This window comes from Triticum urartu, chromosome 2A, assembly GCF_056163025.1.
Source record: "Triticum urartu cultivar PI428250 chromosome 2A, HENAU_Tu73, whole genome shotgun sequence".
NCBI lineage: Eukaryota > Viridiplantae > Streptophyta > Magnoliopsida > Poales > Poaceae > Triticum > Triticum urartu.
In genome coordinates, this window is record NC_141874.1 from 23,249,397 (window position 1) to 23,320,877 (window position 71,481).

Consider the following 71,481-nt stretch of genomic DNA (forward strand, 5'->3'; position numbering starts at 1 on the left):
GCAGGCTCATCCGAGAAACCTGCTTCTCCCGCACATCTCGGACGCCCACTCTTGAGAAAACTGTCATTTCTTCACATCTACCACATGATTTCTCCTCATGACAAAGTTACCGTGATATTCGTATGCAAGTTATCAGGCCTGTGTTGCATAACTTACCGTGCTATTTAGATAGAACGTACCAGATACTATGCTTCAACAACTACACCCCTTCAAAGTTACTACTGTGTTCTGTACACAAGTTATAAGGTTTTCGATGTGTAAAATACCGTGGTACTTACAGATAAGTTATCAGGGTATATGTACATCAACCTCCCCCCGTCAAAGTTACCATGGAGGATTGTACATGAGTTACCGGGTCTACAGTTTGTATATTATCATGGTACTTGCACCTAAAAACCTGGGTGTATTTCGGTAGCTTTTTTCATAGGTCAAAAATTACCACGATGTTTTTGCGTAACTTATCACGCCTATAGCACGTGTGCCCCTCATGACACTAAACATTATGTGACTTTCTCATGGCACACCATGTGTTGTGTTCATTCAAGAGGCCCACGCGCGAGGCGAGTGTATATTTTTAACAACTTATTTTCCTTTGGTAAAAAAGTTACCATCATGTTTATATTACAAGTTATCGGTTATGCGGTGCTTATATTATCATGTTATTTACACAAAAATTATTGGGGATGTTTTGAACAACTTTTTCCTGGGATAAAAAGTTATCATGGTGATTCTAGGTAACCTATCAAGCCCGTAGTGCTTAAAATATCATGCTATTTACACAAAGTTTATCAAGGGTATGTTTCAGCAACAACCAACCCCCCCCCCCCCCCCCGGTCAAAAACTTATCATGGTGTTTAGTTATCGCAGTGCATATGTTTTCATGCTATTTACACATAAAAATGCCAGGGGAGGGAGGTATACTACCGTGCTATTTACACAGAAGATACCGGGGTATCTTTTCAAAAAAAAATTCCCTACGGTCAAAGTTACCATGGTGTTTCTTCCTCAGTTATCAGATGTGCGCTGCGTATATTACCATCTATTTACACATAAATTATCGGGTATCTTTTCACATTTGTCTTCCCCAATGGTTAAAGTTACCATGATGTTTGTATCTAAATTATCAGGTCTATGGCGTGAATGTTATCGTGCTATTTACAGAAATTACCGGGGGCGGGTTCAACAAATGTAAACCCAATGATCAAAGTTACCACGATGCTTGAAACAAAAAGTTTTTCAGTGCTAACATATTAAAGGCAAAAACATTTCAAAAACAGTATTTTCCTTAGCTTGTTCAACAATGACTGTCATAGATGAGGTGGTTAGCTCCCTTTATTGATTATCTGTAGACTAGAGATCAAATCCTAGTCCAAGCATTATTTTTGCAGAAAATCAGAAAGGCGCGTGGGGCCATAATTACAAAATTAGGAAGGCCGGTCGGGAGGATGTGCGGGAAAGGAAGGAGATCAGGAGGGAATTGACGGCGCTGGATGCGTGTGGCAGTTTCGCAATCTGCCACACGGTTGCCATATACATATTTCGTATAGTTTTTTTCTTTCTTTCTTTTTTGTGACAAGCCTTTTAGAACTGTAGTGTTTTTCACGTTTCTGAAAATTCACGAAAAATCCGAACCGCGCGGTACATATAAGCGCATACTACGAGCATCTCCAACTTTGTTCCCTCATTTGTGTGTTCCTTTGAGTCCTCGTTTGTTCGTGCATGCAGCCATGCCTCTCAAATTATCCGGTAATTGATGGAATAATAGAGAGAAAGGAGACAACAACAATAAAAAATGATAAAGTGGTTTAGGATGGGCTGTGTTCAAGAAGGCAGTCTGCCCGAACACCCTTTTTTTTAGTCTGCAGTCGTTGCCACCAAGAAAGAAATGGCCCTGGGGTTTCCTCCTAGGGTTCCGTCGCGGACAATTTTCTTCGCCTCCGGGTGCCTTTTGGCAGTGGCGAGGTGGGAGAAACCCTAATCTAGGTTGTCTCTTTAGTCTAGGGCCACCTTACACTTAGTTAGGATTAAGCGTCTGGCTGGCGGTGGCGAGGCGATGTTGGGATCGGCGGCGAGGAATAAGTCCTCCTCCTCATGTCCTCGTTACGACAATGCTCTCTGGCAAATGCGGAGGACGTGTAGAGTTCTAGTCACGGCCAGATCATGGGCCTTGTTTTTGTCTTTGTGTTTGTCTATGTGATCAACGACACCTATGGATGGGATGGTGTCACATTGTGTTTTGTTCTCTGGTTCCTTCCCCATCCGATGAACCTCTATCACTGCGGCTCTATGTTTCGTTCTCTGGTTCCTTCTCCATCCGATGAACCTCTATCACAGGGGCTCCGTTGGTGACTTGTGGCCTTCCTCTGCCCAGGTCTTCCTTGGTGCCAACTTCTCTGGGATGATGATATGCCCAGATTGTGAACGTCGACGACTTCTAGTCTACATCAACGACTTCCCTGGCTGCTGCTTAGAGCATCTTCAATAGGTGAACGCAAATTTGGAGATGTAAAAGTGGGTGCTGTATAATTTACATCACTAGAAAGTGAATTTTACATCGTCAAAAAAGGGTCAACTCGAACAGATGTATATTTGGTGATGTAAAACTCTAATTCCAACTGATGAAGTAAAAACGGCTAACAACCGCATGGCAGCCGATGTATAGTACTAGTTCAGCCGCACAGTTTGAAATAAAAACATCCCAAAATAAAACTTAAAATTTCATCTGTCCACAATATCAAACTATTACACAATTCATCTCCAACTTTGTTCCCTCATTTGTGTGTTCGCTCTGAGTCCTCGTTTGTTCGTGCATGCAACCATGACTCTCAAATTATCCGGTAATTGATGGAATAAAAGAGAGAAAGGAGACAACAATAGAAAAATGATAAAGTGGTTTAGGATGGGCTGTGTTCAAGCAGAGGCAGTCTGCCCGAACACCCTTTTTTTTTACTCTGCAGTAGTTGCCACCAAGAAAGAAATGGCTCCGGGGTTTCCTCCTAGGGTTCCATCACCACCAGTTTTCTTCGCCTCCGGGTGCCTTCTGGCAGTGGCGAGGTGGGAGAAACACCGATCTGGGTTGTCTCTTTAGTCTAGGGCCACCTTAGACTTAGTTAGGGTTAAGCGTAAGAGTCTGGCTGCCGGTGGCGAGGCGATGTTGGCATCGGCTGCGAGGAATAAGTCCTCCTCCTCATGTCCTCGTTACGACAATGCTCTTTGGCAAAGGCGGAGGACGTGCAGAGCTCTAGTCACGGCCAGATCATGGGCTTTGTTTTTGTCTTTGTGTTTGTGTTGGTGATCAGCGACGCCTATGAATGGGATGGTGTCACATCGTGTCTCGTTCTTCGGTTCCTTCTCCATCCGATGAACCTCAATCACATGGGGCACCGTTAGTGACTTGCGACCCTCCTTTGTCCGGGTATTCCTTGATGCCAGCTTCTCCGGGATGATGATATGCCCAGATTGTGAACGCCGACGACCTTTGGTCTACAACGACGACTTTCCTAACTGCTGCTTAGAGCATCTTCAATAGATGATGCACATTTGAAGATGTAAAAGTGGGTGATGTATAATTTACATCACTAGAAAGTGAATTTTACATCTTCAAAAAAGAGTCAACTCCAACAGATGTATATTTGGTGATGTAAAACTCTAATTCCAACAGATGATGTAAAAATGGCTAACAACCGCTGTACAGTACTAGTTCAGCCGCACAGTTTGAAATAAAAACATCCTGAGATAAAACTTAAAATCTCATTTGTCCACGGTATCAAACTATTACACAATTCATCAAGTTGACAACATCAAATGCAATGCAAATACAATAAAGGTTTTGCCCAATGCAACAAACAAAGAATGAAACTAGGCGATTCTTTCGCCATGCCATTTCGAGTACCCCTTCATCAAATCTTTCTAAAGTTCATCATGTGTATCGCAGTCTTTAATTTCATTGTACACCTTCAAGAAACGTATGATTCACTCCTTTTTTCTCATCGGCATAACATGTATGTCCACGATCATTTTCAATGATCATGTTATGCATAATTACGCAAGCAATCATGATGTACCAAAGGTTTTTTTTAATCCCAGAATCTAGATGGTCCTCGCACAATAGCAAATTGGGTTTGCAAAACCTCAAATGCCCTCTCAACATCTTTCCTAGCTGCCGCTTGAGCATTGTCAAAGTAGAGTTCTTTCTTACCTTGGGGGTTTGGATTGGCTTGACAAAAGTACTCACCTCCGGAAGATCCCATCTGCAAGACAGAACCCATAGTTTTATGTGCGACGATTTGCTTCGAAGATCACCGGTGGAGCTTCTCCATTGACAAACTGGGAAAAAAGACGTGACCGGGCGAACACATTGATGCCATTGCAGGATCCAGACATCCCAAAAATATGAATGCCAAATCCATGTTTCTTGATCGGCAGCAGCCTCAAGAATGATGGTGGCATCCTTCTCGCGGCCCTTAAACTGTCCACGCCATGCTTTAGGACAATTCTTTCAGTGCATGCAATCGATGGACCCAAGCATATCTTCAAAATCCTCCGAGTGTCTTGAGCATTGGGTGCTCTCAAGCACCGTGGACCAAACACTTATACCATATTCTTTGCAAATTGTTTGACATATATATAAGATAGAAGTGTTCTTTGCCATTGCCAATTGTCATCAATGTAGTTTGCCGGAACACCATAGGCCATCATGCGCAAAGCGGAAGTGATCTTCTGTTCGGTGCTATATCCAAGCAAGCCGGCACAATTCCTCCTCTGCTAGAAGGATCGGTCATGCTGCTTCACGGAATTGCAAATTTGCATGAACAAATCTTTGGACATCGACAATCGACGACGGAAGCAGCAACGAACTTTGCTCACGGCAAGCGCAGATTGATGCAAAGGCGACATTGATTATTATTTTTAGGGCTTGCCTATAATTTCTTTTTTAATAGTTTTTTCTAAGGGCTAGTTTTTATTTCATACAGGGCATTCGGCCTTCTGAAAAAGAAACACAAGGAAAAACAAAAAGACGCTCTAAATAACTTGCACGACATCGACAGCCTTGAAGACAAATTCCTACGGTCATTCTCCGCATAGCTTGCACGACATCTTAGGACGACTTCCATTTGGAATGTAAGGGATTCGGCACAAAGGACAGAGACTTGCATGCATTCGAATTTCCCTGGCGTGTTAGCGCGTGATCTATATGAATCGACGACAACAACATAAAGGTGATAAAAACGCGTCCTATATTTCTACGGAATGGACTGCTCGCGACTTGTGCTCCAAAGGGGACGGTACGTGCGCGCGTACAAAAAATACAAATCTGCTTGAAAGAGATCTGCACCAACTAGTACTAGTAGTACGATTTATGAGGCCATGCAATTTCAGTTATTGGTAGTAGTCGCAACGCGGGAACTTGAATGCATGTTGTGTGCTAGATTATGACGTGCACCGGGAACTCGATTCTTTCCTCCTCCTCAAGAATAGACTCTCAAGCGCGATTAGGTTTTCTCCTGCCCATGTCGGTGCCACCGCTGGTCTGCCTCGTTTTCGATGGCCTTTGGGTCGTGGTAGTTAGAAGAGCCTTGGCCCCCAACGGCGGGAGTGACCGTGCTCTCTTTCTTGTTATGTTCAGCATCTTAGTTGAGGTTGTGCGGCTTGTAGTCGTCGCTACGTGGTTAATGGACCGGGGAGATGATTTGATTATGAACGGATTGAAAGCTTCTCGCAAACAAAGGAAAAAGATTATGACGCGCATGGAATTGACCAAGGTTAAGAAAGTAAACAAAACACCTAGTTAATTATCCGGTTTGTGTTGTTGCATGCTTGTGAGTTATGACCAATCAAATCAAGTTGCATGTTGCACTAAAGCACTGAGTGATCAGATCGGCACATCGTGCTACAAAAAGGCAGGTTTAGCGCGTACTTTTCATGCAAATCAACCATTATCTACTAAGGAAAAACAAAGAGAGAGAATTCGGTGTGTACTGGAGGTAGCTTTAGTTTGGAATAAGCATTGATTAGTACGTACGTACGTGCCAAGACTGATTGATTTCGCTTTTGCAAAGTGGACGGATGATCAAGAGAGGACTGATAAGCACTGACAACTCCACTCAAGCCACGTCACAGCATTAGTGTGATTAGTCCAATTTCCTACTGAGATAGTCCCTTCATTCACAAATATAAGATGTTTTAAATGTTTTATTAATATAGACTAGATATGTATTGAAATAAGGAATATACACACAAAAATATGTCTACTGGAAAGGTTAGAACATCTTATAATAGTGATGGATGGTGGACGCGGGGTATCTGCTCCCAAGCTCAAATGCTTCCTGATCATAGTAAAAAAAGGAAGCAAAATCAAGAATTTCTGATTTTTTTATAGACTTTGAAAATGTTTTGTATGCTCGCAAAATTTTCTCAAGAAATGACATTCATGAAACTCATGGAGGAAAGTGATGTTCCAAAAATGCTGGTTTTGAAAGAATTTTAGAGTGCTTATTTTGTTTTTTTGGCTCTAACTTCCATGAATGTCATGCCGTGTCGAAGTTTCTCACGCACACAAAAACATTAATCAAAGTTTACCATAAAAAAATCAAAATTTTATGATATGTTTTCAATTTTTTTATTTTACTGTTCATCAGGGAACATTTGAGCTCGGGAGTAGAAGAGGACTTTCGACGGAAGAGTACTACTAAAATAGAAAAGCAAAAGTCCCCAACCCACCATGGTTCAAGTCCTAGACTTAACTTTGGTACTCGCATTTTTCTAAATTTATTTCAGGCCTTCCGATGATGTGCGTTCAGTGGGAGGAGAAGTCCCGTCGACTATGATGGCATTTGTGATGACTTTGTCAATCTCAAAATAATGTGCCGGCTCAGTCTCTCGTGATAGGGTGTGTGTACGTGTGTTTGTAACGATGAGTGTATATGTGTATGTATGAGTGTCTACGTTTATACCGTGTTAAAAAATACAAAAGCAAAAATGAGATTGTAGAGTTAAATACAGGTCCTTGAAGGGCTTTCTAGAAGAAGACGGGTTAATGGGACAGGTGTCCAGCACGGCTGCCACGTGTGCAAATTAATTCTCGCCTGCTTGATCTGTCTGACGTGTGCAGATAATGAAGTCAAAGCGAGATGGACAAAACGCCATATATGGCTACTCTACAAGCTTCCCTCTACAAGATTAAGTAGTGAGATCATTTCCATTTGCGGCCAACACATGCATGGGACTGATCTCTGGTGATCGGCTGATATAAACAGGCCAGCAAAATTAAAGTTTTGACGGCTGCAGAGATTGATATGCAAGGTTTTCTCTAAATTGAAAAGGACACTTCTCTCCATCACACAACTTGTATCCGCTTGTTTGGTCTCCTACATATCAAGATAGTAAGATTTGCAGATTATTGATCATGCTTGCCGCGGGATTGCTTGTTTGAGACATGAACAAACAAATTTATAGGAATTATTATATCCAAGGAAATTCGCATGCGCAAGGGGGTTTACAACCTGCAAAATGGGGAGGAGGGAGTAAGATTTGTCTATTTGACTTTTAAGCGATTTAGTTGTCAATTAAAATAACCAAAACACATATAACTAGCAAACAAGTGCGCCAAAATCTGGAGAATTTAATTCATAAAAATACAGATTTATTATAAATTTACATATTTTAAATCATAATATATCTCTATTTTCTTTGAAAGAATAATATATCTCTATTACTTTGTCACTAATACAAAAACGCTCATTAGACATAACACACCAAAAATCTATAGTGCCAAGTATGTCGATACAACAACACTCTTGCAGCCATTCTCGAAAAGGTGTTTTTAACCAAGATACTATGGAATCCATTTCATGAAACTTAGAGAAGAGCATGTTTGTATGTTAAAAAAAAACAAAAGAAATATCGTGTCCATAGGTTCGAAAATTACTCATGTAAGGGTAGAAAGGAGAAACTGGTAATGGTAATAATTTATGTTTCAAAACTCAAATTATATCATTGTCGTTTCTTATTTTCATGTTGGTCGCAAATCATTGTATTACTTTGTGGAAATTTACGTGGGTAAGTTTGGATCTGACACCTGTCCGCGTGATTATTTTTCGGAACTTTTTCAACACTTGGAAGCATGTTTTTGCCAAGTCCTTAGAAAGTGGATACATTAAAAACCACGGACATTATGATATACTCCCTCCGTCCCATAATATAAGACGTTTTTTAGCACTATACTAGTGCTAAAAAACGTCTTATATTATGGGAGGAGGGAGTATTTGTGCGTCATTTTCTACATAATAACTTGCACAGCTTCCACCTGGGAAAAGTTGGCCACGAGGAGTGCCAACTACCAAGGGCGGGTGGAGTGAGACTTTGCATTTGGAATTAGAGGGTCACTCTGCCGTCGCGTGTCAGCGGGCGATATGCGTCGACGAAAACGTAAAAGATGATACACGCGTTGTATATTTCTGCAGAAATTGACAGCTCGTGACTTGTGTCCCAAAGCGAACAGCAGCAGTACGTAGAAAACGCAGTGCGAATCTGTTTGACAGGGATCTGCACTAACGCTGGTACGGTTGGAGCGAGGCCATGCACGGAGCTTGAATGCAACTTGTGTTAGATTATGACGTGCATGATATTTACCAAGGTTGTTGTGTGAACTTTATACGGTGTGTGGTGCGTGCTTTCAAGCAATTAGATTAAGTTGCATACTGCACTAGGCTACTCGGCACATGTGCCAGTAAGTAGCTTTTGTTTGTGGAAAGAACATTGATTAGATACTCTCATGATACCAATTCGAAAAATTTAAATCTAAACATTTCAAAAAATTCTGAAAAAAGCATAGATCTTCGCAGCACATGTGTCTACAAACCCTAAAAAATTCGGAGCCAAATCCAATATACACATTGAGAAACAAAAAAAAACAAATTCAGCATGAATAGTGTTAATAAAGACACAAACATGAATAGTGTGAAAAACTATACTATTCACACTAGATTTGTCTTTTTTTTTCTCAATGTGTATATCGAATTTGGATCTGAATTTCTTAGGGTTTGTAGACACATATGTTACGAACATCCATGATTCTTTTCAGAATTTTTTGAAACATTTGATTTTTTTTTAAATATTGATATCATGGTAGCACCTAAGTGTTGGTATCACCTGATACTTCCCCTGTACTATCAACGCTGAGTGATTTCGATTTTGCAAAGTGCACGGACGATCACAGGAAAGGACTAGCTTGATGAGCAGCAACGAACCCATCGAAGCCACGCGCCAGCGTCCATATGATTAGTCTCATTATCTTGAGACAGCGCCAAAGCGCTCCAACAGATAATCCACAAGGCTTTGTCTATCATTTCATGGAGATGCAAAGCAAAAGCGAGATCACACCTCGAGTTTAATACACACACCCTTGGGGCCTTGACAGGTGTCCAGCCCGACTGCCACGTGTGCAGGATGAGCCTCTCCGTCTCTCTTGCTCTTGCCTGACGTGTCATGATAGCAAAGTCAACGCGAGGTTCACAAGGACGCCGTATGTGGCTACTCGACAAGAAGCTGCCGTGAGATCATTTCCGTTTCCGGCCGACGGAGAGCACACACCGGGACAAGAGCAACCAGCCATGGCTGATCTCCGGAGATCCGGGTGACATGGGCAGGTAAAATTTTATGTGTAGACGGCGGCAGCGATTGGTGCAGGATTTTGCTGATTAAAAATGACGCTTCTCTCCACCACACGGCTCGTAGATAAGGGCATTCTGGTCAGACTTCCTTATCCATTTGCTCCGGTTATGAATAAAATGGTACGATATGAACATGGCCAAAATGAAGCAGCTGGAATCAGCCATCACACACATACACGCAAAAAATATCAGCCCATGAAAACACCCCATGAAACGATGCTTTTGCCTCGTGGACCCATGTGAAATGTCCTTTTATTTCTTTCACAAAAATGAAATGTTTGTTTTGTTTCCTTTCATTGCCAGGAATAATAATGCATGTGGAATTTCGACGACTAGGCAGAATAGCTTTGTTGGGTTTTCACTCGTGATATATTGTTTGTCATTTTGCGTGTAAGAAGTTCCGTAAATGTTATCGTTTAGCGCAAGCGCAGTGGACTTGCCAAGTTTTCTGTGATTACTGACTAGTATCTTCAGAAACATTTGGACAGCATAATTAAAGTTCATAACCATGTTTTATTATCTTAAAAGGGTAATTCCACTTTTCGCAAAAAAAAGGGTAATTCCATTCCACAATATGTAATTTTGTTAGATTTCATACTAGATTAGTAGGAGTGCTACCTTATGATTGGGCATTAAATTTGAGTTCTGGCATCAAGTAAAAGGTCAAGGACGACTTTGCTAGTAGCACAATTCAAGGCATTATTATTGCCCGGCAGCCAAACAAGGCCGTGGTGGGATGAGCTTGCACGTGCTCATCCTCACTGCTCGGTCTCCTCCACCTTCATAGAGAGTTCATCATAACCCCCACCGGCATAGTCAGTGGGTGTTATTCGTTGCACCACCGAATTTATATTCCAGGAACGGAGACCTCTTCTCAGGGTCAAGCCTGGTGTGCGCTTCAATGTAATGCTGGTCCACCAACAAACGCGTGATCCTTCCTAGTCCTAGTGCTAAATTTAGCAATTTTTAGCAAAACATAACTGCGATTTATAAACTTCATGTCGTACGCGGCAGCATGAGCATGATTGGATGCCGATTTCCGAATCCTCAGGTCACATACGAAGCAGAGGCCAAGACAGTTGGATACCGATCGATATGCATGGAAAATCTCGGCAATTTATACATGGAGAATCTCAAAAAATAAATTGTCAATCATCAACAAGCAAGTACACACCATGTTCATCGTTGCCACATACATATAGATGCCTTTGGGCATCAATAAAGGCAAGGGTGCTCTCGAATTCGGATGAATATGATGCTGGACCTACCACACCTCCTCTCCTTTTATTTTTCCATCATCCTCTTGCGATGATGAGATTGCTACGGCCATTGGGAGCCGTTGCTTTCCTGTGGGCACTGCCCTCCATCCATCCATAGATATTTTTTGTTTATTATTATATCTATGTAGGCCATGTTTGTCTGGTTTGGCAGGATAGCAATCAAGGCCAAATAAATCCGCTACTCCTACTACTGTTCATCACATCTTGTGCAGACACTGGGACCATTGGTTTATTATGAGGGTTTTCCCTGCCAAGAATGGCTCTGGACCATTGCAATTTCTAAGGTTTTCCCTGGCAAGAATGGCAATGGCACTGGACCATGACAATTTTTGGATGTTGCAGATCTGGGTCACTGGTTGAGTTCCAGCATCCATTTAACAAGGCAGATAAACAAAAGAAATGCAGTTGAGAACAGCAAACACAGATCTCCACTCAACTACAGTCAGGGTTCTAGGTCAAGTACATTTGGTACAACAAAATGAGGAGACCGAAGAATTTTTTGGTACGGTCCTCGACAGAGATTAAATAATCCCTAGAGTAATAAGGATTAAATGAACAACGGCTGCTTCGTTCACCTCTCGAAGAGCATGACCATCTCGCAGTGCGAGGTGTGGGGAAACAGATCGACGGCCATGGCCCTCTTGGGGACGAAGGGCTCCGAGCTGGGCATCGACTTGGTCCTCTGCCTCGCGAGCCCGGCGCTGCTCATGTTTCGCCATCCACGGTGGCCCTTGTTCTTTTCCCTATGCTCGGTTGATGGGGTGCACAGCTCGATTGCGTTGGCAACTAGAGTCTCTGGATTGCAGGAAATGTACCTGGTAAATTTGAAGCAAAGAGTGAATGTCAGAGCAGTAAGAAGAAAAATACATGTAAACATTATGTGTTTAAACTTCTGAAAAACTACAGGTCTTTGTTTCTCTTTTTACTTCTTCTAACGTTTTCCAACCGAGATTTGAGATTTCAATAATGCATTTTTGTTCCCAGATGGCATGATAACCTCGTGATGGGAAACTTTACTTCTCTGTTCACCATTACAGTACAGAGCTCACGTTACTTCTCTGTTCACCAGCACAGTACAGAGCTCACATTACTTCTCTGTTCACCAGTAGAGTACAGAACAGGTATAGGGAGTACTTCTAAGTCATCCATGTTTCTCTTTCTACTTCTAATGACGTTTTCCAACTTGAGATTGAGTTTTCAATAATGTGTTTCTGTTTCCAGATGGCATGATAACTTCATAATGGGAAGCTTTACTTCCCTGTTCACCAGTACAGTACAAAGTTCACATTACTTTTCTGCTAATCAGTATAGCACAGAACAGGTACAGGGAGTACTTACACTAGACGACGGATGCGTGGATGAGTCCTCAATACCTTGATCACCTATTAAATATTCAATATGTGAGCTTGATCCTCCACAAAGGTCGGTAGTCCAATCACAAGCAGAATGGCATACAGGAAAAATAAATAAAACAATGTATATGTAGAACCAATCAGCATGGGGTGCTTCAATCAACTAACATGGTGCTATTTAGTAGTGCAAATTACATTCGTAAATGACAAGGTTCATGCTTGCTAGTTGGGTCATAATGCAGGAAGAAACATCCTGGATACCTACTGTACCTGGCAATGCAACCGCACTACTCTAGTGATCACCAGCTCTATTAAAAACAAAATTTCTGTAAAGTCTGCTTCATTTATATAGACATCCGTGACATGCATTTAACAATATATCACAGGTAAGAACGATATAGCTCAAATCCATCAATGTATTAAGCAACCAAAGGGCTAAGGCTTGCTCCAAGGTATCAGGTATTAAGACTCGAGTAAGCATTTCCAAACATAAAAGTAACTATGTATTATTTATGATAAGAAAACTGAATACTGAAATTTACTTACAGTAGGGTGAAGCCCAGCACGTGGAGGATCTACAATAGCAACAAAGTTCTTGAACTGGCATGCAGTAGCTGCAAGCACGTCATTTTTAGAAATCGAAGAACCTTCCTCGCGGGTTTTGGTGTGCTCTGAACAGTCAGCTGCTTTTGCATCAACGGACTCCTCATTGACCAATGATGATGCTTCCTCACTATTTTGGTTACAAACAGCCTCATTGCATTGCTCATGTCCACCTTCCAACTCTTTGCTAATCCCATCATCCAAGTCCTCATTTATCTCACCACTCTCATTTTTCTCTGTTAAGCTCTCCGTACTTTTACCATTATTCTCTGCATCACCAACTATATCCTCTTTTTTTCCTGTACCATTAACTTCTGAATTACTTTCAGAAGCTGCAATGTGCTGCTGTGGCGAACCAAGATACTCTGTGAGAAGAGACCCCATCACATCTTCAGCCTGTTTATTCCCAGCATGAGGATTCAGTTGAGATTATTGTGGTGAGTACAAACAATTGGGAAATCAAATGTGAAGATGATTCATGATCAGTGACACCAGAGTAATAGAATCATTCATTAGGGTAAATAAGTCTCACCTTCCCGCAGACAAAACGGCAATTTTTTATACCGTTAATAAGAGCATTTCTCTGAGCATCCACAACCGCTGATTCATTCATTTCAATTCCAACAACCTAGCATATTCAGCAACATAACTATGAGAAATGATATTCCAAAGCAATGGTTGAGCCATCTAACATGAATCACATTCACAACTGCGTTGTGCAATATACTGGAAACAAGAACCATCATTGACAATAAGATGAAATGTGCAAAAGAAATTACCATTCCAACACGGTGAGCTAATGTCAGGCCAATTGTTCCAGTCCCACAGCATACGTCAAAAAGTAATGTGTCCGAATTGAGATTGGCCCAATCACCAGCAAGGGTGTACAATCTTTCTGCAGCAAGAGTATTAACCTGTGTAACTGTGAGTCAATACCAAAGTCAACAAAGCCCAATTGGCAAAGTAGTTCGCAGTTAAGACAAACCTGAAAAAATGCTGTTGGTGACAGAGAGAACCGAAGATTGCTGATGTGGTCATGGATTCTTGTTTTATCCACTGCTCCCTCTTCTGATTGGTCCACTTCTGGCACCAATAGTGGGATCAGTGGACAGTCAGCTGGTGCTACATTTGATATTCCTGTGTGATCCTGAATGAGAGTGAAAATTTCATTAGCATCGAATATTTCAAGAATAACAAAGAAGCCTACTTCTTGAAACAAACTGCATCTGACATGTCTAAACTTGAATGAAGAATAGACATAGCCATAAAATTCACTCACCACATTCCCAAAATTGTGTATAACTGTATTAGTTGGCAAAGTCTTAAAAGTTTGATTGCACATGTTTTAAAATGACTGCTATTTTGAAATGGAGAGAGAGCTTTGTATAACTGTTCAGTTCAAACAATAAAGTCTTCTATAACTGTTCAAAAGTACAAAGTCACCAACTAGGTGGCAAGTGCTAAGCAGGCTTACCGAACTGTCACAGAGCACTGTAACACATATTAAGTTAACAAACTACAATAAAACTACATTTAGAGCAACTTAATGGACATAGGCAACACAGAATTCCTGAAGGAAAAAATGCATAGAATCATAGCTCTGATGCAACTGTTTAAACTTACTTGAACTACTATAGTTGTTAGAGGCAATGGAGGTGAGCATGTTGCAGCCCCCTGCACCAGTGTCTTGGACAATTTGGCAAACTCATCTTTCATCAGTACCTCATCAACACCTGTGGAGCATACCTGGAAATATAGAAAGTATAGCTTGTCAGTGGTACTGCCAACAGGAAATTTGTACTGCATTGAACTGACTGCACATCTCATTATCAGTCCAAACAACCTGGATAATAATCATGACTTCTGATATTTGTGTTTGTGTATCTTGTGCAACAACAGCTTGAGCTGGACTTCTTCCCTCTCGAACCTAATATGGAAACCACAGAATAAACAGTTAACCCTGTCAGGTGGATAAGCAGAGAAATTAACTATGCACAATCTCAAAAGAAAACAGAAACAAAAGCATGCGATGCAGATTTAAATGCTTAGCGAGAGCATACTGTGAATTGGCGCCAAAACCCAGAATTATCAACTCTGTTCCACGCAGGTAAGCATGATAACTGCAGAAAATCTTGGAATATCATAGCATATTTACAGGACATTGCTGAAACATTTGGGCAGTCCACAGGTTCCTCAACAGCAGTCACACCTTCCCTGAGATTTTGTTGTATCAATCATTAATACTGGAAGGCCAGTGAACAAAAAAAAAAAAAAAGAGGCAGCAACAAACCAACCTGAAATTCCCAAGCATAAACCCTACTGTCTTTTTACCCGCCAAGGAATGTCCCACAGAGAACTCACACTTATTACGATACCCATCAATCACTGGGGACTCCAGAATGCCTTCAAGCTTGCAAGAAAGACCACCTGGATGATTGGACAGACACTTAGCAAAGCTAAAGAGCAGAAGATCATACAAGAAGTGGGGCATGAAAACGTGTTTGGCAGATTGCAGCTAATGTAACATGTTTATGCCAGTTACCTACAAAGAACTGCTACCGCGCATATGGTTTAGTTTTAGGATACAGCCAAAAAAAATAACCTTTTGTAAGATTTCTTTGTTTAGAACACTGAAATAACATGTGCCGGGTACTCGGGATTATTAGTCGGGTCAACAGAGCAAAGCAAATGAACTCACAAATTGTATGTGTTGCGAACACTCAAAGGTGAATATTAATAAAAGATTTTTTTTCAGAATGCTTTGTGTGTTCTGTGCTATACAGCCAAAAAACAACCTTTTGTAAGATTTCTTTGTTTAGAACAATGAAATAACATGTGCCGGGTACTCGGGATTATTAGTCGGGTTAGCAGAGCAAAGCAAATGAACTCAGAAATTGTATGTGTTGTAAACACTCATAGGTGAATATTAATAAAAGTTTTTTTTTTCAGAAAGCTTTGTGTGTTGTGTGCTACACTGCTAATTGTGTTCACTTTCATGGAGATAAAGCTTGACAGACACTTTATACACGAGCAAGATAATCTCTGTATTTTGGTGAAGAGACTCTAAATGGTACTGAAATAGAAGCAGTACTGCAGTGCAAGAGTTCCCAACTTTCTGAAGTTTCCCTTTAAGCATTCCAGATAACAAATCCAGGAGTTCATTAACAGGACAACACCATAAACAAAATTGCAAGGTGCTCATAGCATAGCTAACGTTAATAATTGTTGTGCACATACATAGTGGACAAGCAGAGTTCAGGTGAATGAGAGTGGAATAGGAAATAGTTGGATTAGGACAAAGTCCAACAGGCATCTGAAGTCTAGGATAAGAAAGTCAAATCTGTTAGGAGTTGCTGTGTTAGGAAAGGGCAAGGGGCCAAGCATCCACTACATAAGGATGCCATGCATGACACAGTCGTCTATCCTCGGAAATGTAAATTGTTACTCCGTAGCGAATCAAGGTTACACACATATCTTATCAATAGCAACATTATGTATCTATTATTTTGTGTAACAGGCCTAGGAACAATAAAAATTGAATACCATATTGTATCTCGTATCAAGGTGTTCGTAAAACACCTACATGGTGATCAACATAAGTAATGAGAATAGCACATCAACAGTTCAATACTACGAGTAGAAGGTTACCAATTTGCTTTGCGTTGGAAATCCAATCTGGTAATGTAACGTCAGCTGGGCAAGCTTTCTTAGCATTCCGAGTCTGCAGTACAAGACAACAAGATAAGTGAACACAATTTCAGCAAATATAGAGCTGCTTCAGAGATAAAAATGGTGGATGGACATGAAATTGATCTTACAAGTTTCTTAAGTAACTGTGCCACTGAACTTTTTTTGTGCTCTAGCTGATCACTGTATGTCATATGCGCAAGGGGCGTAACTGCGTCACGCACAGTTCTTTTACTTGCTCCTGCTGCTTCAGGTCCGGATGTTCCATCAGCAGGAGCAGCAGCGTCACTACTGTTTTCTGTTGCTGCCCCATTATTAGATACTGGTCCTTCTGAATGCAACTTCTGATGAGACCTGCGATTGGCATCTGCTATCTTTATTTGCTTTCCACCAGATCGATTCTCCTTAAGGACCTACTCGAGTTGTGAGACAAAATTCATTATCATTTGTTAAATACCCAAACAGGTTGCCAGCACGACCAATGGACAATTACCTCCACAGCATTTCTCAGTTGTTCAACAGTTTCAAATGTCACAAAACCAACGGTCATTCCTTTCTTCTTCTTTGCTACTGCATATGAGATTCCCTGCACAACCATAATTGAAATTGTAGCATTAAGGTATTAGACAAAGTATACTCCAGACGACACACACTTTTAACATTCTTCAAGTCTCAATACTTTAACCCAGAACATAAACCAATCCTTGAAGATGCAAAGACATTTTCTACGCAATTCACAGCAGCAGAAGCGTCTGGTTACATTATTTTTACTTGCCAAATATATAGCAGATAAAAAGGCAGCCTTTCTCTACGAACTAGATGGCAAAACACGGCAAGACGAGCAACATGCCACCTTGTCCTACCGAATTCATACAATATATATAACTAGCCTCGCATATCTGAAAAACCGACATTATAATCTACTGGGCATATGCCGACGGCGAATCGTGTAAGCTGTTATTCTGCTGTCAGGTTACACCGATTTGTTTCAAAAGTCCCAGCTCATGTTTGGTGATATCCATGAGATTGGCAACTAAAGAGATTAAAATTTGTCCCATAAAACCACCTCATCCCGACAGTGAACTACCATGGACTCCTTCTAACACATGAAATTTTAGATTCCTGCTTCTGATTTCTTACAAAAAGAGTCGGTAGCTTCAGGGTTATATCGGTTCCCGCGGGTTCAGTGCAATATACAGGTCTTCAATCTAATTCAGTGTAGATGGCCTACTTCACTTCCTACCGTACTAGACTATTTCTTCTGGATACACAAATGAAGTAGTAGGAGATGTGAGATAATCAGTACTAGAACTTGCCTGCTCGTCAAGGAAGGACTTGAGCCTGTCGGCGAGCCAGTGCCGGGAGAGCCCGACGAGGCACTTGTCGAGCGAGCTCTCGTCGAAGGTGACCTCCTCCTGCCCCCACCGGCCCCTCCTCTCCTCCCCGGCCGCCCCCTCCCCCTCCTCCTCGGAGACCCTGCGCAGCTTCTTGGCCCGGTCGGAGGTGGGGTCCCACGTGCCGTCGGGCCGCGGCCGCAGCTCCTCCTCCGTGTGCGCGTACCGGCACGCCTCCCCGTGGTTGCACCCGTCCTGGCCGCCCCCCCGCCGCCGGAAGAAGGAGCACAGGCTCGTCTTCGACATCGGGTGCCGCTCGCCCTCGCCGGTGGTGGCGGGGGCTGCTGCTGCTGATGCTGGTGCGGCGTCTCCGGGGGCTGCCTCCGGCGACTCCTCCTCCCTCTTGCGCTTCTCTCCGGCGGGCTCGGTCTCCTGACCCTGCTGCTCCGGCGGCGGCGGCTGCGTGGTGGCCTCCATGGATGGATTCTCCCCGGAGGCTGCCGCCGGAGACTCCTCCTCCCTCTTGCGCTTCTCCCCGGCGAGCTCGGGCGCCTGCTGGTCCGGCTGTTGCTGCTGTGGCGGCGGCGGCGGCGGCGTGGTGGTGTCCTCCATGGCTGCGGGGACGGAGGGTTTGCGGAAAAGGTTTTCGGGGAGAGCTCCGGCTGTTTTCTGAGATCGAGGCGGATTTCTATCAGGCCTTTTTGCCGAAAAGCCTCTGGGCCCAATTTGGGCCTTTGACATGAAATAATTCCATGGGCCTGGTTAAAGAGCCCACGTCGCTGACTGTACCACCACTTTCTCTTGTACACTCTCCAGACCTCCCCCTTCTCCCCCGTCTCCGGCAGCCGGCGAGCCTCATGGGCGCCGACGAGAGAGAGCCAAACGGCAGCAATTTCCTAGTACATATACTTGCGGCCTGCAAGTCCCCTTCTCCGTCGTTGGTTCAGAGGGTAAGAAGCTCTTCTGCATTTGTTCGATTCAGTCGTGCTTCCTGTTCGACAGCAGTTCTGACCTTCGCCGTGTGCTGCAGAACCACCTCCGACGCTGATACCCGCCCTCCACTATGTCCCCGCCACCGAGGGGAGGCCAGACGGCGCCCAGCACTCCAACCGCCAGGCGCCAGCCAGCTGCCCCGACTGCAGAGAGCCAACGAGCCGCGGTTGCCGCCAGATCCGGGACCGGCTGGCGTGGGAGGTTAACGGCCTAACGCCAACCCTGTACTACCTCTCACAGGCCCTCAGCCCCTTTTCAGTTTCTCTTCTCCTTATCTGTCAGAAATCTGAATCCGTCCTGTGCAGGCTGGGCATTTCAAACGCAGTCAACTCTCCTGGTCTTTCCGAGATCTACGCGCTCAACCGTTTTTTATCATCTCACCTCGGATCAGCGTGGAGCATCCAATTCTTTAACAAACGGTAGGTGCAGTCGCCTTTATACAGATTACATTATGATGTACGTACGTACTCTGTACCTTGTAGTTTCTGGGAAAGCTCCAGCCGGGTAATGGGTAGGTAGCCACGCCCGTCTACAAAAGCTGCGCCAAGGAGCTCTCTCATCCGTCACCAGTCTTTGCAGTGTTAATCTCCTCCAGGACTGGCAGAGACATCACTGTCAAATGTCTTCTCCGGATATTCAGGTGCTAATTACTCGTCCCTTGTTTTTCAGCAGACATCCGGTTTTATATTGATCAAAAGAATATCAGAATCCTTGGCTCCGCTTTTGTCACCTCTGCATATCTTTACTCTAGATGACACATACTGGTTTCTCGTAATAGCTGAAGTTGATGACAATGCATCTGTGCAATCCCTTATGTCAGTTTTGATAGTTTTGTTGATTCCAGCTTACTGTATAATTTCCACTGTCCTCGTTATTATATTGTTTTCACTTTTCTTTGATTGTGCACTGCGATATACAGGACACACCAAGAATTGTTTCACCTACAGGGGCACCCTTGTATAAAGTTGCTCCCGTAACAAAGATTCTAGTTGAGCCAAGCAAGGCATTGAAGTCTCCTTTCTTGGTGAAACGACAATCTCTTCATCGACCAGACACCAAAGTACTGGAGGGTTTGTATCATGACATTACCACTAATCCATCACCCATATGGCAATAGTACATTATACGTGTCATCAACATCTACTGGTTTTTACTTGTCTATTTTTTTGCTCATAATGCGGTTCCTTACTGCTTTTCCACGCTATATATGGGTGTTATCTGTTGAAGCCTTGAAGATCTTCCGGAATTAGTGAAGATTGAGAAAATGATGAACGATGAGAAAAAGCAGAAAAAAGAAATAGCAATGAGTAATTGGCTAAATTTTGTTGTTAGCAACATGGGCAGAGAGGATGCTCGTGACTTTTGGAATACCAAGTGCCTCGGTTGGAGGCACTATGCTGATTCAAAATGGGCAGAAAAATCAATGAGTCGACATTTGGATCCCAAGGATCTCAAAAAAGTATTCTATGCTGGATCAGTACTGTATAACGCTTCACAATCACATATGGTATGATCTCTTTCTCGCACTTTCTACAAGAAAGCTAGGGTGAATAAATTAGCTGTGTTGTAAACGTGATCTTGTTATGCTATTAAACCAGTCCAGTTTGAGTTATATGCATATGAAATGGATTCCGTTAGTGAGTACAAATTAAACAGTGTTGTTTGTTTGTATCTAGGTATTCATCCCAGTCTTTCATGATCACCAATGGACTTTATACGCTTTCAACATGTGTGATCAGAAGCTCAGCATTCTGGACTCTCGACCAGATACCACTAAAGGTGCTGATCCCACCAAGCGGCACCAGAAAACGAGATGCAACATCTGTGATGCACTTACCGTAACCATGAACTATGCAATTGATTTTCGTAGCTGGGAGTACCAGTTTCCCAAAGTACCTAGACAACAGGACAGGTATGTTCTGTTTCACTAATTGTTTTGAAGTTCTTAAACTTGTTTCATTTCCTAATTTGTCTGCTGTGAAAGTTCAACTATAACTTCGTTCTAAATTAACTGGACCACTCTTTTCTTTTTAATTTTTGAAAATGGCTATCTTGCCCCATTTAAAAAAACAAAAGGAACTTCTAACTTATTTGGTCCCACAATTTGTCTCACTTTGTCTAGCCGTCGATGTAGGATCCCTTGTCATTGTTTGTCTAGCCGTTGCTGTAGGGTTCTCTTCCATTACACCGTGCTCTTTTCTGGACATGTAGCAACCGGACCATATGCCAGGAAGAGCACGGTCTAAAGGCAATAAGTTATGTAGAATTTTTTTTGTGTCTAGGATTATGGTGGCATATGATAATCTTGTTTGGTGAACTGCTTTTGCATATTTTTGTCATTTGGTTATCAGCTTTTGGTATGATCGCAATCAACTGAGATTCAAATCATGTCATGCTTTATAGAAAACCATATCAGAGACATTCCTTGGGTAAATTTAATGTTTTGTTTTGTATTTCAAGAGGTAACTATGATTTGGTTTGCCAAACAAGACAATAACTTTTCCTTAGCTACTTTTCCATGAGCATAGTTTTAAAATAAGTTCAGCACACCACTGTTTAGCAACCTTTAACTGGACCGTTTTCTGACTATATTTATGCAGTTTGGTTTAGCATGGAATAAATGTGAGATGGAAGATGGACCTATTTTGCTAAAAATAGTTAGTTTCTTTAGTATCATGTGCTTAAATAACAGATTAAGTTTGGCGTCCTTGCCGTTAAGGCAAGGATGAAAAAAACAAGTACCAAATCAGAGTTACCTGTGCTTTTGCTAGTTGCTACTAACACTCCGGGCACCCTCACCTCTCCTCCAGTGCCTTGACTCACAAATTCAACGAAGCAAACTCCTTGTGAATTTCGTTGCCAGGACTTCATCATTGGGATTGATATTTTTTTCCAGGCGCATCATCATCCATGGTGGTAGGTTCTGATACCATAAGATGTTGTAGCCGATGTTAGCTATGGGGTTGTAGCGTGGGATACTCGCTGGACGCAAGTGTCATTGCCGTATGGCCATCATGGTACTGTAGAAGGGTAGTGGGAAAAGATTGGAGAATTAGAGGGGTAAAAGAGAAGCATAGGTATGAACTAGATATTTCATTGCTTGTCTTCCTTAGTTTTTTTCTAAGTCAGGCACTGTTCAATGAACAGTACAGTTGGGAACTATCACAAACTGCTCCTTTACAGAGCTATCCCAAACTGACTTGAACACAACCGATAAGACTCTTTACTTCTACTAGGCCTCCTACCAACTCTGGATAGTCCTGAATTCTCTAGATACTCCTGGACTGAACTAACTCTAGATACTATTCTTACTTACTTCTACTAGGATACCTACCCACTCTGCATAATCCTGGACTTTTCTGGATACTCCTGGACTGAACTAACTTTGGATACTCCTGGATTGAACTAGGTTCATCTAACACCAGCTGGATTCTCTTGGATGCCACAACAATTATTGAGTCGCTCTAGGCGACATGAGAAAATGTGCTACTCCCTCCGTTCCTAAATATAGGTCTTTCTAGAGATTTCAACAAGTGACTACATACGAAGCAAAATGAGTGAATCTACACTCTAAAATATGTCTATATACATCCGTATGTGGTAGTCCATTTGAAATCTCTAAAAAGACTTATATTTAGGAACGGAGGGAGTAGTAGTGAGTGGCTCAACCTTTATGGATGGCCGAACCATATACCCAGTACTAATAAGCACATATATTTTATTGTTGTGGTGAATATCATTTTATTTACAAAAGCCAAACATTTGCACACCAAAGTCAACATTCTTAATGGTGTCGATTTTCAATCAGATGTTGGAATCTATCTCCTTTGTCGTGGCTTCATAGGTAAATTTCCACCAATAGATATTCTAGCTACTGAGATCATTTTTTTGTTGATGAGAATCATGCACATGGCTGGATAGTGGAGACGTTACTTTGTACAGTAGAAATCAATACCTTGAAAATATGAGATAGATTCCAACATCTGATTGAAAACACAATGGAGCATCCACACTTGTCATGTAATTTGCCTCGATTATTTTCCTTTGTATCTTGTGTAGTTGTGTGTGAAATACTTGACCCTTTTTTTCTCGTTGCACTTGTAGCGGTGATAGTGGATTTTTCGTATTCAATTTCATGCGCTTGTGGGACGGCCATCAACTTGTTCGATGGTTTCCGACTGTAAGTGGCCACCACGCACCTTGATGTTTTCTCCCCGTTTTGGCCTAAATACTTAACTGGATATCATATGTTACTAGGAATCAAGGGAGCTGCGGAAGGATTTTTTGGCATACATACTCTTGTGCAAGGATGACAATGTAAATCTGCCCGATGAAGTTTCTTTGAAGATTAAAAATCTTCCTGGTGAGATGCTCTGGAGCCTTGATTAGTGTCGACTTTTTATTCCTAATATGGTGGACATACACATTGACACACACACCATATCGCCCATGGGAAGAGGTACATAGGGACATACGTGTACAGATGTACACTTATTATTTTTGGTGAAAAACTTAAGTACCTATTTATAATTGAAGAACAATATACATCAAGTAAGTTAGAAAACCTGACTAAAAATGCGATTTGTACGAATGCTGGCTTCGGCACTGGTCACGAAAAAGTTGAGTGCACCCACATGCACAAAATCGCAGGCAAATATACGACAGTACAAACGAACACATCTTATTATACCAATGGTACTCGTTGTGAATAGCGCTGGACTGAACCCCAGACCCCTGGATTCACGTCTGCATATATAATGAGGCTTGATATGCTCTTCTCTAGATAAATAATGCTTTAGCTAGGTGGTAGGATTTGTTCTAGATCAAAGTAGTTGCTTTGCCCACGATGTTGTGTATCTTTGTACACAACGGGTAAACACCGACGAATTTGAGAAATAATAGATTGAGTGAACAAAGAAACATTTATGTCCAATGAAAAACTAACAAAATTAGTGCCCTACTAACGCAAAATTTGAAGAACATGTTCTTTTCGTATAGGTGCAGAACTGATATTATTTTACATGGAAATTTACAAGCACAGAGTACTTGAATATTGACATGTTTACTTTTTAAAATGAAACTGGGAAAACTTTTTTTTCACCTCAGAGCAAGCACAGAGTGCCATTCAGATAGAAAAAATCTCAATTGTGGTACAGTTTGTCGCAAGGTTTCCTAGTGGTTGTCATAGACTGATAAGCAACCTTCAATCATTTGTTTTTTTTTTTTGCAAATTTCTCTGTTTATTGTAATTACACACTTGGTATTATTTATATATAGAACTTTGATATTATTTAGGTGTTCGCACTATTGGTGTCTGGCTATATATATTATTATAAATCACTTTCTATAAGAAGTTTTAAAACATATAACTGGGATGTGTGTATTTTTCGGTACAAAAGGTGTGGAAACTGGATATGTTCACTTTCGTTATCTAAAAACATTGTCAGTTTTGTTTATAATCTATATTATTAGATATATGTGACCGTGGAAGAGAGTGGGTTTGGTTCCTGGGTGGACCTACACTAAAAAAATATTATGCATGTACATATTTCAGTCTTTTATTTATAATCTATATTATTTGATATACTACATGTTTTTGGTTTGGGGATGAAAGAGAGGGGTTTGGCTCCTGGGTGCACCTACACGAAAAATATTATGCATGTACATATTTGAGTCTTTTATCAGGCCCACAAAATTTCATGCCAAAAGAAGCAGATCCATATTCTAAAAAAACAAATTTAGTTTTCTAAAAAAGCAAAAAAGGTACGCCCTCCGATCCTTTGTACTAGTGTAGCGTAAAAAACGTACTTATATTATGGGAGGGATCCACTGAGGGAGTACAAATTTAGTTTTTTAATTGACACTGGTCTAGTACAAAGTTGTACTAATTTTGTACCAAACTAGCGTCAATTAATTTGGATCGGAAGGAGTACAAATTGTGACCCGGATCTCGCGAATATATCCTTCCTGGTCCTCTCGTACTAGGGGAAGGTCCTCTCTAAACTCGGCTTTATTTTTTGCGCAGGACATAAGATCTTTTTTTTTTTGCATGAACTAGAAGACTTCCAACATTGACATGTGTGACTCTTTTTTTTTGACATTTCGAAAAATTACGTTCATTGACTTATATACATGCTTTCTCGGCCATCCACTATTCAAGTCATTAGTTTCAAGTGGTATTTCGAAGAAGCGCGAAAGCTGGGCAGAAAAAATTGAGGAACTTATATCGCTGATAGTTGTTTGTACCATTCCTCTTTTGAACTTTCAACAGTTTTTATGATTTATATGATAGTTGTTTGTGATTTCTATGATTTTGTTTGTTAGACCTAATGCATATACAATCTTTATATGAAAAATATCATCATGAAAAATGTAAATAAAGCTTTGACTCTACAGTTTTCTCTCTGCATCTTGCGCATAGGAATGTATAGTTGTATTTGTACTCAAGTATCTCTTTGTGATGAATCCTTGCTAAATATAGTTGTGTTTGTGATACAACTCAATTCTCTGCGACACACGTTACCATATACTTCTATCTATCTACAGAATTGTTATTGGGCCCACCAATTTCGCAGTCTAGATCCCATCTTTTTCTCTCAATTGTTCACCAATTAGTAATTTATAGCATTGTTTGACTGAACTTTAGGTGACTGTTCTCTACAGGGGAGATGATGGATTGCATATTGCACAAGGTTGCGATGGAAGGCACTAGACTTGGTACTGGGAATCAGGGAGAGCATGTCGGTGTTGGTCCATCTAATAATGCACCATCTGATCATTCAATTAACGTGGGCACAGAGCTAGAGGCATCTACTGAAAGCTCCAATGAGCTTGCTAATGCTCATTCAAGTTCCAGAAGAGAAGCTGCTGCAGCGTCTAGTACCGGATATCAGGGAGAGCATGGTGGTGTTGGTTCATCTAATAATGCACCATCTGATCATTCAATTACCTTGTTCACGGAGCCAGAGGCATCTACTGAAAGCTCCAACGAACTTGATGATGCTTATTCAAGTTCTAGTAGAGAAGCTGATGCGGCGCTTGGATATCAGGGAGAGCAGGGCAGTGTACCAGCTGATCATTCAATTACCATGACAGCGGAGCCAGATGCATCTGCTGAAAGCTCCAACGAGCTCACTAATGCTCATTCAAGTTCCAGTAGAGAAGTTACTGCAGCGTTTAGCACTGGATATCAGGGAGAGCATGGTGGTGTTAGTCCATCTAATAATGGGCCATCTGATCATAAACTTACCATAGAGGTATCCACTGTAAGCTCCAGCGTGCTTGCTAATGCACATGCAAGTTCCACTAGAGAAGTCGCTGCGGCATCTGGTGCACCAGATCCTGCATTAGCATCCTATGATTTTCTTAGTACATGTCATCGAGTCACCTCCGATGGGGACGGGGTGCTCCATATTGCTGCAAGGTTTGGAAATGTTGAACTATTGCATGACATCTTGGAGAACCATGAAACCCTCGCAGAAGTGCTTTTATTAGCAGTGAACAACAGTGGAGATACACCACTGCATTGTGCAGCTGCAAGAGGGGGTAATGACATTGGCAAACTTTTCTTGGGACATTTAATGAAAGAGGATACAGATACAGTAACTGCCAATCTTGGTTGGAACACAATTCCCAGGTTTTTGAACAGAGATACAACACTGAATCGTGCGGCTCCTGGAGTCAAATATTTTTTGAAAAATATGGAGGACGAGAACAAGGATGGTATTGCCATGTTTCTGAGGGCCCAAAATCTCAAAGGAGAAACGTGCTTACATGAGGCAGTGCGGCACGGCCATGCTGAGATTGTGAAGGCACTAATTTCGATGGACGAAAAAATTGATTACTCTGGCTGGCCCGCGCTGGTACAGATAGTGGACAATGAGGGTATATCTCCACTGTACTTGGCTACCACTATACGAAGGATTGAGATCGTTGAGGCCCTCACAAGAAAGCAAAACAAGTATTCGGCATCATTTGCAGGCCCTGCAGGAAAAACTGCATTGCATGCTGCCGTGGTTCTCCTCGACGAAGGTATGTAATTGGCAATTTTACTTCCCTCCACTCCTTTTCAAGGCATTTAGTGGTGTTACCTTTTCCATCTTGTGTCATATGGATTTGAATCAATGCGACTGTAACGGTAGAAAACACTGCAGCAAATTATTTCTAGTCCAGGTAATCATAGTAACATGAGACAGCAGCATATATATGTAGCGTCGCTGATGCACTCTCACCGTCACATTATTGTCTGCAGTTTCCCATTATTCTTGTTTTCCTTTCCAAAAGGAGCTTTTAACAAGGCCTGACTGCTTGCACTTGTCCGCATGAGGATAGAGCCTAGGTAGTTTACCCCATATTTTCTTTCTTTTTAGGATAATGGAAGAACATTCTTCACTGGCATCTGCATCCAAAGATAAAAACAACTCAATTTATAGCCACACGAAATTACAACTAGCGTATTTCCTCAGGGAGAGAAGATAGTGGAGACATCCTTTTCTCATTTGATTATTTTTGGTCCTCTGCAAGGAGAACCCAATATTTATAGTGCCCTTTGTGTTTTCTTTGTTATTGCATTCTACTCCCTCCATATCAAAATATAAAACGTTTTTGTAGGCTACTTATATTTTGATACAGAGGTACAGTAGTAACTAAGAAATTTGGTAGTAAAATTTCATAAACCAAGTGACAGTTAATCTTGTTAACGCTATTTGCAGGACTGGTTGAGATTCTGCTGAAATGGAAGGCAGGTCTTACATCGCAGGTAGATGAATCCGGCAGCACTCCTCTGCATTTTTTGGCATCACTCTCCTTGGAACGCAGGGAACACAACACTATTTTGTTCCTACTCTACAAGTTGCAACGAGATCTTAATATTGTGATAAAGTTTCTGTGCTGCAAACCACCCCAAGACTCGGGTATCGTAGAATTTATTATGGAAAAAGACCCACTTTCCGCATTGTATGTGGACTGTACGGGATCGATGCCCATACACATTGCCGCTGCACATGGGAGACTTGATACAGTAAAGAAGTTGCTCAAAGAGTGTTCTTATTGCGAGACATCACGCAATGCTTCTGGCCAGACCTTCCTTCATGTTGCAGTCGAGAAGGAAAAGCTCAATATTGTGGATTATGTTTGCGGTGAAAAGAAATTCAACAAAATTCTGAACGCAGAGGATCAAGATGGGAATACTGCCCTTCATCTAGCCGTAAATAATGCAAGTGAGAAAGTTGTATGCACTTTAATGCAGAACAGGGAGGTTTGCCTCAACTTTGCAAACAAGGAGGGGCGGACGTCTCTTGACCTGGCATTCTTGAGGCTTCACCCTGATGTGATATGCATGAAGGTATGTGATGTTTATATTTGTATATATATAATTCTCACTAGGCAGTTGGGCTCGATACTGGCACTGGAGAGTATATTTATTATCTTGGCATTTTCTTTGTTTTTTTTAACATGGTGTGTGCGCATTCTACCAGGGGCCTCGGGAGTGGATATTTTTCGACTTGTTGCATGGCGGTGGTGATTTTGGTGTCGGTAGTTGGGACCAGCTTGCCAAAGATGTTGTTAAACCAGACTGGGAGAAGGAATCGGAAAGAGTGGGCAAGTCGGCATCCATGCTGGCCGTGTGCGCGGTACTCATCCTGAATGCAGCACTCTTGGCGCCCTTCAACGTGATCAAGCAGATGGACAAGGACGCTCCCTTCAATGTGCTTGCTTTCCAAACCTTTGTGGTTTCCGACTCCATCGCGTTTGTCTGCTCTGCAGCGGCCACATATTTCTGTGCGCGTGCTGGTTTTGCCATGTCAGATGGCTGGGCGCGCTTGAAAAACCTGATTACTGGGACATTTGCCCTTGTTGTCGCAGCCCTGGGTCTGATGATCACTGTGGCTCTGGCACTCTTCCTGGTGTTACCTGGGGGTACTGGGTTTTTACCCATTCTTATTGCAGGCTTGGGCATTTTCTCCCAGCTGTTCTTCGGCTTCTTAAGATCCTGGGTCACATCCACCTTTGCTCATCTGAGAGCTATACGGGCTAGAGCTGGTACTCTACGACTCGTCTGCATCCTGCTGTTTCAGCACAGTGCTATACAGCCAGTGTGGGTGGTTCCTTCAGGATCTACTAGTCTGTTATGGTCAGTAGCATTTGTCGTGGCTGCGTTTGCCATAACCATATCACTCACAACAAAATTTGCCGGGGGAGCATAGTTATGTTTTTTATTTTTTTACTGAGCTTCAAGTAACTTTCAAGATGTTGCCCTCGCCATCTGTACTATTACTTTCCCAGCCATCTCTTTTTTTTTTTGCGGGATACTTTCCCAACCATCTCATTAGTAATAAATGCTGAAATGGCAGAACTTGATCTCCTGCTTGTTGTTGAAATATGAGATGGGCCTAGAGCCCATATGACAATTTCAGATTTGATCTCTAAGGGCCCATGTAGGTGGCATGACAAGGTGGTGGGAAGTTTAGTCCCACCCCGGAAGTGGAAGGAGAGTTGGAGTGGTTTATAAGGGATTCTCTTCCTCATGCTATTGGAGCTTGAGAAGAGATGAGGCCCTCGCGCACTCCTCCCCCGCTCGCCGCGCCGCGCCGCGGGTTGCGGGATTGAGCCGAGCCGAGCTCACTCAGGCCTCCGGATCCTGTACGGGAGAGGGGCGATTAAGTTTTTGGGTAGCGACTACGCTTCTGTTCATCTACGTCCACATCACCATGTCGAGACCATGGCGCCGCATGGCCGATTGGAGGGTATACATCGTTTATCCCTCTCATGTTTCTTTCTGTTGTAGCAGTGCTAGCGATATGCGTAGTACATACTCTGTTAGATCGTAACCAGTGTGTTATCAATACTGTCAATGTCATGCTCATGATTTATTCATGGATTAATTTAATCGGAAAACTGCCTATTTTCTTATCAATCCAAAAACCTCATATGTGTAGGAGTTTTTCGAATTCTGGTTTTGCTGCTGCACTAAAACCGTCGCCGTTTACGGGGACGTACTTTAAGCGTTGGCAGACTAAAACCACCTTATGGCTCACTGCCATGAACGTGTTCTGGGTCGCCGGTGTGACTCCCACAGGAACGATCGCTCCTGATCAGGAGAAGGCGTTCAAGGAGGCCACTGTCGTGTTCCTCGGGGCAGTTCTGAGCGTGATTGGAGATAAGCTGGTTGACGCATATTTGCATGTGCGGTCTGCCAAGGACTTGTGGGAGGCGCTCGAATCTAAGTTCGGGGCTGCTGATGCAGGGAGCGAGATGTATATTATAGAGCAGTTCCATGATTACAAGATGGTTGAAAACCGTCCTGTATTGGAGCAGGCACATGAGATAATATGCATTGTTAAGGAGCTTGAGCTTCTTAAGTGCGAGTTACCGGGCAAGTTTGTCGCGGGCTGCATAATCGCTAAGCTTCCCAATTCCTGGAGGAACTTTGCCACCACTCTGAAACATCAGAGACGTGAATTCTCTGTGAAGGATGTCATTGGCCATCTGAGTGTTGAGCGGAATTCAAGGGCAAAGGACTCGCACGGAAAAGGGGTCGAAGGAACTTCTGTGGCCAACATGGTGCATCAGAAGAACTCCAATTCCCACAAGCCCAAGGGAAAGAACGGTGTCCAACAGAGTGCCGACTTTAAGAAGAAGGGTAAGAAGACCTTCAAGAAGAACAAGAAGGATGAGGGCTCCTTTACTTGTGGTTCGCTTGAACATTGGGCCAACAAGTGCCCAAACAAGTATAAGAAACAAGGGCATGACTCCAAGTCTGTCAATATGATTGTGAGCAACAATGAGGGTGGTGCATCTGGGTACGGTAATTTATTTGCTGTATTTTCAGTTTGGCCGTCCACCGATTGGTGGGTCGACACAGGTGCAGGTGTTCATGTGTGTGCTGACATTTAATTGTTTTCTTCTTACCAGGCCACAGGTCACGGGTCCGTACTGATGGGGAATGGCGCGAGTGCTTCTGTTCTTGGTGTTGGCACGGTCGATCTGAAGTTTACTTCGGGAAGGATCGTGCAGCTGAAGAACATGCAGCATGCCCCCGCCATCAAGAAGAACCTCGTTAGTGGCTCCCTTCTATATAGAGAAGGGTTTAAGTTGGTATTCGAGTCTAATAAATTAGTTGTTACGAAATATGGACTATTTGTTGGAAAGGGTTATGAATGCGGAGGCATGTTCCGCCTTTCTCTTGCAGATCTATGTAATAAAGTCGTGAACAATATTCATTTGAGTGTTAATGAATCTGAAGTATGGCATTCACGTCTTTGTCACATTAGTTTCGGTGTTATGACGCGACTAGCAAAATCGAATTTAATCCCGAGTTTCACTTTAGCCAAAGGTTCTAAGTGTCATTCGTGTGTGCAATCTAAGCAACCTCGCAAGCCTCACAAGGCAGCAGAGGAGAGACACTTGGCGCCACTAGAACTCATACATTCTGATCTTTGTGAGATGAATGGTGTGTTGACTAAAGGTGGAAAGAAATATTTCATGACTTTGATAGATGATTCCACTAGATATTGCTATGTGTATCTGTTAAATACTAAAGATGAGGCTCTACACTACTTCAAAATCTATAAGGCAGAAGTTGAGAATCGACTTGAAAAGAAAATTAAACGAGTCCGGTCAGATCGTGGTGGAGAGTACTTCTCGAAAGAGTTTGATGCCTTTTGTGTGGAACACGACATTATTCATGAGAGGACGCCTCCTTACTCACCCCAGTCAAACGGGGTTGCCGAGCGAAAAAACTGTACTCTAACTGATTTGGTTAACGCCATGTTAGATACGTCGGGTTTATCCAAGGCATGGTGGGGGAGGCTATAATGACATCATGTCATGTCCTGAATAAAGTTCCGACAAAGGATAACGAGATCACTCCTTACGAGAAGTGGACCAAGAGAAGGACAACACTCTCGTACTTACGTACCTGGGGCTGCTTGGCAAAAGTTAATGTGCCGATCCCCAAAAAGCGTAAGCTTGGACCAAAGACTGTGGACTGTGTTAATTTGGGCTACGCTATGAATAGTGTTGGCTATATATTTCTAGTAGTGAAATTTGAGGTACCTGACATGAAAGTCAGTACAATTATGGAGTCTAAAGATGCTACATTCTTTGAGGACATTTTTTCCATGAGAGATGTACAAAGCACTTCTAGACAGGAATCTGAGGAGACTTCTGAACCTGCCATTCCGATGGAATATTATAATCAAACACATGATGAAAATCCTGAGGAGGATAATGAGGAATCCCTTGGTAGGGGCAAGAGATAAAGGACTGTAAAGACCTTTGGTGATGATTTCTTCATATACCTCATGGAGAATAATCCCACTTCTATTTCAGAAGCGTATGCATCTCCAAAAGCTGACTACTGGAAGGATGCGGTCCGTAGCGAGATGGATTCCATCATGGCTAACGGGACTTGGGAGCTTACTGAACGTCCTTATGGTTGCAAACCACTGGGATGCAAGTGGGTGTTCAAGAAGAAGCTTAGGCCCGATGGTACGATAGAAAAGTACAAGGCTAGGCTTGTGGCCAAGGGCTACGCCCAGAAAGAAGAAGATTTCTTCGACACTTATTCACCTGTGGCCAGACTGACCACCATTCGAGTATTACTCTCGTTGGCGGCCTCGCATGGTCTTCTCATTCATCAGATGGATATTAAGACGGCTTTCCTAAACGGAGAGCTAAAGGAGGAAATCTATATGCAACAGCCTGATGGCTTTGTGATGGATGGTCAGGAAGGAAAGGTGTGTAAGTTGGTGAAATCTTTGTATGGCCTGAGACAAGCGCCTAAGCAATGGCATGACAAGTTTAATGAAACATTGACATCTGTTGGCTTTGTTGTTAATGAGGCTGAAAAATGTGTATACTATCGCTATGGTGGGGGCGAAGGAGTTATACTGTGTTTGTACGTTGATGACATACTGATATTTGGGACTAATATCAAGTTAATCGAGGAGGTTAAGTCTTTCCTATCTCAGAACTTTGAGATGAAGGACCTTGGAGTGGCTGATGTTATCTTGAACATCAAGCTATTGAGAGATGATGAGGGTGGGATTACACTTTTGCAATCCCATTATGTTAAGAAGGTGTTGAGTCGTTTTGGATATTCGGACTGCAAACCATCTCAAATACCATATGATCCTAGTGTGCTGATTCAAAAGTCTAAAGGCACAGCTATAGATCAATTGAGATACTCTCAGATTGTTGGTTCACTCCAGTATCTAGCGAGCGTAACGAGGCCTGACATTGCATTTGCTATTAGCAAACTGAGCCGGTTTGTTTCCAAACCGGGTGATGTACATTGGCGTGCTCTTGAGAGAGTTATGCGCTATCTGAAATGTACTATGAACTATGGACTTCACTATACCGGATACCCGTCGGTACTTGAAGGGTATAGTGATGCGAATTGGATCTCTGATGCTGATGAGATGAAGGCCACAACTAGGTATATGTTTACTCTTGGAGGTGGTGCTGTTTCCTGGAAGTCTTGCAAGCAAACGATCTTAACAAGATCGACAATGGAAGCAGAATTAACAGCATTAGACACATCGGGTGGCGAAGCAGAATGGCTTCGAGATCTGTTGATGGACTTGCCAGTGGTTGAGAAGCCGGTTCCGGCCATCCTTATCAACTGTGACAATCAAACAGTTATTGTCAAGGTGAAGAGTTCAAAGGACAACATGAAGTCCAACAAACACATAAAAATGAGATTGAAAGCTGTCAGAAAATTAAGGAACTCCGGAGTGATAGCGTTGGATTATATTCAAACGGCTAAGAATCTGGCAGATCCCTTTACTAAAGGGCTATCACGTGTTGTGATAGATAACGCATCAAGGGAGATGGGTATGAGACCCACATGAGTTGCCATGATAGTAACCCAACCTATGTGATCGGAGATCCCGTGAAGTAGGACCTGGGAAAACAAGCCAGTGGTGAACTGAGGAGAGTAACTTTACTAACCCACTCTGTTGGAGATGCAATACTCTCGGAAACTGTATGGAAGGATGACTACTGTCTTAATGTGTTCCAAGGCTTATATGCATAAGCAAGATGCTATTCTACAGAGCGATCTTTGGAGGAACACACCTATATGAGCCCGACTGCTGGTCACAGTCTATGAGATTGGGGTGATCTCTAGCAAGCTCATGAACAGGCCAGGAGTGTGACTAATATGCTCCACCCGAGGGGTCGGCCTTCGGCAGCCTCGTATCAGTGAGACTTGTGGTGAAACTTCTTGACGCCAAACTGACAATTCAAGGCATAGTCCATTGTTCAGTTGTGAAGGAGTGTAACTACTTGGTCTAGGTGGAGCTCAACCTTAATCGGTCTCCATTGAGATGCTGGTATATCAAAACAACGTTTGGAACAAAGGACAAACTGGGCCCCTGAGATCTGGTGGGGGATTGTTGAAATATGAGATGGGCCTAGAGCCCATATGAAATTTCAGATTTGATCTGTAAGGGCCCATGTAGGTGGCATGACAAGGTGGTGGGAAGTTTAGTCCCACCCCGAAAGTGGAAGGAGAGTTGGAGTGGTTTATAAGGGATTCTCTTCCTCATGCTATTGGAGCTTGAAAAGAGATGAGGCCCTCGCGCACTCCTCCTCCTCCGCTCGCCTCGGCACGACGCGACGCGACGCGGGTTGCGGGATTGAGCCGAGCCGAGCTCACTCCTATGCGCTTCTTTTTGCCGATCAGGAACGGAGAGTCTTTGACAGGTGGGGCCATGATCTGAGACGTCGGATCGTGGGCTACCGACTTGGACGTGGGTTCAGCCCACGTCTCTCCACGCGCAGCCGCACACTGCCTCTCCGGATCCTGTACGGGAGAGGGGCGATTAGATTTTTGGGTAGCGACTACGCGACTGCTCACTTCTGTTCATCTACGTCCACATCACCTTCGTCATCACCATGTCGACCGACGCCGACCGTGCCGCCGCTGAGAAGGCCGAGGCCGCCGAGGATGCCGCGGCTACTGCCGCCGCCACCGCCGCCGCATGGCCGATTGGAGGGTATACATCGTTTATCCCTCTCATGTTTCTTTCTGTTGTAGCAGTGCTAACGATATGCGTAGATGTTTCTACTATATGCGTAGTATATACTCTATTAGATCGTAATCAGTGTGTTATCAATACTGTCAATGTCATACTCATGATTTATTCATGGATTAATTTAATCGGAAAACTGCCTATTTTCTTATCACTTGTTGCAGTAGGTGCAAGTACAACTGAGGCTGTGATCATGCAAGTCGGAGAGAGGTACCTACGGCAAATGCCGTCCAAGTTTGTCGTCATCTCCGATTACATCCATTACAATTTGCCTTGCCAACTATATTTTTCAGCACGCTGTTTTTGTAGAGGAAGAACTAGAGCTAGAAACAGCTTAATTATGAGGCAAAGTTAGGACTTCCAGGATGTATGTTATCATTCACCTACTCTTTTAAAAAAAAAGTTCTTTTCCAGAAATAGTTGATGACTGGTGCAAGTGTCTCCTGATGCTTGCAAGCTTGTATTCCCTTGTGTACAAATTGGACCTTGTATACGAATTGGAACAAGCGTATTATTGTGTCCTGGTGGCTAATGCATGGGTGTCCGTGCCTGGTTGATGATGCAAGTTCTTCATGCACATACATTCAATCATATTTTTGCCATGTCCTGTCCTGAAGGGCTACCTGCATCATTACTGTGTGTGATGCATGAGTATTCACACAATTGCTGCAAGTTCCATTTCTGAATGCATATAATTTGAATATATGACAGAAGAAAAGGTCTCTACTCTCTACTGCATAGAAACAGTTCATTATCACAGGAACATTTTAGCACATGTGTACATATGTGATCCCATATATCTAAATTCCCTCTTTTGCTTTTCATGGAAGAAAATGGCTGCTGCCTAACCTTGAGTAATCATAGTAGATGGCAGCAGCGAAAAAACGGCACCCAGATCGGGCAAAGCTTCGGTAGAGTCCTACTCCTAATTGAGATCTAGTACAAGATAGACAACCGTGTTCTTGATTCCTTTCATCATGCTATATATTGCTCCCTCACTTCAGTTCCTCCCTTGCCGAAAGGCGACGAGACTGATCAGGGTAGCAACTAATACTCCCTCCGATCCAAAAATAAGTGTCGTGAACTAAAACCACGACAATTATTTTGGATCAGAGGGAGTGCTAGATTCACTTGACAGCTTCCTCTTGCGTGTTGGTGGAGGATCGAAGAAATCGCAAGGCAGGATAACCGGCTCAATGGTACTATATATAGTCACGAACAAGCTTTGCTGCGCATGTGAAAGCAGTAAATGTAATCGGACTCCTCCACAAAACCCCTGATCCTCCTCCTCCTGAGGTACATGTTAGCCAACACCAGGCAGAGGGCGCCTCCCGGCAGCAGGACAGGGTACTGTGGCTTCACGCCTCTCGCCTCGGCATCATCCATGAATCGGACCTGCCTCCGGAACTCTCTCCACGGACACGGGAAACCCCCCTGGTCCTTCCTCCACCGGCAGCGGTCTAGGTCCAGAGTCCACACCTCCACAACCGGCTCGTTGCGGCCATGATGGGACGAGTGGTGCCGGTCAAGGTAGACGAACTGGATGGAGCCTCCGATGCAGCTGATGGTCCGTGTCTTCTTCGCCGACTCTGTCTGGTCCTCCAACAGGTACCTGTAGGGCAGGCTAATGAAGTCGAACTTCACGGCGGAGTCATCTCCAGTGGTGTGCAGGTCGTCGCCGTCGCAGCACACGAGGCCTTAATAGAGGTCGACCCAGAAGAGCTTCCCTTGGGATCCCATAGCTTAGCAAAATTTGCTACGAATTTAGCTTCGTTGCAAAGATCACTCCAATTTTTCTAGTTGGGACAAGTTGCGTACATACAGCGCGCAACTTGTTGCAATCTGAAAGTTTTTCTTTTTTTCGTAGATCCGTTTATTCAAAACGTTTTATCTCTCAAACCGTGCGTCCAAATCTCGAACCATTTTCACCGTTGAATTCCTCGCGTCGAGATCTTCAAAACTAGATTCAATGTTTATAGGTTTTGACGAACTTTTTTTTCACGAAAAAAATCGGACGAAAAAACCGAATCGGAAGCACGGGTTTTTTCCCTTTCTGAAAGAGATACGCCCGTGCCTCTCACGAAATCACAACCATGTCTCTCGCGGAAGCAAAACCATGACTCTCGCAGAAGAAAAAAAACATGTTTTTCCCGTTTCCGAGGAGGCACGGCCGTGACTCTCGTAAAAACACAACCATGACTCTTGCGGAAGCAAAACCGTGACTCTCGCGAAAGGAAAAACGTGTTTTTTCCTTTCCGAGAGGTACGGCCGTGACTCTCGCGAAAGAAAAACAAAACAAAAAACGTGTTTTTTCCTTTCCGAGAGGCACGGCCGTGACTCTCGTGAAAGCATAACCATGCTTCTCCCGGAAGCAAAACCGTGACTCTCGCGAAAAAAAAAGAAAACACGTTTTTTCCATTTTCGAGAGGCACGGCCGTGCCTCTCGCGGAAGCAAAAGCGTAACTCTCGAGAAAGAAAAAAAAACACAAAACATGTTTTTTTTTCGTTCTCGAGAGGCACGGCTATGCCTCTCGCGAAAGCAAAACCGTGACTCTCATGAAAGGAAAAAAACATGTTTTTCCATGTAAAATATTTTTTTTAAAATTTTTTTGATAGAAAAGCTAAAGAAGACAGATGAAAAACCAAAACGTCAAAAAAATCTGAAAAAACCATTTAAAAAGCAAAAAACGCGTGCGAAAAAATAAAAACAAAATCCGAAGGAAGCGCCCAGAGCACGACACGTGACGAATGGCTGAGAGCGCGCCAAGTGGCGTTGATCGTTGTGAGGCTCCCGAAGAAGCACTCGTATGCTCCCTAGTGCTCCCCTCGTCCCATCCAAAAAAAAGAGCTCCCCTCAAAAAAAGCTAGTGCTCTCCTTTTTTCTCAAAAAAAAAACTCTCATCTTTCCCTCATAAAAAAACTAGTGCTCCTTTTTATGCATGCTCTCCTCTTTGGTACCAAGGCCTTGTATAGTTGTACGGTTCTCTCTCCCCCCTAAAAAAAGAAAAACTTTGTACCGGCTATCTCTAGCTGCCTAAGAGCATCTCCAACAAGTTTTTGCGCGCCGGAGCGACAAAGAGGTTTTCAAGATGCATGAAAACACGGCGTCCAATGCAGCGGCCGCACCCGCAGCAGCCCGCGCGCACAATCCGGCTCCTTAAATTTGCAGCCCTGCAGCCCGCGCGCACAATCCGGCTCCTTAAATTTGCAGCCCTGCAGCCCGCGTGCATACCCGTGCGTTAAGTTTTTTGGAGCATGCTCAACTTTATAGCGACTGCTGGAACGCTGTTTTTTGCGTCCGCGAACAAAAACGTTGGTTTTAGTGCCTGAGGCAGTTTTGGGGAGCCTGCTGGAGATGCTCTAAAGGCGAGACACATGCATTGTCGGTTTGGCACTACCATGAGCCCTTTATCAGTGAACTTGTACTCCCTCCATTTTTTTACTCATAGTCTGAAGTCAAACTTCATCAAGATTCACAATATCAAATCAATATCGTTGGGTGCATAATGAAATTAACTTTTTATTACATATCTGTAAATGTTGATATTTTAATATAAATATGATCAAACTTCACAAAGTTTGACCTAAGACAAATCTTATGTAAACGGAGAGAGTACTTCCATAGCCACAAGCAGTTTCCCAGAGCGGACGCATGGCATACAGGGCGTTAGCCTGTGGCCATGCATACGTTAAAGTCTGAACATCTGTAACAGCCCATCTCAGGAAGGCGGTAACAACTCATCTTAAAACCGTGTAAAAATAAATCTCAACACATACTTGAGGTGATGTACAGCCTGCCCATCTGATAACATCAAACATACAAAAAAAACTTTATTAACTGCAAACCACAATTTCAATTTTGTACTAGTGCATGCGTTCAAGTCATCACGCAACTGACTCCTGCCGGAAATGGAGTAAGTACACAAGCCCATCCTCTCTTTATTTATTTTAAAAAACAAATAGGAGTGCACGCCAGTTTCCTAGAAATGTGCTTCGACTGTTGGCTAGAATTCTCCAGTAATTTTTACTTGTGATTCCCACCTAATCATAACTTGCGTATGCCAATAACCTCAACGTCACCCGTTGTAAGCACCGACAACCGCCTTAATTAGCTTGGACTGGAAGTAAAAGCATGACGAAGCATCCCTGCACTAACCATAGTAGCCTCAGAGGACAATTTCCAGCTTGAGACAACGCGTGCTTCCATTTTAGTATTCAAATAGGTAACACGTATCCAGCATATTGTCCAAGCAAGTAGCATACCATCTACTCCCTTCGTTCCTAAATAATTGTCTTCCTAAAGATTTCAACAAATGATTATATACGGAGCAAAACGAGTGAATCTACACTCTAAAATATGTCTATGTACATCCGTATGTGATAGTTCATTTGAAATATCTGAAAAGACAAATATAGGAACGGAGGGAGTACATCTTCTGCCGGGCACGTGGCGGCTGTGAATTGTTTTCTTGCCAAGTTAGGCCTCCTTTGGTTTGGAGGAATTTCATAGGAATTCTAGAGGATAGGATTCTTATAGAATTTTTTCCTTTAGAGCCCTTTGGTTCATAGGAATGGATTCCTATTTCTACATAGGATTGGTTCCTATTCTCCACATTTTATAGGAAAATAAAAATGAGCCTAGACTTAATGGAAAAATTCTTTTGGTGTCAACCAAATGACATCTTATTTCCTATTCCTACTCATAGGATTTGAGATACATGTCATCTCATTTCCTACAAGATTCCTATTTCTACGATAACCTATCCTATGAACCAAAAAAGGCCTTAGGTTGTTTTTCAGGTCGGAGGAGACACTAGAAATATGCTGGAAAATTCCCTCCGAATCTGCGGCGACGACTTTGCGAGAACGACGTGTGTGCTGACCTGACCATGTACTAAACGACATAGGCAGCGATAGCTGAAGGAGAGATGGGGGAAGCTCTTGTTGTGCTGCCACTTGTACAGCAGGGAGGAGGAGAGGAGGGCGTGGGCGTGGTGCCAACTGCCAATCCTCAAAGCTAATTGCCTGCAAGTTTCCGTTGAACAAAATGGCTGAGCTAAAAAAAAGTGCGCCTAAATGGCGATACATGACCCGTCGCTCTCTCGATCTGGCGATACGCGCGCACGAACCTTCCCCGCTCTTACACAGGCAACTCGCAATCTCGCCCCGCCACGCCACGCGGTGGACGAAACCTACAAATAATAGGCCCAGAGCCTCTCCTCCTCTTTCCTTCCGTAGTTCCATTCATCCTCGCCACACACACTACACAAGCCTCTTTCATTCTCCCCTCCCTCTGCAACCCTTTCTCGATCTCCTCCATCTCCTCAGCAGCGCGCGCCGGCGACCCTCATCGCACGGCCACGGCAGACATAAGTACGTACGTCCATCTCCGCCGTGCAAGGTGCAAGTGCCGCTGTACTATATATCCCTGAGCTTTCTTCCTTCTTCTCCGACCTATTATTCTTATTCTTATCTAACACGATGTATATGTTGTTCCCTAGCTAGGCATACTCTCTCCATATATACCATGGCGCCTCCCGGCTATGATCTCATCCTGATCGTTGACTCTGACGGTGGGGTCTGGATTGTTTGCATTCAGGACGAGACCACGCAATAGCATGCAGCAGGTGCATGCACATCTCCGGCCCCTCACTTTGTTATACATCTTCACCCAAGCTAGAGTTCACGTACGTTGGTAGTACATATCGATGCGAGTAACCAGTTGTTTCCTTCCATATATTAATTGCCATTAATCGTTATCTTATGTTTTTCATCATCCACCGGATCGGATCATGTTTGCTGCACAACTTACGTTTTCCTTGCTTTCTTACAAAGTTTATGAGCAAATATATATGGAGGCTAAATTATATATGCAGTGTGGCCTTTCTATTTAGTACTAGCATCTCCTATTAGAAGCTTCCTACCGGGTATAATTAATTAGCAGTCTGCGACCAGTTCTCTGTGAATGATTAGCAAGTCTCTTACTATTTTTTCCTGTCAATCGGTTGTTCCACACGTACACTAGGGGCGAACGGCAGCTGAGATTAAAGAAATGCAGCAAATATTATACTAGGATGTTTTTCCTCTCTTTTATGTGTGCTTTCTCTTCGGTTTGATGTCTCTTCCATATATGGCTTTCAGTAATTAATTACTGTTTGTTTCCTCTTGAAGGTAGTATGGAAAACTTTCTATGCGGCGCTGCTACATGTACGTTTGCATCCGACACCATATATGCTCTGGCAGCCTCATGGCGAGCGTGTATCGTCCTTGTCCTTCTCTTTGGTCGCCGTCGGTGCTGCCATGACCATACATCTCATTGATGACTGCATCACCTACACTCCTGTCGGCAATGAACCGAGGTTCATGACTCATGAGTAGAGTTCTGGTGATGGTGTGTAGTATCTTCGATATATCTTGCATGTTAAAACTGGTGGCAATAATTTGACTTGTAAAATATGAACGGGTTGCTTGTTTGTCTGTACTCTGTTTGCGACATATGAACTGCTTGTGAAGCCATCAGTTTGTGAAGTCGTCTGTGCTCTGAGAGTGTGTGTATATGCTATGGCAACGATATATATATCTTCCACATTCATTTCAGTTTTTCTACCCAGACAAAAATTTCAGTACATATTTATACATAGCTGATGTTGAACTTGAAAATACAGTACTCTGCAATAAACAAAGAAGAAGAATTGATTGTTCACACAAAATCTGCAAAGTTATACTAGTACACACGGGAAGTCATCCATGCAAACTACTGAAATCTGTATTTAAAGTACTCAGTGGGTAGTTCCATACCACAACTGAACGCGTCCCACATAACAGCGACAGGGCGATGTGACAGAGAACAATGCAACGCATAGAGAAATGCATATGTGCGATGTTTTCCGCCTGGACAGGACAGGTACATGGGCATGCACATGAGAGCTGATGAAGTGTCCGACCACTCAGAGTACCGTAAAAAAAATCTATCGTTCAGAGAGTACACACGTCAGGCATGGTTAAGCAAATCCCCGTCGACGACCTCATCCCCTTGCCCGCACGCTCCCGGTGAGAAAGCATGTCTCACACCTTCGCGGAAGCTTCCTCGTGCTTTCGGATAGAAGGCCGGCCTTGCACAGCTTCCCTTCTTTGCCCAAGAAGTCGAGACGTATTCATCGATCGGCTCTACCTCGAAGCACTACAATGGTGTCGCGGGCGTTGGCCATGCATATGCATGCTGAAGTTCGTACTTTTGTATTAACATCAAACATATAAAAACGCCAGGTCAAAATGACTTTATTCATGTTGCCACGACATTTTGAACTCGTACTCCTACTTGACACGTCCAACTCATCATGCAACTGACGCCGTCCGGCCGGTGTTGAAGCAGCTTCCTCCACAGGCAGGTAAAACTGGAGGACGTAGACAGTCCCATGCACTCCTAAAAATAGGAGTGCCAGTTTTAACATGGTCCCTCTTACCCCCTCTTTTCACATGAGAGGTAAGAGTATAAAATAGATCTTAGCCGTTGATCTTATCAATGAATGGCTTGATTGACTCTTACCTTCTTACCTCACATGTAAAAAAAGAAGGTAAGAGGGACCATGTTAAAATTTGCCTTACGTGTGATCCCAACTGAACGCCACCCGTCTGAAGGAACTCTGGATGTTTCTCCTAACATATCCAAATATCCAATTAGCTCGAAGCATCCCAACCTGCATGCCTTGGACTGGCAGTAAAAAGCATGACGAACGAAGCATCCCTACTTTGATCGACCTGGGAGATTCATTTCCTGCTGAGAGAGACAACACGTTTCCATCTGTTTTGGAAAGGCGACACGTTTCCATATTACTATAGCTTCTTTCCTAACTTTGGAGCCAGTACATGAATCAGTCCTATTCAGTTTTCCCGAAAAATGATGGTTGCTTAATCTCAGACATCTGCCTTCTCCCGCACTTCTTTAGCCTTCGTAATCCAGATATCCAATTTGACCATTATTATGCACTTTTTTGATTCAAGTCTAGCAACATGTTTGTAGATAGACAAGACATCAATCTTTGAAAAACTTCTTTTATATCCAGGTGCATGACCCTCTATCTTTGAGCACTCACCAGATGAGAAAATCTGAAAGAAATAACACTTCAGTACATTGCTAGAATGACAACTTCCATCATACACATACTCAACACATATATAAAAAAATATTATGATTCACCTCATCAGGGGATAAGACTTTATATGATGCTCCAGGGTAACAGATCATCTTCAGAGCTGTTGCAAACTGGATTAAGACCCAATCCTTGGTGTCAATTTCAGATGTAAGAATAAAATCCTTTAGAAGAAGTCGAAAGAACTTCAAATACTTCTTTTCACATGATTCAGTATCATGCAAGAGATAAGCTGTCTCCTTGATAGTTTTATCAACCTGAAAGCCAAAAAAAAATCTTCATCACTGAAACAAACATCAAGCCAAAATTCTAGAAGACATTTCATCGATGATTAAAAAAATTTGAGTTTCTCAAATGTTATTTCCCAGTACGGCGTGTCTATCAAAAACTTCAATCATTGGCAATAAAGCATTATAGGTGCTGAAAAAGAAGTACTAGCAAGTGGAGACTTATTCAAGGTGGCTATAGTTGCTCAAAAAGAAGTACTAGCATTGACAAGGGAGAAATAAAGTAGATAGCATCCATGTGAGAAATAAGGAAGGACAAGCGATAAGCTCACCATCTCAAGCTTGATATCAAAGTCACGTTGATGTAAGAATAATCCTGAATCTTTGTCTGGCCCAAACTGGTTTTCAGGCAATAAAGGAGACATGGGATTGTTCAGACCGCAAATTATCACCTCACAATCCGGAACATCAACATGTAGGCAGGTTACTCCCTAAAAAGGCAAATGGTGATCAATATTGTTCACCCATACAGAAGCAACAAGAATCTTACAAAGTTATACTAACCAGTTTTGTTTCAATTATTCTTTTATATTCAACACTTCCCACAATTAATTTTCTACCTGAACCACACAGTTGACTGAGTCTCTTGACCAAGCGGCCATCAATGACCTCATCAGTAACGTCAATGGGGGTCAGCATCTTCTCCCGCTTAATAAATGCTACGAGACTCTGAAATAAACACAAAAGGGATCTAAAAAGCATGTCAAATATAATGCATGTTCCTAAATCATGTAGAGGGCAGGGGTAATTTAGTAGCCCTGCATCAACCATAAAGTACAATGTTGCTAATTAAGTATTTTTTTGTGGGAATAATTAAGTATTTATTTACAATGTTAGTATTTTGAAAACAATGCTGGAGATATGACACACAAACGAAATGATGAAAAATGAAATCAATATAGAGGGGACACAGGGATTTAACGTGGAAAACCCCTCTAACACGAAGGGGAAAAACAAGTAGTAAGAAAGAAATAGGGAGGGTTACTAACAAGCTTCTCCCTATGCCAGCCAACCAATCTTCACAATATTGGGGGAGGTTACAAATGCCATGGATTTACAAGTGATCAACTTATCCCGTGCAACGGCTTACAAGAGGTATATATAACAGCAGTGACCTAGGTCAATACTGATCCATACCACAGGGGAGCTTCACCCCTCTCTTCCGCTCGTCAGAAGTTAGTGATTATACTTATATATATGATTTTTGATCACAACAAAACAAACAATAAATAGTTTCATACCATGACATGCTCCTTCACCCCTAGCTAAGCAGATGCAACTAATTCAGACATTTGTGCCTCGTAGTTGAAACTTAGATTTCAACCCGAGTTAATTGATCTTTTAAGGATCTATCAGCAGATGTTTGGCCAATAAAGATAGTGCACCTGTCAGTGGCACCATGGCACAAAAAATAGAACATTGTAATGTGGAAGGACCCAACCCAGAAAAACATATAATCGACCAACTTGCTTTTTTTGAAGCTGATTAATAACAAATAACAACTAATGACTAAAGAATTAAGGAATATTCCACCCACTTCTTACAACACAAATTGACAATAAGGACTGGTGAAATATCACAGTGAATTTTTAAAACATTACTCCATTCTAGTTTGCAACAAGAAGCATAAGGAAACATGACAAAAGTAGTAAGAAAGCAATAGGGAGGGTTACTAACAAGTTGTGGTAAGCATGCCCAGAAGTCCTGTGAAAAATAGAGAGGAATCAATTCGGTGATCTAGAAGATAACAGAGACAAAACTTAGTAGCTTGAGCAGCGAAAGAACAAGTACCTTCATTGGAGCTTTGAGGTAACCTCCATCAAAACAGAAAATTGCGATGCCAGACGGTGCTTGGTATAGCAACATAGCCAATACAACATTAGTCTTAACTGATTGCATGGGATTCTTCAGGTTGCGAATTATCACCTCAGAATCTGGAACCTCTACACACAAATAGGTCATTGCCTGAAAAGTAAAATGGTAATCAAGACTTCACACCCAGACAGAACCAACAAGAAAGCTTAGAAAATTATACTAACCAGTATTGTTTCAATTATTATTTTATATTTAGCACTTCCGACAACTAATGTCCTCTCAGAACCACACAACTTAGTGAGCCTCCTGAACAGACGATTGTCAATAGCCTCATTAACAAGGTCAATGGGGGTGGGCACCTTCTCATACTTCATGGATACTATCAAACTCTGAAAATATAAATAGAGGGGACCTGAAAATTTTGTTAAATATAATGCAAGTACTAAATCATGAAAGAAGTCAAGGCAATTTAGTAGCCCTGCATTAGTCCGAAAGTATAGTGGTTCTTGAGCCTTTATATGTATAATTCCCTCGGCGGTACTCCCAAGACATTCATTCCTGGTAGGAGTGCCACGCGATGGCTCATTCACATCTAGCTAGAAAGTTTACCACTTCGTAGATATTTGTGCATATAAGTACCAACTTAGGTTTGAGCAAGCGTTAATTGATTATTTTAAGGATCTATTAGCTGATGTCTGGCCATTTTAGATAGTGCACCATGGCACCAAAGTAGAATATGGTAATGAGGAAAGACTCCAACCCCAAAACAAATATGGTTGATTGGCTTAATTCAATTTCGAATCAGTTCAATAATAAATAACAACTAGCAAGAAATGAGTTAATTTTATATACCACACACTTGTTCCAACAAACAATTAAAAAACCTGGTGAAACATTTCAATAAATTTCGCAAAGCGTTACTCTGTTCTGGTTGGCAACAAGAAGGTAAGGAAATATGACAATAGTAATTGTAGGGTTACTAACAAGTGGTGGCAAGCATGTCCAGAAGTCCTGCAGAAAAAATAGAGAGCAATCGATTAGATGATATTAAATTCCTCATTGACGAGTGAGATAAAACTAAGGAGCATCAGCAATGAAAAAACAAGTACCTTCACTGAATCATTGAGGTAGCTCCCATCAAAAGAGAAAAGAGTGATGTCGGTGGTTCCTTCGTATAGCAGCATAGCTAATGTATCATTACTCTTTTCATTTTGAGGGAATGGCAATGCATCATTAGTCTCGTTTTGTTTGAGTGAATGTCGGTGCATCATTGACCTTAATATCTCCTGTCGAGAAACAAATCAAACTTAAACAAATGGGATTACATATGGTGCATCATTAATCCGCCGAGACCCGCTGTCGTCAACGCAATAGATGCCACGCCGCTCCAAAATGATGTCCTCCAGAGGGATAATGACATCTAAAGCGCCGTCATTGTCCGATTTGGGAGACCCGGATTAAGGGTTTCTCCTCGTAGAAGCATGAGTGAGGAGATGTTGACTGCAATGATGATGCCTTCAACAAGGTAATGGTGCATAGACACCGCCATTGCCCGCCATGGCCGAAGTCGGAGCTCGATTTTCACTGGCGGTCATCTCTCCCCAACTCGCAATTGGCTGGATCACCACCAAGTCAAGCATGGCTCCACGTAACCATCATGCCACCACTAGTGCTTGGCGTGGGATCCCAAGATCCGCCAGCACCAACCATCAACATACCGACCACCACTGAAAGGAGGAGATCACCACCGCCAAGCCCAGGGCCAGTGACCTTGCAGAACATGAAGCTGCACACCCAAACGTGCATGTGTGCTGCCGCCGGAGTGCTGCGTAAGTACCGGCATGGCGTAGCCCATGCGGCCCATATAGGCACAGACCGGGCCCGCCTGCCGCCATACGGCCGGCATCCTCGCCACCACCGCGCTTGGCTGTTGCACCCACGCAAGAGAAGGTGTCAACGCCTCCTCGGCACTCCAGATCAAAGCCTTATAGATCTCACCGCCAATGCACCGCTAGGGCTTTGCCCAGCGACTTCACCAACGACGGCGAGAGGAGGGGAGGGCAGTACCAGGCTGTAGGAGGGAGGGCAAGGAGCGCCCCGGTGCGGCCCGGCGCGATTGCACGGGGGCGAGAGGGTAGGTGCAGTGACCAAGGGAATCGAGAAACAAAAGGAAGTTTCAAGAAAAACGTAGCTGACAAATTAACTCTTGAACCATACGTACCATGCCTACCCTTTTGTATAGTCTAGTATAGGTAGTAACTCAACTAATTCAGTAAGCAAAACGTAACTGACAAATTACGTTTGTTGTCATTGCCGGAGATTTACTTTCAAATTAAAAACGCTCCATTATACCCAACACAGCGTGAAACCCTAAAAAAGTTGAGAAAAAATGGGAGATCAATAGTCTGTGTTTCCTGTAGATGGGATCAGAACTTGTAACACTTACAAATCAAAACGGCGACTGGCAATTGTGAGAGGCGGCCATGCACTAGTAGAAAAAGGGTCAAACGTGAAGCACATTAGTGCCGGTTCGTATTTGAGCCGGCACTAATGTATACATTAGTGCCGGTTCCAACGGCTAGCCGGGCCGCTTTCATTAGTACCGGTTCGTGGCGAATCTTTAGCACCGGTTCGTGCCACGAACCGGTACTAATGAGAGTGGTGGCAGGATGTTGTCAGACTGGGGCCCCTCCAGCCCCTTTAGTACCGGTTCTTGGCACGAACCGGTACTAAAGGTCGTCCTACATAAACCCTTCGTCCACCCGAGCTCGCTCTGTTCTTCCCCTTTCCCCTCTCCTCTCTGTTCTTCCCCTCTTCCTCTCGAGCTCATCACACATTTTGCCCAAAATTTGTCAAGATTTGAAGGCCCCCATCCATTCAAATGATCACAAAGGTTAGCAACTTTGTCCTTTCATCTCTCATTGCTAGATTAGCTCTTGCAATGCTTTATATAGTGATTAATTTGTGAGTTTAGTAATTTGGGAGGATATATATATATATATATATATATGTGCTAGTATTTGATTTATATGCAATTTTTTCTAGGAGGTATGTGAACCGGAAATTCCAACCGACCCTATTGTCGAGAGGTTAAATTTAGTTGAAAGAGAAAACGAGTACTTGAAAGAAAAATTGAAAAGAATTGAGGGGGAGAAGATGAAATTGGAGTTTCATGTTGCCGATGTCGTCGATAATCACAAGATCAAGATGAAGAAAATGCGCTTGAAGATTAGAAAGATTAGAAAATATGCCATCGATAGTGCGACTTGGTATCATTATGCTGTTGGATCCATTATTACCTTAGTTGCGATCTTGATCGTATTTGTTGTTGCATTTAAATGCTTTAGCTAGAGAGTTATTTGTTTGTTGCATTTAAGTGTTGTATGAACTTTATGTATGAACTTGTATTAATTTGGTCTATTCGGTGTTGTGTAATGAAGATGAGCTGGCAATGGATGTACGATGACCGATGCTCTCCCCAGTTCGTTGAGGGCGTGCATACTTTTCTGCTTGCGGCTGAGGCAAACAAGCGGGCGAATGGTTTTATGCCTTGTCCATGTGCTCGCTGTAAGAATGGTCACAATTACTGCTGGGGAACGTAGTAATTTTAAAAATTTCCTACGCACACGCAAGATCATGGTGATGCATAGCAACGAGATGGGAGAGTGTTGTCTACGTACCCTCGTAGACCGAAGCGGAAGCGTTGACGCAACGTAGAGGAAGTAGTCGTATGCCTTCCCGGTCCAACCGATCCAAGCACCGTTACTCCGGCACCTCCGAGTTCTTAGCACACGTTCAGCTCGATGACGCTCCCCGGGCTCCGATCCAGCAAAGCATCAGGGAGGAGTTCCATCAGCACGACGGCGTGGTGACGATCTTGATGTTCAACCGTCGCAGGGCTTCGCCTAAGCACCGCTACAATATGACCGAGGTGGAATATGGTGGAGGGGGGCACCGCACACGGCTAAGGAACGATCATGAAGATCAACTTGTGTGTCTATGGGGTGCCCCTGCCCCCGTATATAAAGGAGTGGAGGAGGGGAGGGCCGGCCCTCTCTATGGCGCGCCCTAGGGGAGTCCTACTCCCACCGGGAGTAGGATTCCCCCTTTCCTAGTCCAACTAGGAGTCCTTCCATGTAGTAGGAGTAGGAGACAAGGAAGGGGAAGGGAGAAGGGAAGGAAGGAGGGGGCGCAGCCCCTCCCCCTAGTCCAATTCGGACTAGGCCTTGGGGGGGCGCGCGGCCTGCCCTAGGCAGCCCCTCTCTCTTTCCCGTATGGCCCAATAAGGCCCAATACTTCTCCCCCGTATTCCCGTAACTCCCCGGTACTCCAAAAATACCCGAACCACTCGGAACCTTTCCGATGTCCGAATATAGTCGTCCAATATATCGATCTTTACGTCTCGACCATTTCGAGACTCCTCGTCATGTCCCCGATCTCATCCGGGACTCCGAACTCCTTCGGTACATCAAAACTCATAAACTCATCATATAACTGTCATCGAAACCTTAAGCGTGCGGACCCTACGGTTCGAGAATAATGTAGACATGACCGAGACACGTTTCCGGTCAATAACCAATAGCGGGACCTGGATGCCCATATTGGCTCCTACATATTCTACAAAGATCTTTATCGGTCAGACCGCATAACAACATACGTTGTTCCCTTTGTCATCGGTATGTTACTTGCCCGAGATTCGATCGTCGGTATCTCAATACCTAGTTCAATCTCGTTATCGGCAAGTCTCTTTACTCGTTCCGTAATACATCATCTCGCAACTAACTCATTAGTTGCAATGTTTGCAAGGCTTAAGTGATGTGCATTACCGAGAGGGCCCAGAGATACCTCTCCGACAATCGGAGTGACAAATCCTAATATCGAAATACGCCAACCCAACAAGTACCTTCGGAGACACCTGTAGAGCACCTTTATAATCACCCAGTTACGTTGTGACGTTTGGTAACACACAAAGTGTTCCTCTGGTAAACGGGAGTTGCATAATCTCATAGTCATAGGAACATGTATAAGTCATGAAGAAAGCAATAGCAACATACTGAACGATCGTGTGCTAAGCTAACGGAATGGGTCATGTCAATCACATCATTCTCCTAACGATGTGATCCCGTTAATCAAATGACAACTCATGTCTATGGCTAGGAAACATAACCATCTTCGATTAACGAGCTAGTCAAGTAGAGGCATACTAGTGACATTCTGTTTGTCCATGTATTCACACATGTATTATGTTTCCGGTTAATACAATTCTAGCATGAATAATAAACATTTATCATGATATAAGGAAATAAATAATAACTTTATTATTGCCTCTAGGGCATATTTCCTTCAGTCTCCCACTTGCACTAGAGTCAATAATCTAGATCACATCACCATGTGATTAACATCGATAGTTCACATCATCATGTGATTAACACCCATAGTTCACATCGCCATGTGACCAACACCCAAAGGTTTTACTAGATTCAGTAATCTAGTTCACATCGCTATGTGATTAACACCCAAAGAGTACTAAGGTGTGATCATGTTTTGCTTGTGAGAGAATCTTAGTCAACGGGTCTGCCACATTCAGATCCGCATGTATTTTGCAAATTTCTATGTCAACAATGCTCTGCATGGAGCTACTCTAGCTAATTGCTCCCACTTTCAATATGTATCTAGACCGAGACTTAGAGTCATCTAGATTAGTGTCAAAACTTGCATCGACGTAACCCTTTACGACGAACCTTTTTTTCACTTCCATAATCGAGAAACATATCCTTATTCCACTAAGGATAATTTTGACCGCTGTCCAGTGATCTACTCCTAGATCACTATTGTACTCCCTTGCCAAAATCAGTGTAGGGTATACAATAGATCTGGTACACAGCATGGCATACTTTATAGAACCTATGACTGAGGCATAGGGAATGACTTTCATTCTCTTTCTATCTTCTGCCGTGGTCGGGCTTTGAGTCTTACTCAACTTCACACCTTGTAACACAGGCAAGAAACTTTTTCTTTGACTGTTCCATTTTGAACTACTTCAAAATCTTGTCAAGGTATGTACTTATTGAAAAAACTTATCAAGCGTCTTGATCTATCTCTATAGATCTTGATACTCAATATGTAAGCAGCTTCACCGAGGTCTTTCTTTGAAAAATCCTTTCAAACACTCCTTTATGCTTTGCAGAATAATTCTACATTATTTCCGATCAACAATATGTCATACACATATACTTATCAGAAATGTTGTAGTGCTCCCACTCACTTTCTTGTAAATACAGGCTTCACCGCAAGTCTGTATAAAACTATATGATTTGATCAACTTATCAAAGCGTATATTCCAACTCCGAGATGCTTGCAACAGTCCATAGATGGATCGCTGGAGCTTGCTTATTTTGTTAGCACCTTTAGGATTGACAAAACCTCCTGGTTGCATCATATACAACTCTTCTTTAAATCCATTAAGGAATGCAGTTTTGTTTATCCATTTGCCAGATTTCATAAAATGCGGCAATTGCTAACATGATTCGGACAGACTTAAGCATAGATATGAGTGAGAAACTCTCATCGTAGTCAACACCTTGAACTTGTCGAAAACCTTTTGCGACAATTCTAGCTTTGTAGATAGTAACACTACTATCCGTGTCCGTCTTCCTCTTGAAGATCCATTTATTATCAATGGCTTGCCGATCATCGGCCAAGTCCACCAAAGTCCACACTTTGTTCTCATACATGGATCCTTTCTCAGATTTCATGGCCTCAAGCCATTTATCGGAATCTGGGCTCATCATCGCTTCCTCATAGTTCGTAGGTTCATCATGGTCAAGTAACATGACCTCCAGAACAGGATTACCGTACCACTCTGGTGCGGATCTCACTCTGGTTTACCTACGACTTTCGGTAGTAACTTGATCTGAAGTTACATGATCATCATCATTAGCTTCCTCACTAATTGGTGTAGTAGTCACAGGAACAGATTTCTGTGATGAACTACTTTCCAATTATGGAGCAGGTACAGTTACCTCATCAAGTTCTACTTTCCTCCCACTCACTTCTTTCGAGAGAAACTCCTTCTCTAGAAAGTTTCTGAATTTAGCAACAAAAGTCTTGCCTTCGGATCTGTGATAGAAGGTGTACCCAACAGTAACTTTTTGGGTATCCTATGAAGACACACTTTTCTGATTTGGGTTTGAGCTTATCAGGATGAAACTTTTTCACATAAGCATTGCAACCCCAAACTTTGAGAAACGACAACTTTGGTTTCTTGCCAAACCACAGTTCATATGGTGTCGTCTCAACAGATTTAGATGGTGCCCTTTTAACATGAATGCAGCTGTCTCTAATGCATAACCCCAAAACGATAGTGGTAGATCGGTAAGAGACATCATAGATTGCACTATATCCAATAAAGTACGGTTATGACGTTCGGACACACCATTATGCTGTGGTGTTCCATGTGGCATGAGTTTGTGAAACTATTCCACATTGTTTTAATTGAAGACCAAACTCGTAACTCAAATATTTGTCTCCGCGATCAGATCGTAGAAACTTTATTTTCTTGTCACGATGATTTTCCACTTCACTCTGAAATTCTTTGAACTTTTCAAATGTTTCAGACTTATGTTTCATCAAGTAGATATACCCATATCTGCTCAAATCATCTGTGAAGTTCAGAAAATAACGATACTTGCCGTGAGCCTTAACACTCATCGGACCGTGAAAGTGCAACTATCCCTAGGTGGTTTTGGTAATTCATAACAACATATAGCTCATTGAGCTAATGCTATTCCAAGATGATTATTTCAGGAAAGCTCAATGATTGGCATGGCATGGATGTGAAAGTGGAACCCTCAAAATGCTAAGGACAAAGGATTGGCTCAAGCTCAAAAGCTCAAGACTCTTCATTTTATATTTTAGTGATCCAAGATCACATTGAGTCTTTAGGAAAAGCCAATACTATCAAGGAGGGATGAGTTGTTGCTTAATGAGCCTCTTGCTTCATGTGCTTAATGATATGCTCCAAAATCCTCAGCTACTTTCCCATATCCACAAATGACCTAAACCCTAAGCCAAACTCGGTCATACCGATTCTATCTATCCGGCGCCACCGAGTTTCATATGTCATAAGCCACTGCCAAACCCTAGCAATTCGGTCCTACCGATAGGGATCTCGGTCTCACCGAGATGGGGTTGCAAACTCTCTGTTTCCCTTTCATAACTTTTCGGTATCATCGAAAGAGCGAATCGGTCCCACCGAGATTGCAATGTAAACTCTGTGTTTCCCTTTTATAACTTTTCGGTCTCACCGAAAGAGCAAATCGGTCCCACCGAGTTCACCTGACCAACTCTCTGGTTAGCTTATTACCAAACTCGGTCTCACCGAGTTTGTGTAATCGGTCTCACCGAGATTACGTTATGCCCAAACCCTAACAGAATCGGTCCTACCGAGTTGCATGTCAGTCCCACCGAAAATCTCTAACGGTCACTAGGTTTACTATTTCGGTCAGACCGAGTTTTTTGATTCGGTCCCACCGAGATTGGAAAACTGTGTGTAACGGTTGGATTTTGTGTGGAGGCTATATATACCCCTCCACCTCCTCTTCATTCGAAGAGAGAGCCATCAGAACACATCTACACTTCCAACTCATATGTTCTGAGAGAGAACCACCTACTCATGTGTTGAGACCAAGACATTCCATTCCTACCATATGAATCTTGATCTCTAGCCTTCCCCAAGTTGCTTTCCACTCAAATCTTCTTTCCATCAGATCCAAATCCTATGAGAGAGAGTTGAGTGTTGGGGAGACTATCATTTGAAGCACAAGAGCAAGGAGTTCATCATCAACACATCGTTTGTTACTTCTTGGAGAGTGGTGTCTCCTAGATTGTCTAGGTGTCACTTGGGAGCCTCCGACAAGATTGTGGAGTTGAACCAAGAAGTTTGTAAGGGCAAGGAGATCACCTACTTCGTGAAGATCTACCGCTAGTGAGGCAAGTCCTTCGTGGGCGATGGCCATGGTGGGATAGACAAGGTTGCTTCTTCGTGGACCCTTCGTGGGTGGAGCCCTCCGTGGATTCGCGCAACCGTTACCCTTCGTGGGTTGAAGTCTCCATCAACGTGGATGTAGGATAGCACCACCTATCCGAACCACGGGAAAAACATCCGTGTCTCCAATTGCGTTTGAATTCTCCAAACCCTTCCCTTTACATTCTTGCAAGTTGCATGCTTTACTTTCCGCTGCCAATATACTCTTTGCATGCTTGATTGAATTGTGTGATGATTGCTTGACTTGTCCTAAAATAGCTAAAATCTGCCAAGAACTAAAATTGGGAAAAGGTCAAGCTTTTATTTGGTCAAGTAGTCTAATCACCCCCCCTCTAGACATACTTTCGATCCTACAAGTGGTATCAGAGCTTTGGTCTCCATTTGCTTTGATCTCCATAGCTTTTGGTGGTCATAGCCTTGGTTTCACAACCTAGGAGAGTATGGCGTCTAGCGAGGGAAATTATCACCGTAGAGGTCCTTACTTTGATGGTACTAATTTTGCTAGTTGGAAGCATAAAATGAAAATGCATATTCTTGGACATAACCCCGCCGTTTGGGCTATTGTGTGTGTTGGTTTGCAAGATGACTTCTTTGATGGGAGAGAACCAAACCATGAAGCTACCGCGGATGAGTTGAAGATGTTGCAATACAATGCTCAAGCTTGTGATATTCTCTTCAACGGATTATGCCCCAAAGAATTCAACAAAATCAGCCGTCTTGAGAATGCAAAGGAAATTTGGGACACTTTGATTGATATGCACGAAGGTACCGACTCCGTCAAGGAATCCAAGTTGGATGTGCTTCAAAGTCAACTTGACAAGTTCAAGATGAAGGATGGTGAAGGTGTCGCTGAAATGTACTCTAGGCTTGCTCTCATCACAAATGAGATTGCCGGCTTAGGAAGTGAAGAGATGACCGATAGATTCATCATCAAGAAGATCCTAAGAGCCTTGGATGGAAAATATGATACCGTGTGCACGTTGATCCAAATGATGCCCAACTACAAAGATCTCAAGCCAACGGAAGTAATTGGAAGAATTGTTGCTCATGAGATGTCACTTAAGGATAAAGAGGAACTTCACAACAAATCAAGTGGTGCCTACAAAGCCTCATGTGAAGCCCCTACATCATCAAGTGAGAGACAAAACTTCAACGAAGAATTGAGCTTAATGGTGAAGAACTTCAACAAGTTCTACAAGAGTAGAAACAAAGATAGAAGCTTCAAGTCAAGGTCCTACAATGACAAAATATCTTCTAGTCGAGAGCGAAACTGCTACAATTGTGGAAGACCCAGACACTATTCCAATGAGTTTACGGCTCCCTACAAGAGAAGAGAAGACTCTCCAAAAAGAAGAAGCAAAGATTCACCACCAAGAGAGAGAAGGAGTAAAGATGATCGTTATGAACGAAGATACTCACGGAGAAGCAAGGATTCGGAAAGGAAGGAAAAATCATCAAGGAGCTACACAAAACGAAGACATCAAGCTCATGTTGGTGAATGGGTATCCGACTCCGACTCCGACAGCCACTCCGAGAGAAGTTATCACTCCGACTCCGAAGATACTCAAGATGAAGGTGTTGCCGGTCTAGCACTTGTGTCAACCAACTCCTACGACATATTTGACTCACCAAATGAAGGAATTGGAAGATGCTTCATGGCCAAGGGTCCTAAGGTAACACACCCCGAGTATGTTGATTTTAACAGTGATGAAGATGACTTGTTAGGTGATGATGATTTGCTTGTTGACAACTCTAGTGATGAATACTATGATGAAACGTCAATTAATCATGCTAATCAAGATAAAACGAATGACAATGATAAGGAGAAGATTGAGGCTCTAACTAAAGAACTAAACACTCTTAAGTTAGCTCATGAAACTATCTTCGAAGATCATCGAGAACTTTTAAGAGCTCATGAGAAGTTACGCTTTGAAAAGCTCAATCTTGAGCAAGAGCATGAGTTTTTAAAAGCAATCAATGATGATCTCCGCAAGAAAAGTTCTTCTTACATTGCCAAGCGTTTACTCTTATCCACTTACATGCCTCAAGTCAAGTCTAGTAACAAGAACAAGAAAGATTCTTCCTCTAGTAGTAACAATGATCATGCTAAATCCAATATTGTTGCTTCTAGTAGTTCTCTTGATTCCACTAATGATTCTCTTAGCCAAGTTACACTTGAGCAAGAAAATATCTTATTGAAGGGAATTATAGAGAAAGGAGTGTACAAAAGCCTTGCCGGGAGTAAGCAATTCGAGGAAATTATGCGCAAGCAAGGAATGCACCGGAAGAATCAAGGTGTTGGTTTTGAACGAAAGTTCAATGCCAATGGAGTTGAGTGGGAAGAAGATCAATACCACAAGACAAAGTCTGTTCCTCAATAAGAGAAGTATGATACTTCCTTCAAGGGGACACAAGCTCAAGATGATCTTCCACCACAAGACTACAAGCAAAAAGGCAAGGACAAGCTTCAAGAGGAAATTGATGCATTTGAAGAAGCTCCTAAGACCTTAGTCAAGTGGATTCCCAAGAGTACTTCAAGTTCCACTTCGTCAAGTACGACTACAACTCCAAGGATTCCCATCAAGATGATGTGGATCCAAAAGAAGAAGAACTAGAGAGTTCTTGAGGGTGACTCCGCCAACATACTTCACTCTTATCATTTTGGCAAGAACAAGTGCAATCAACTTCCACATCTTGCACTAGTTCAAGGAGTCACAAACCCTCTTGTTGGTAAGACAAGGGACAAGGTAACCTAAAAGTTTTCATGGACATCATCTTGTGTGTGCATCACTCTATGTCTATGGATATCCTTGTTTGTTCCTTGTGGGACTAACCCATGTAGGTATTGAAAGTACAATTCACTCAAATGGATAGCTCCAAGTGATCTACATCAACATTGAGCATCCACATCTTCAACATCTACATGAAGTCATCATCGACAAAACCCAAGGTTAGTTCATCCCTCTTAGGGGGGATATCACATGTAGGGGGAGCTTTACTCTAAGACTTGAGCTAGAGCAACTCTAAAGATGTGAACACAACAATGCTTTATGTAAAAGTGGTAACCCCACTTGAGCTTAAACGATGAGTATGACCTATGATCAAGTGTTATCACTTGACTCCTAAGTCAATATACTCATATATAGATGACCTAGTCATCGCAAATTGCTTGATAGATGCTAGAATTGGTTGTGCATGCTTTGTCACATATTTCATTTGCCATCTTATTGTGTGAGCATGTTGGTTGCATATTTTACTCATTCAAGGACATCCACTTGTTGTTTTGATTGTTTGGTTTTATTTCTTTTTGCCAAGTGGATGGACAAGAATGCCTAAGAACCTCCTCTAGCTATCTATGCTTTTCTCGTCTCAAACTCTATTCATGCTACATCACAAAATTTGATCAAGTCAGATTCGAACCACTCTGTGTGAGGAGCGCTCGGAGTCCCCGATTCGTCATAGACTTAAACTTCCAAAACCTCTTTTGATTCTCGGTCTGACCGATTCCCCACTTTTGGTCCTACCGAGATCATTAAGTTGATCTAGGTTTTCGATCTCGGTGCAACCGATTTGAACTTTTCGGTCACACCGAGTTGCAGTAACTGCTCGCAGTTATGCATCTCGGTGCCACCGAGTTGTTCCACTCGGTCACACCGACAGGGTCGGGCTATATATAGTCATGGGCAAAAAATTTGGAAATTTCTCCGAACCCCTTCGCCCGCGCGATAGCCTGCTCTGCCAACTTGGTCTCCGGATTGTCTCCTCGCCGCCAGCAGCCTCCTGTCGCTGGTCTCCGTCGCCGTCAACGGGAATTCTACCCCGCCGTTGCCGCCGTAGCGAGTCTCCGCCGCACTAGGGTATGGACTCGATCTTTGTGCTAATCTCCAATCCGATTCCTAGCACATTGTGATCATCATGATTCTTGCCACGTTTGATAAACTCCTATCCAGTCAATGAACTCGTAGATTAGGTTTAATTCGAAAATTTTAGGGTTAGGTTTCCGCCGAAACCATCTCGGACCCACCGAGTTGAAAAACTCGGTCCCACCGATTTGGCTTATGCCATTGCACAAGTGAGACTCGGTCTGACCGAGAATTACTTATCGGTGTGACCGATTTTGGAATTCTGTGAAACCCTAGCAGTTTTGGTGCCACCGAACTGTGACTCGGTCTGACCGAGTTCACTAGTTTAGGTTCCAAAACTGCTTCGGTATCACCGAGTTTAGAAATCGGTAGATCCGAGATGCTTTCAGTGGGAAACTAAAACTAAGTTTTTGGATTATTCTTTTGCAAAAATCTCTGCATTTTGTGATGCTCATCCACTCTATCTCATCTATAACCTATTCACAGGGTCAGCAGTCAGAGTTTGCATCATGTCAGACCAAAGTGATAGCCAGAACCTGTCAGAACAGCAAGTGCAGCTGAGTGAGGGCACTAGTCCCTCAAGTTCCTCAGATGATGGCAACAGGAGCACCCCTAGCAATCTGCCTAAGGCTGCCACAAGACAGAGAAAGAAGAGAACCTCAGACTCAGAAGATGAGGATTATGTGGCAGAAGAGGAAGCAACCTCCAAGAGAGTTGAGCCAGCATAGGGTACAAAGCCAGGGTTGAAGTTCAAAAGGCCAGCAGGTAGGCAGCCTATGTCAAAGGCAAGAGCTTCAACTGAGAAGCCCACTCCCATTGAGCCAGTTGCTGCTGAGGGCAAGAAGAGGAAAGAAAGGGTGAAGAAAACTGTAGCCAGAGTGCTTGGCAAAGCTTCCATCATGGATGAGGAGGAAGAAGAAGAGGTGGCTGCACCAGCACCAAAAGCACCCAAGCTGATGGGTGATGCCATAAGGTCAGGGGCAGCTGCTTCCAAGGCCAAGCCCGCTCCAAAGCCCAAGCCAAAGAGGAATACAAGAAGCATCCCAGCTGCTGAAAAGAACAAGGCCCCAGTGCCTGAAGCTGCAGAAGAAGAGGAAGAGAATGTCCTCAGAAAGCTCAAGCCCAAGATCCCAGACCACAACGATGCTCATCCTGTGGCTGAGGATATGAAACTCAGGAGAGATTCAGGGCTCCGGAAGTGGAGAGAAGCAGACCCGTATGCTTCAAGGAGAAGGACTGCAGTGGACTACAGGTTTCACACCAAGGAGCAGCAAGACTTCTATGAGACAGTGCTGCTAGACAAGAAGCCCATTGTCTGTGACATGAGATGGGTCGATTGGCAATATATCAAGGATAACGAGGAGTACTTCCCTGGAGTGCAGGATAGCTTCAAGGCGTGTGGAGTAGAGGACTTTGTTGGGCAGAAGCTCACAAAGTGGAACGAGGAACTCATCATGCAGTTCTACTCCACAACCCATTTTTATTCAGATGGTAGGATAATTTGGATGTCAGAGGATACGAGGTACCAGTCCACGGTTGCTGAATGGGCTCAGCTGATAAATGCCCCAGAAGAGCGAGCAGATGACTTGGACGTTTATGCTAATAAGAAGATGGACCACAACTCCATGTCCAACATGTACAAGGAGATTCCAAATGAAGCACTTGACACTTTCAAGTTTGGCTCAGTACATTATCTTCTATCAGGGCTGCCCACTATCAACTGGATACTAAGGCACACCTTATTGCCCAAGTCTGGAGATCACAAGATGATCAGAGGCCACGTGATCAACTTGCTTCATATCTTTGACGTGCCTCAGAAATTCAAGGTGATGAGCCTAACGGTAGAGACCATTAAGAGGACAGCAGCAGACCAGAAGAGGAGCTGTGGATATGCCCCACAGATTCAGGAGCTCATCAACTCCAAGATGGGCACGGGCATATACCTCTTGGACAAGGAACACATGCCTATCCGTCCGGACTTTGAAGATAACCAAGTGGTCATGACTGAGAATGAGCCTTCATCTGCCCAAGCACAAGCCAAGAAGGAGAAGGCTAGGAAGGAGAAAGCTGCCAAGATGCCTACTCAAGCGGAGGCATCTGAGTATTTTTTGAAAACCAAACAAGAGCAGCTTGGTTACTTGATTGCATCCACCCTGCGGATTGAGCAAGGACTAGCCACCCTAACTCAAAACCAGGCAAGCTTAGAAAGGATCATGGAACAAAAGTTCTATGACTTGGATGTCAAAGTGACAGAGATTCAGTCTGCAGTAGAGCAGCTCCAGGATGACATGCAGGAGAGGAGAGGCAATACTACAACTGATGCCTTTGCCAGAGTGCCCCGAGCTCCGAGGTCGTCTGCAGTGCCAGTTCCTGACACAAGGGCAACCGCCTCAGCTCCAGCCGCAGCATCAGCTCCAACTCCAGCATCTACGGAAGCCTTTGTCCTTGGAGTGATCCGGACTCCACCACCACCTGAAGATCAAGCCTGAGTGTCGACTTAGCACTATGCATTTTCTAGGAACTTTTTGGTAACTTGTTGCCAAAGGGGGAGAAAATGTATAGATCATAGGCTTCGAGAGAGAGTGTTGCTTTTATTCTCTCTTGTTTTATTTGGTGGTTTTTCAAACTTCGTTTGCTTTTGTGTGAGATACTACGTCATTATCTGTGTGAGACATCAATGATCATGTGTTTAATCATAAGCTACACTTAATGTTTGCTTAATGCTATTATCTTATCTATCTTATGTGATCATTCACTATTCTTGGTGATGAGTGCATGTATTTCATTCTTATCATTTTAAGCGCTCCACCAAGATGTATGTGACATGGAAGAGTAACCCATGACTCTAACTCTTTGTGCATTTGTAGTCCAAAGCAAATTTTAAATATGCACAAATTTAGGGGGAGCTCTTACTTTTCACATACTTCTCAAAGCGACGATATATTTCATGCTTATTATCATTTGTCGAAGCTTTGATCTATATGTTGTCATCAATTACCAAAAAGGGGGAGATTGAAAGTGCAACTATCCCTAGGTGGTTTTGGTAATTCATAACAACATATAGCTCATTGAGCTAATGCTATTCCAAGATGATTATTTCAGGAAAGCTCAATGATTGGCATGGCATGGATGTGAAAGTGGAACCCTCAAAATGCTAAGGACAAAGGATTGACTCAAGCTCAAAAGCTCAAGACTCTTCATTTTATATTTTAGTGATCCAAGATCACATTGAGTCTTTAGGAAAAGCCAATACTATCAAGGAGGGATGAGGTGTTGCTTAATGAGCCTCTTGCTTCATGTGCTTAATGATATGCTCCAAAATCCTCAGCTACTTTCCCATATCCACAAATGACCTAAACCCTAAGCCAAACTCGGTCATACCGATTCTATCTATCAGGCGCCACCGAGTTTCATATGTCATAAGCCACTGCCAAACCCTAGCAATTCGGTCCTACCGATAGGGATCTCGGTCTCACCGAGATGGGGTTGCAAACTCTCTGTTTCCCTTTCGTAACTTTTCGGTCTCATCGAAAGAGCGAATCAGTCCCACCGAGATTGCAATGTAAACTCTGTGTTTCCCTTTTGTAACTTTTCGGTCTCACCGAAAGAGCAAATCGGTCCCACCGAGTTCACCTGACCAACTCTCTGGTTAGCTTATTACCAAACTCGGTCTCACCGAGTTTGTGTAATCAGTCTCACCGAGATTACGTTATGCCCAAACCCTAACAGAATCGGTCCTACCGAGTTGCATGTCAGTCCCACCGAAAATCTCTAACGGTCACCAGGTTTACTATTTCGGTCAGACCGAGTTTTTTGATTCGGTCCCACCGAGATTGGAAAACTGTGTGTAACGGTTGGATTTTGTGTGGAGGCTATATATACCCCTCCACCTCCTCTTCATTCGAAGAGAGAGCCATCAGAACACATCTACACTTCCAACTCATATGTTCTGAGAGAGAACCACCTACTCATGTGTTGAGACCAAGACATTCCATTCCTACCATATGAATCTTGATCTCTAGCCTTCCCCAAGTTGCTTTCCACTCAAATCTTCTTTCCATCAGATCCAAATCCTATGAGAGAGAGTTGAGTGTTGGGGAGACTATCATTTGAAGCACAAGAGCAAGGAGTTCATCATCAACACACCGTTTGTTACTTCTTGGAGAGTGGTGTCTCCTAGATTGGCTAGGTGTCACTTGGGAGCCTCCGACAAGATTGTGGAGTTGAACTAAGAAGTTTGTAAGGGCAAGGAGATCGCCTACTTCATGAAGATCTACCGCTAGTGAGGCAAGTCCTTCGTGGGCGATGGCCATGGTGGGATAGACAAGGTTGCTTCTTCGTGGACCCTTCGTGGGTGGAGCCCTCCGTGGACTCGCGCAACCGTTACCCTTCGTGGGTTGAAGTCTCCATCAACGTGGATGTAGGATAGCACCACCTATCCGAACCACGGGAAAAACATCCGTGTCTCCAATTGCGTTTGAATTCTCCAAACCCTTCCCTTTACATTCTTGCAAGTTGCATGCTTTACTTTCCGCTGCCAATATACTCTTTGCATGCTTGCTTGAATTGTGTGATGATTGCTTGACTTGTCCTAAAATAGCTAAAATCTGCCAAGAACTAAAATTGGGAAAAGGTCAAGCTTTTATTTGGTCAAGTAGTCTAATCACCCCCCCTCTAGACATACTTTTGATCCTACAGACCGCATACATCAGTATGTATTATTTCCAATAAGTCAGTTGCTCGCTCCGGAGAACGAAGTCTTAGTCATCTTGCCCATGAGGCATGGTTCGCAAGCATCAAGTGATTCATAATCAAGTGATTCCAAAATCCCATCAGCATGGAGTTTCTTCATGCGCTTTACACCAATATGACCTAAACCGCAGTGCCACAAATAAGTTGCACTATCATTATTAACTTTGCATCTTTTGGTTTCAATATTATGAATATGTGTATCACTACGATCGAGATCCAATGAACTTGCTTCATTGGGTGTATGACCATCGAAGGTTTTATTCATGTAAACAGAACAACAATTATTCTCTGACTTTAATGAATAACCATATTGCAATAAACATGATCAAATCATATTCATGCTCAACACAAAAACCAAATAACACTTATTTAGGTTCAACACTAACCCCAAAAGTATAGGGGAGTGTGCGATGATGATCATATCAATCTTGGAACTACTTCCAACACACATCGTCACTTCACCCTTAACTAGTCTCTGTTTATTCTGCAACTCCCGTTTCGAGTTACTAATCTTAGCAACTGAACTAGTATCAAATACTGAGGGGTTGCTATAAACACTAGTAAAGTACACATCAATAACATGTATATCAAATATACTTATGTTCACTTTGCCATCCTTCTTATCCGCCAATCACTTGGGGTAGTCAGTCCCTTTGCAGTAGAAGCACTTAGTCTCAGGCTTAGGATCAGACTTGGGCTTCTTCACTTGAGCACCAACTTTCTTGCTGTTCTTTTTGAAGTTCCCCTTCTTCCCCCTACCCTTTTCTTGAAACTAGTGGTCTTGTCTACCATCAACACTTGATGTTTTTCTCGATTTCTACCTTCATCAGTTTCCGCATTACGAAGAGCTTGGGAATCGTTTCCGTTATCCCTTGCATATCATAGTTCATCACGAAGTTCTACTAACTTGGTGATGGTGACTAGAGAATTTTGTCAATCACTATCTTATCTGGAAGATTAACTCCCACTTGATTCAAGCGATTGTAGTACTCAGACAATCTGGGCACATGCTCACTAGTTGAGCGATTCTCCTCCATCTTTTAGCTATAGAACTTATTGGAGACTTCATATCTCTCAACTCGGGTAATTGCTTGAAATATTAACTTCAACTCCTGGAACATCTCATATGGTCCATGACGTTCAAAACGTATTTGAAGTCCCGATTCTAAGCCGTTAAGCATGGTGCACTAAACTATCAAGTAGTCATCATATTGAGCTAGCCAAACGTTCATAACATCTGCATCTGCTCCTGCAATAGGTCTGTCACCTAGCGGTGCATCAAGGACATTATTCTTTTGTGCAGCAATGAGGATAAACCTCAGATCACGGATCCAATCCGCATCATTGCTACTAACATCTTTCAACACAATTTTCTCTAGGAACATATCAAAATAAACACAGGGAAGCAACAACGCGAGCTATTGATCTACAACATGATTTGCAAAATACTACCAGGACTAAGTTCATGATAAATTTAAGTTCAATTTAATCATATTACTTAAGAACTCCCACTTAGATAGACATCCCTCTAATCCTCTAAGTGATCACGTGATCCAAATCAACTAAACCATGTCCGATCATCACGTGAGATGGAGTAGTTTCATTGGTGAACATCACTATGTTGATCATATCTACTATATGATTCACGCTCGACCTTTCGGTCTCCGTGTTCCGAGGCCATATCTGCATATGCTTGGCTCGTCAAGTATAACCTGAGTATTCCGCGTGTGCAACTGTTTGCACCCGTTGTATTTGAACGTAGAGCCTATCACACCCGATCATCACGTGGTGTCTCAGCACGAAGAACTTTCGCAACGGTGCATACTCAGGGAGAACACTTCTTTATAATTAGTGAGAGATCATCTTAAAATGCTGCCGTCAAACTAAGCAAAATAAGATGTATAAAAGATAAACATCATATGCAATCAAAATATGTGACATGATATGGCCATCATCATCTTGCGCCTTTGATCTCCATCTCCAAAGTACTGTCATGATCTCTATCGTCACCGGCATGACACCATGATCTCCATCATCTTGATCTATATCAATGTGTCGTCACACGGTCGTCTCGCCAACTATTGCTCTTGCAACTATTGCTATCGCATAGCGATAAAGTAAAGCAATTATTTGGCGCTTGCATCTTATGCAATAAAGAGACAACCATAAGGCTTTTGCCAGTTGCCGATAACTTCAACAAAACATGATCATCTCATACAACAACTTATATCTCATCACGTTTTGACCATATCACATCACAACATGCCCTGCAAAAACAAGTTAGACGTCCTCTACTTTGTTGTTGCAAGTTTTACATGGCTGCTACGGGCTTAAGCAAGAACCAATCTTACCTACGCATCAAAACCACAACGATAGTTTGTCAAGTTGGTGCTGTTTTAACCTTCGCAAGGACCGGGCGTAGCCACACTCGGTTCAACTAAAGTTGGAGAAACTGACACCCGCCAGCCACCTGCGTGCAAAGCACGGCGGTAGAACCAGTCTCGCGTAAGCGTACGCGTAATGTCGGTCCGGGCCGCTTCATCCAACAATACCGCCGAACCAAAGTATGACATGCTGGTAAGCAGTATGACTTATATCGCCCACAACTCACTTATGTTCTACTCGTGCATATAACATCAAACCATAAAAACCTAGGCTCTGATGCCACTGTTGGGGAACGTAGTAATTTCAAAAATTTCCTATGCACACGCAAGATCATGGTGATGCATAGCAACGAGATGGGAGAGTGTTGTCTACATACCCTCGTAGACCGAAGCGGAAGCGTTGACGCAACGTAGAGGAAGTAGTCGTACGTCTTCCCGGTCCAACCGATCCAAGCACCGTTACTCCGGCACCTCCGAGTTCTTGGCACACGTTCAGCTCGATGACGCTCCCCGGGCTCCGATCCAGCAAAGCATCGGGGAGGAGTTCCGTCAGCATGACGGCGTGGTGACGATCTTGATGTTCAACCGTCGCAGGGCTTCGCCTAAGCACCGCTACAATATGACCGAGGTGGAATATGGTGGAGGGGGGCACCGCACACGGCTAAGGAACGATCATGAAGATCAACTTGTGTGTCTATGGGGTGCCCCTGCCCCCGTATATAAAGGAGTGGAGGAGGGGAGGGCCGGCCCTCTCTATGGCGCGCCCTAGGGGAGTCCTACTCCCACCGGGAGTAAGATTCCCCCTTTCCTAGTCCAACTAGGAGTCCTTCCATGTAGTAGGAGTAGGAGACAAGGAAGGGGAAGGGAGAAGGGAAGGAAGGAGGGGGCGCAGCCCCTCCCCCTAGTCCAATTCGGACTAGGCCTTGGGGGGCGCGCGGCCTGCCCTAGGCAGCCCCTCTCTCTTTCCCGTATGGCCCAATAAGGCCCAATACTTCTCCCCCGTATTCCCGTAACTCCCCGGTACTCCGAAAAATACCCGAACCACTCGGAACCTTTCCGATGTCCGAATATAGTCATCCAATATATCGATCTTTACGTCTCGACCATTTCGAGACTCCTCGTCATGTCCCGATCTCATCCGGGACTCCGAACTCCTTCGGTACATCAAAACTCATAAACTCATCATATAACTGTCATCGAAACCTTAAGTGTGCGGACCCTACGGTTCGAGAATAATGTAGACATGACCGAGACACGTTTCCGGTCAATAACCAATAGCGGGACCTGGATGCCCATATTGGCTCCTACATATTCTACGAAGATCTTTATCGGTCAGACCGCATAACAACATACGTTGTTCCCTTTGTCATCGGTATGTTACTTGCCCGAGATTCGATCGTCGGTATCTCAATACCTAGTTCAATCTCGTTATCGGCAAGTCTCTTTACTCGTTCCGTAATACATCATCTCGCAACTAACTCATTAGTTGCAATGCTTGCAAGGCTTAAGTGATGTGCATTACCGAGAGGGCCCAGAGACACCTCTCCGACAATCGGAGTGACAAATCCTAATCTCGAAATACGCCAACCCAACAAGTACCTTCGGAGACACCTGTAGAGCACCTTTATAATCACCCAGTTACGTTGTGACGTTTGGTAACACACAAAGTGTTCCTCTGGTAAACGGGAGTTGCATAATCTCATAGTCATAGGAACATTATAAGTCATGAAGAAAGCAATAGCAACATACTGAACGATCGTGTGCTAAGCTAACGGAATGGGTCATGTCAATCACATCATTCTCCTAATGATGTGATCCCGTTAATCAAATGACAACTCATGTCTATGGCTAGGAAACATAACCATCTTCGATTAACGAGCTAGTCAAGTAGAGGCATACTAGTGACATTCTGTTTGTCTATGTATTCACACATGTATTATGTTTCCGGTTAATACAATTCTAGCATGAATAATAAACATTTATCATGATATAAGGAAATAAATAATAACTTTATTATTGCCTCTAGGGCATATTTCCTTCAATTACTCTACGTTAAGAACCATTCACGTCCACCTGTTTAAGTCCGGTTTCATGCCCCACTATAATGTTTGGACCAAGCATGGAGAAAGAGGGGTTATGATGGAAGACAATGAAGAAGAAGAGGACGACGACAGCTATCCTGGCCATGGGTTCCCTGAATACGATGATACAACAATGGGGGAAGAAGCTGAGCCGGTAATGCAGGAAGAAGCTGAGCCGGCAATGCGAGAAGAAGCTGAAGAAGAGGCATCAGATGAGCCCGTTGATGATCTAGGTCGGGCCATTGCCGATGCAAAGAGAAACTGCGCAAATGATTTGGAGAAGAAGAAGTTGCAGCGCATGTTAGAGGATCACAAAAAATTGTTGTACCCGAATTGCGTAGGTGACAAGAAAAATCTGGGCACCACACTGGAATTGCTGCAATGGAAGGCAGAGAATGGTGTATCTGACAAGGGATTTGGAAAGTTGCTGGTAATGATAAAGGATATGCTTCCAAAGGACAACGAATTGCCCGAGAGTACGTACGAAGCAAAGAAGGCTGTCTGCCCTCTAGAGTTAGAGGTGCAGAAGATACATGCATGCCCTAATGATTGCATCCTCTACCGCGGTGAGTACAAGGATTTGAACGCTTGCCCGGTATATGGTGCATTGCGCTATAAGATCAGCCGCGATGACCCTGGTGATGTCGAGGGCGAGCGCCCCAGGAAGAAGATTCCTGCCAAGGTGATGTGGTATGCTCCTATAATACCACGGTTGAAACGTTTGTTCCAAAACAAAGAGCATGCCAAGGCGATGCGATGGCACAGAGAAGACCGTAAGAAAGACGGAAAGTTGAGAGTACCCGCTGACGGGTCGCAGTGGAGAAAAATCGAAAGAAAGTACGGGAAGGAGTTTGCAGATGATGCAAGGAGCGTATGGTTTGGTCTAAGCGCAAATGGCATTAATCCTTTTGGGGAGCAGAGCAGCAACCATAGCACCTGGCCTGTGACTCTATGTTTGTATAACCTTCCTCCTTGGTTGTGCATGAAGCGGAAGTTCATTATGATGCCAGTGCTCATCCAAGGCCCTAAGCAACCCGGCAACGACATTGATGTGTACCTAAGGCCATTAGTTGAAGAACTCTTACAACTGTGGAATGGAACAGGTGTACGTGAGTGGGATGAGCACATGGGGGAAGAATTTGACCTAAAGGCGTTGCTGTTCATGATCATCAATGATTGGCCTGCTCTCAGTAACCTTTCAGGACAGACAAACAAGGGATACCGCGCATGCACGCACTGTTTGGACGATACCGACAGTATATATTTGGCTAATTGTAAGAAGAATGTGTACCTGGGACATCGTCGATTTCTTTCGAGCAGGCATCCCGTAAGAAAGAAAGGCAAGCATTTCAAAGGTGAGGCGGATCACCGAACGAAGCCTCGCCACCGTACTGGTGCTGATGTACATGATATGGTCAAGGATTTGAAGGTGGTCTTTGGAAAGGGTCCGGGTGGACAACCTGTTCCGAATGACGCTGACGGACGCGCACCCATGTGGAAGAAGAAATCTATATTTTGGGACCTGCCCTATTGGAAAGACCTAGAGGTCCGCTCCGCAATCGACGTGATGCACGTGACGAAGAATCTTTGTGTGACCCTGCTTGGCTTCTTGGGCGTGTATGGGAAGACAAAAGATACACCTGAGGCACGAGAGGACCAACAACGTATGCACGGAAAAGACAGCATACATCAGGGTCATGCAAGCTACGCTCTTACCAAAGAAGAGAAGGAAATCTTCTTTGAATGCCTGCTCAGTATTAAGGTACTATCTGGCTTCTCGTCGAATATAAAGGGAATAATAAACATGGCAGAGAAAAAAAAATTCCAGAACCTAAAGTCTCATGACTGCCACGTGATTATGACGCAACTGCTTCCGGTTGCATTGAGGGGGCTTCTACCGGAAAACGTTCGATTAGCCATTGTGAAGGTATGTGCATTTTCTCAATGCAATCTCTCAGAAGGTAATCGATCCAGAAATCATACCAAGGTTAGAGAATGATTTGGTGCAATGTCTTGTCAGTTTCGAGTTGGTGTTCCCACCATCCTTCTTCAACATCATGATGCATGTCCTAGTTCACCTATGCGAAGAGATTAACGTTTTGGATCCTGTATTTCTACACAATATGTTCCCCTTTGAGAGGTTCATGGGAGTCTTAAAGAAATATGTTCATAACCGTGCTAGGCCAGAAGGAAGCATCTCCAAGGGCCGTCAAAATGAGGAGGTCATTGAGTTTTGTATTGACTTTATTCCTGACCTTAAGCCGATTGGTGTTCCTGAATCACGGCATAAGGGCAGACTGGATGGAAAAGGCACGCTAGGAGGGGAACAAATACTATGTATGGACGGACATTCTCTCACTGAAGCACACTACATAGTTCTACAGAATTCCGCCTTGGTGGCTCCGTATATGGATGAACACAAGAATTTGCTACGCTCCAAACACCCGGAGCGGTCTGATGACTGGATTACACGTGAACAAACCAGGAGTTTCGCCAGCTGGTTGCAGACACGTACCATGCATGACACCTCTATTGAAGATGACATGTACTTGCTGTCCCAGTTACCATCTTCGAATATAATGACTTTCAAAGGGTACGAGATAAATGGTAATACATTTTACACGATTGCCCAAGATAAGAATAGCACCAACCAAAACAGTGGTGTCCGCTTTGATGCAGAAACCAAGACGGGAAAGGAAACATAATATGGTTATATACAGGACATATGGGAACTTGACTATCGACGTGGTTTGAAGGTCCCTTTGTTTCGGTGCAAATGGGTCAATATGACACGAGGCGGGGTAACGGAAGACCCGCAGTATGGAATGACAACAGTGGATCTCAACAATCTTGCGTATGCAGACGAACCATTCGTCCTAGCCAATGATGTGGCACAGGTTTTCTATGTGAAGGACATGTCTACCAAGCCAAGAAAAAGAAAAGATAAGGAAGCGAATGCATCATACGATGAGCCAAAGCGGCACATAGTTCTTTCTGGGAAGAGAAACATCATGGGAGTGGATGACAAGACAGACAAGTCATAAGATTATGAAAAGTTTGATGAAATTGCTCCATTCACAGTGAATATTGACCCGAGCATCCCATTAAATGATGAAGATTTTCCATGGTTACGGCGCAAAGGGACACACGCGAAGAAAAAGTTTCACACCCAAAGATCTGGGATGTGATCGGCTTCACTATCATCACTTTCTTCTGTGTTTCAGACCCAGAAGGGAATCTCTGTAATAGTTAGGGTAGTTAATTATGTGTTTTGGCATTTGAAACGCGAAGAAATTTTATGTGCAAACAAATTCTTTCATGCCTTTACTGATTTTTAAAGTTAAGTTATTCACAAACTAGTGATTCACACTAATTTCAAATAATTCAAAATTTAAACTATTCAAATTTGAAAACTACGGGCACCAACAGAAAGTTTGTAATTTTTTGTACCTAAAGCAAAAATATTCACGAAGAAACTCTAAATACACAAAAAAAACAACTCAAAAATAAATAAAGCAAAAAAAATAAAAAAGCCCACCTACTAGGCCAAAGCGGCCGGCATACGACTAGAAACCCAACCTGTTGTTGGGCCAGGATGCAGGCCCGCAAAGGCCCAGTAGGCCTACAGGGCAACACAGAACATGTAGGCCCAGTAGGCCTGCTTTGGAGAGGAGCTCGAGAGAGCTACCGCACGGGGGTTTACAAACCAGTGCGGTCGCCCCTCGGCTAGCGAGGTGGGACTAAACTTGCCGCATCGCACCTGCGCCAGCGCACCCCCTTTAGTACCGGGTCGTGGCACCAACCGGTACTAAAGGGGGGGGGGCCTTTAGTACCGGTTGGAGCCACCACCCGGTACTAAAGGGGGTCGCTTCCCGCCGCTTGTCCTGGCCAAAACAGGCATTTAGTACCGGTTGGTGGCTCCAACCGGTACTAAAGGCCCCTCCTATATAAACAACACTTACGAAAATTTTAGTTTCTCATCTACTTCTTCTCCTCTGCAACGTCGCCCGCCGCGCCCCCCGTACGTCTCCATCCCTCGTCGCCGCCCCGTCCCCGTCGTCGCCGCCCCGTCGTCCCCGTCGTCCCCGTCCCCATCGTCCCCGTCGTCACCGCCGCCCCGTCCCGGCCCGTCCCGCGTCGTCC

The 71,481-nt window shown here is 43.4% G+C and overlaps 3 protein-coding genes and 1 long non-coding RNA gene across 7 annotated transcripts; 2 read left to right on the top strand and 2 right to left on the bottom strand.

Annotated features, from left to right (window-relative positions):
* Positions 1 to 11,360: 11,360 nt before the first annotated feature.
* Positions 11,361 to 18,683, bottom strand: LOC125535221 (zinc finger (CCCH-type) family protein). Its single transcript, XM_048698268.2, has 14 exons — positions 17,910 to 18,683; positions 17,087 to 17,179; positions 16,725 to 17,006; positions 16,555 to 16,627; positions 15,201 to 15,333; positions 14,967 to 15,120; positions 14,750 to 14,833; positions 14,530 to 14,652; positions 13,892 to 14,053; positions 13,686 to 13,820; positions 13,439 to 13,534; positions 12,850 to 13,302; positions 12,290 to 12,333; positions 11,361 to 11,766 (listed from the first exon to the last, which is right to left on the bottom strand). The coding sequence occupies exons 1-14, from the start codon at positions 18,666 to 18,668 to the stop codon at positions 11,523 to 11,525; spliced, it is 2,835 nt and encodes a 944-aa protein (XP_048554225.2). The 5' UTR covers positions 18,669 to 18,683; the 3' UTR covers positions 11,361 to 11,522.
* A 28-nt stretch (positions 18,684 to 18,711) lies between these two features.
* Positions 18,712 to 29,284, top strand: LOC125535220 (uncharacterized). Of its 3 annotated transcripts, none has more exons than XM_087542819.1 (12): positions 18,712 to 18,877; positions 18,958 to 19,144; positions 19,226 to 19,339; positions 19,491 to 19,560; positions 19,840 to 20,036; positions 20,148 to 20,427; positions 20,597 to 20,832; positions 23,025 to 23,100; positions 23,178 to 23,283; positions 25,584 to 26,951; positions 27,632 to 28,263; positions 28,397 to 29,284. In XM_087542819.1, exons 4-12 carry the CDS (start codon positions 19,540 to 19,542, stop codon positions 29,123 to 29,125), a joined length of 3,645 nt encoding a protein of 1,214 aa, XP_087398945.1. In that variant the 5' UTR covers positions 18,712 to 18,877; positions 18,958 to 19,144; positions 19,226 to 19,339; positions 19,491 to 19,539; the 3' UTR covers positions 29,126 to 29,284. The 3 variants fall into 3 exon arrangements, with proteins under 3 accessions (XP_087398945.1, XP_048554224.2, XP_087398944.1); XM_048698267.2 differs by having other exon boundaries at positions 19,500 to 19,560; XM_087542818.1 differs by having other exon boundaries at positions 18,725 to 18,877; positions 19,403 to 19,560.
* Positions 29,285 to 40,028: 10,744 nt separating this feature from the next.
* LOC147983054 (uncharacterized) lies at positions 40,029 to 41,557 on the top strand. 2 transcript variants are annotated; one of them, XR_015614933.1, is made up of 2 exons: positions 40,029 to 40,587; positions 41,132 to 41,557. It is a non-coding gene; the product is annotated as an uncharacterized LOC147983054 (long non-coding RNA). The 2 variants fall into 2 exon arrangements; XR_015614934.1 differs by having other exon boundaries at positions 41,136 to 41,557.
* Positions 41,558 to 42,874: 1,317 nt separating this feature from the next.
* On the bottom strand, positions 42,875 to 46,483 carry LOC147983055 (uncharacterized). The gene is made up of 9 exons (XM_087539422.1): positions 46,322 to 46,483; positions 46,197 to 46,223; positions 45,437 to 45,601; positions 45,189 to 45,362; positions 45,075 to 45,101; positions 43,902 to 44,066; positions 43,670 to 43,828; positions 43,158 to 43,367; positions 42,875 to 43,066 (listed from the first exon to the last, which is right to left on the bottom strand). Exons 1-9 carry the CDS (start codon positions 46,481 to 46,483, stop codon positions 42,875 to 42,877), a joined length of 1,281 nt encoding a protein of 426 aa, XP_087395548.1.
* Positions 46,484 to 71,481: the final 24,998 nt, after the last annotated feature.

What these genes read in the sequence shown, in the direction of transcription:
- LOC125535221 (XM_048698268.2), bottom strand. Translation starts at nt 18,668, where the DNA reads ATGTCAAAGGCCCAAATTGGGCCCAGAGGCTTTTCGGCAAAAAGGCCT. An exon ending in AGTCCTTCCTTGACGAGCAG is followed by an intron (nt 17,180 to 17,909) that starts GCAAGTTCTAGT and finishes ATGGTTGTGCAG; the next exon opens with GGAATCTCATATGCAGTAGC. An exon ending in AACTGAGAAATGCTGTGGAG is followed by an intron (nt 17,007 to 17,086) that starts GTAATTGTCCAT and finishes CAACTCGAGTAG; the next exon opens with GTCCTTAAGGAGAATCGATC.
- LOC125535220 (XM_087542819.1), top strand. Translation starts at nt 19,540, where the DNA reads ATGTCTTCTCCGGATATTCAG. An exon ending in CCATCACCCATATGGCAATA is followed by an intron (nt 20,037 to 20,147) that starts GTACATTATACG and finishes TATCTGTTGAAG; the next exon opens with CCTTGAAGATCTTCCGGAAT. An exon ending in TTGTTCGATGGTTTCCGACT is followed by an intron (nt 23,101 to 23,177) that starts GTAAGTGGCCAC and finishes ATATGTTACTAG; the next exon opens with GAATCAAGGGAGCTGCGGAA.
- LOC147983055 (XM_087539422.1), bottom strand. Translation starts at nt 46,483, where the DNA reads ATGATGCACCGACATTCACTCAAACAAAACGAGACTAATGATGCATTG. An exon ending in TAATAATTGAAACAATACTG is followed by an intron (nt 45,363 to 45,436) that starts GTTAGTATAATT and finishes TTTACTTTTCAG; the next exon opens with GCAATGACCTATTTGTGTGT. An exon ending in ACCTCAAAGCTCCAATGAAG is followed by an intron (nt 45,102 to 45,188) that starts GTACTTGTTCTT and finishes TATTTTTCACAG; the next exon opens with GACTTCTGGGCATGCTTACC.